At 52.9% G+C, this 68,554-nt stretch overlaps 3 protein-coding genes across 11 annotated transcripts in view; 1 reads left to right on the top strand and 2 right to left on the bottom strand.

Moving 5' to 3' along the window:
* Positions 1 to 14,413, bottom strand: part of FGD2 (FYVE, RhoGEF and PH domain containing 2) — a 30,856-nt gene extending 16,443 nt beyond the window's left edge. For all 3 annotated transcript variants that reach the window (XM_019830532.2, XM_003986073.5, XM_006931662.4), the window contains exons 1-9: positions 14,166 to 14,413; positions 10,686 to 10,917; positions 8,844 to 8,924; positions 7,546 to 7,694; positions 5,699 to 5,855; positions 5,345 to 5,483; positions 4,512 to 4,570; positions 4,127 to 4,273; positions 3,356 to 3,448 (exon numbers count right to left, since the gene is read on the bottom strand). In XM_019830532.2, coding sequence (XP_019686091.2) covers positions 3,356 to 3,448; positions 4,127 to 4,273; positions 4,512 to 4,570; positions 5,345 to 5,483; positions 5,699 to 5,855; positions 7,546 to 7,694; positions 8,844 to 8,924; positions 10,686 to 10,917; positions 14,166 to 14,233 — 1,125 coding nt within the window. In that variant the 5' untranslated portion in view covers positions 14,234 to 14,413. The remainder of the gene's footprint in view (positions 1 to 3,355; positions 3,449 to 4,126; positions 4,274 to 4,511; positions 4,571 to 5,344; positions 5,484 to 5,698; positions 5,856 to 7,545; positions 7,695 to 8,843; positions 8,925 to 10,685; positions 10,918 to 14,165) is intronic.
* Positions 14,414 to 31,336: 16,923 nt separating this feature from the next.
* On the top strand, positions 31,337 to 50,858 carry MTCH1 (mitochondrial carrier 1). Of its 4 annotated transcripts, none has more exons than XM_023253929.2 (12): positions 31,341 to 31,677; positions 35,747 to 35,831; positions 39,931 to 40,037; positions 40,585 to 40,662; positions 41,043 to 41,100; positions 41,448 to 41,499; positions 43,052 to 43,111; positions 46,103 to 46,196; positions 48,288 to 48,335; positions 48,537 to 48,604; positions 48,881 to 48,956; positions 50,019 to 50,105. In XM_023253929.2, exons 1-12 carry the CDS (start codon positions 31,357 to 31,359, stop codon positions 50,088 to 50,090), a joined length of 1,119 nt encoding a protein of 372 aa, XP_023109697.1. In that variant the 5' UTR covers positions 31,341 to 31,356; the 3' UTR covers positions 50,091 to 50,105. The 4 variants fall into 4 exon arrangements, with proteins under 4 accessions (XP_019686089.3, XP_019686088.3, XP_023109697.1 ...); XM_019830531.3 differs by having other exon boundaries at positions 46,103 to 46,247; XM_019830530.3 differs by lacking the exon at positions 48,881 to 48,956 and having other exon boundaries at positions 31,337 to 31,677; positions 50,019 to 50,858.
* A 5,401-nt stretch (positions 50,859 to 56,259) lies between these two features.
* PI16 (peptidase inhibitor 16) lies at positions 56,260 to 66,215 on the bottom strand. Of its 4 annotated transcripts, none has more exons than XM_006931660.5 (7): positions 65,881 to 66,211; positions 61,371 to 61,592; positions 59,460 to 59,569; positions 59,093 to 59,181; positions 57,534 to 58,211; positions 57,183 to 57,322; positions 56,260 to 56,844 (listed from the first exon to the last, which is right to left on the bottom strand). In XM_006931660.5, the coding sequence occupies exons 1-6, from the start codon at positions 66,034 to 66,036 to the stop codon at positions 57,201 to 57,203; spliced, it is 1,377 nt and encodes a 458-aa protein (XP_006931722.1). In that variant the 5' UTR covers positions 66,037 to 66,211; the 3' UTR covers positions 56,260 to 56,844; positions 57,183 to 57,200. The 4 variants fall into 4 exon arrangements, with proteins under 4 accessions (XP_006931722.1, XP_006931723.1, XP_044913401.1 ...); XM_006931661.5 differs by having other exon boundaries at positions 56,260 to 56,729; XM_045057466.1 differs by lacking the exon at positions 57,183 to 57,322 and having other exon boundaries at positions 65,881 to 66,215.
* Between the last annotated feature and the right edge of the window lie 2,339 nt (positions 66,216 to 68,554).

The following is a 68,554-nucleotide window of genomic DNA, read 5'->3' as shown; positions in this document are numbered from 1 at the left end:
AAGACTGAGGAAGGGAAGCTGGAAGACAGGGAGTGGGCTGGAATGCCCACAGGCTGCCCAGGTCCCTCTGCTGGCTTTCATTACCCTCTCAGGCTGCACTCACTTCCAGGCCCCTTGACTGGGCCCCAAATGCCAGGCAAGCCTAGTCGGGAGCAAGGGCAAGGCCCTCCTGCTGAGGGCTCTCTGAGGCCCAGGCGTTCCCCAGAGGACGGAGGGTCCTGGCTCAACTCCTACCTGAACCTCCCTCCTAGGACAGGTCCTGGGAGAGGACAGGGAGGTGGTGATAGGGCTAAGAGATGGAGAAATGGAAGGGTACCAGGACAGGCCGGACCTGACCTCTGCTTCTCCCAGCCCCAGCCCTCAGGGCACTCCGGGACTCAGGCGTGATCAGAGAGGAGTTGTCAAGAAGGTTCCCCCCACCACTTACTCCACTATGCCTGCGATTCAGCATAAGTTTGCCCCTCTGAGTTGAAGCCTTAACAGGAGACAGTCCAGTACGGTGATTCGGTACAGGGGCTCTGGCCGCGGCTATACCTGGTTTGATCGCTCAGACCAGGATTTGCTGTGTGACCCCCAAGCAAAATATAACCTTTCTGGGCCTTGGTTTTCTTTTCAAAGGCTTTTAATTTTTTTTTAGAGCCGTTGTAGGTTCACAGCAAAATTGAGAGAAAGATACAGAGATTTCCCACATACCCCCTGCGCCCCCACACACAGAGCCTCTCCATTATCAACACCCCCACCAGAGCGGCACATGTGTTAGAACTGATGAACCTACGCTGACACAGCACTGTCACCCAAAGCCCATAGTTTCCATTAGGATTTACTCTTGGTGTAGTCCCTTCTGTGGGTTTGGACAAATATGTAGTGGCATGTATCATATTGTATCATACAAAGTAATTTTTCACTGCCCTTAAAATCCTCTGTGCTCCACCTACTTATCCTTTCCTTTCCACCCCTGGAAACCACTGATCTTTTGTCTTTTCCAGAATGTCACGTAGCCTTTTCAATCTGGCTTCTTTCACTTGGCAAAATGCATTTAAGCTTCTTGCACGTCTTTTCATGGCCTGAGAGCTTATTTCTTTTTATCACTGAATAATATTCCATTGTCTAGATGGACCATGGTTTATTCCTTAATTTTTTTTTAAATGGGATTAACTACAGATATACTCACACGCAGTCTCGTACGTAGTTAATTCATTGGTAGGGATTCGCCGAAAACGATCTAAAGGTCCCTCAGCGGTGGGTTGGCTGAACCAACAAATTCCAGTACTTTCCACACACTGGGATACTCTGTGGCTACACGGAGGGTGAGGAAGCTGGTATCTTACTCACGTGCAGCAGTCACCAGAGTTAGCAGTTAGTTAAAAAAGCAAAGTGCAGGGGACGCCTGGCTGGCTCAGTCGGTTGAGCATCCGACTTCGGCTCACGTCATGCTCTCTCGGTCAGTGAGTTCGAGCCCCACGTCGGGCTCTGTGCCGACAGCTCAGAGCCCAGAGTCTTATTTGGATTCTGTCTCCCTCTCTCTCTGCCCCTGCCCCTCCCCTGCTCATGCTCTGTTCTCTCTGTCTCTTAAAAATGAACAAATGTTAAAAAAAAAAAAAAAAAAGCGAAGTGCAGGACGGTGTCTATGAAAAACAGTTTCACTGGTTATGCGAAACAAAAGTGAAAAAGCAGTAATAAACATGTTATTAGTTTGTGTAGGTAACAACTGCCTCTGGGAGGCCTCATAAGAAGCAAAGGCTATCTAGGGGCGCCTGGGCGGCTCAGTCGGTTAAGCGTCCGACTCTTGATTTCGGCTCGGGTCATGATCTCACGGTTCCAGAGATAGAGCCCCGTGTCAGGCTGTGTGCTGACAGCATAGAGCCTGCTTAGGATTCTCTCTCCCTCTCTCTCCCCCTCCCCCACTCGTGCCCACACACACTCTCCCTCTCCCAATAAATAAACATTAAAACATTTTTATATAAAATTTTTAGATAAAAAAAAGAAGGAAAGACTGTCTCTAGGAAGGGGGACTAGAGGATGGAGTGGGGAGGAGACTTTTCACTGTATATATTTTTTATATTTGATTTTGGAATATGTATTATCTTTTAAAAAAAATTTTTTTTAATGTTTATTTTATTGTTGAGAGAAAGAGACAGCATGAGTAGGGGAGGGGCAGAGAGAGAGGGAGGCACAGAATCCGAAGCAGGCTCCAGGCTCCGACCTGTCAGCACAGAGCCCGGCACGGGGCTCGAACTCACGAGCTGTGAGATCACGACCTGAGCTGAAATCGGACACTCAACTGAGTGGGCCACCCAGATACCCCTGTATTATCTTTAAAAAAAAAAATTTTTTTTTAATTTTTTTTTTTTTAACATTTATTTATTTTTGAGACAGAGAGAGACAGAGCATGAACAGGGGAGGGTCAGAGAGAGGGAGACACAGAATCTGAAACAGGCTCCAGGCTCTGAGCTGTCAGCACAGAGCCCGATGCGGGGCTCGAACTCACGGACCATGAGATCGTGACCTGAGCCGAAGTCGGACGCTTAACCGACCGAGCCACCCACGCGCCCCCCAAAAAAAAAAAAAATTTTAACGATCTTTTTTTTTTTTTTTTTGAGATGGGGGGAGGAGCAGAGGGAAAGGGAGAGAGAAAAGCTCAAGCAGGCTCCGTGCCCAGCGCTGAGCCCGACACGGAGTCCGGCACTTAACCAACTGAGCCACCCGGGGGCCCCTGGAATTTGGGTTATCTATATTTTTAAGTAACAAAAGTGTGATTTTTAAAAGGAAAAATCAAAATTGCAAGGGAAAATAACAGTCCCTACACTGCAGGGATCCCGGGAGAATCTGATGGGATGATGCAGTGCCCAAGCCACGGGGCAATGTTATGGGCTGCCCTCCTCGCTCATTTGTGGCCACCTCTGATGGGGACATGACACGATCCAGCAGCTGAGCTGACAGTGTAGACCCTTACAACTCCAAATCTGGCCTGCGGACGTGCAGCAAAAGCATCACCCGGGGGTGATGCCGAATCCTGGGCCCTGCCCCGGACCTGCTAAATCCGGACCTGCATTTTAACAACACTCCCAGGGGACTCATGCATGTATTAAAGTTTTCAAAGCACTGTTGTAGAGGGTAGGGAAAGCAGAGCGAGGCCAGGACGGGGTGGGGGGCACTGTCCCAAAGAGTGGGCCAGGCCTACGGGAGCCCACAGGGGAGACCTCCAACCCCAAACTTTTCCACCTCCACGGTGGCCCAGGACCTACCAGATTAGGGTTCCTGGGTTGAGAACGCAGCGTGGTCCCTCCTGCTATTCCCCACACTCAATCCACCTCTGGGATGAAGCCTGACAGTGGTTGGGGTGCCTCTCACTCACCTTCATCCCGGCCACGTCGATGCGGGTCCTCACCTGGAAGTGGGCGCCCACCTGGATGACCTTGGGCACACAGTACAGCAGCATGTTGTTGAACTGCAGGAGACACAAACCGTGAGCGCGTGCGCAGTGGCGGGGCAGGAAGGGTGGTAGGGCGGGGCTTCCCTGGGGGTGGGCGGGGCACCACTGTGGCTCCCTCTCCTCTCGCCACACTCTGGGCTACTCACGGGAGTCACAGGTGTGATGATGAAGGGGTGGTCTGGCCCCTAATCCACCTAGGACTGTCACTGAAGGGCCACCATATCTGTGGGCATCAAACTCACAAGGACTTTCTAATGGGGGCTCAGGGTGGCAAGGGCTCCCTCCTCCAGACCTCCGGGCAGGACCAGTTTCCAGATTTGCAGGAGACCCCCTGGCTTCTTCAGTGCAAATCTGGGCAGTTCTTAACAGTAACCTAATTCCTTCCTGCTATACATTCCCTAGAGCACAGAGTAACACCTCAGAGTTGGGAGCCAAACAGTCTGGGTTCAAAATCTGACTCTGTTGCTTCCCAGGGCCTGTCTGGGAAACCCCTCAGTCGGAAATCCCTGAGGCCTAGAGGCAGCAAGGGACCTGTCCCAAATCACCTGGATGCCAAATCAGGGAAGGACAGAGAGGCGGGCTCTTCCCTGTTTTTCCTGAGGTGCCAGGTAGACACCAGGCAGGCAGGACCTGGGGCAGTGTGGCCCTAGGACTTCCCTCCCCATGCAGGATGGGCCCCCCAGCATCCCCTACCAAGAAAAGGTAGCGCTCCATGGGGTCACTGCGGCGAAAGGAGATCTTGAGGACAGGGCCTTCACGGAGCAACGTGTTGGAGGGGTCTACTATGTCGTCCTCGAGGCCCAGGCGCTGGTACACTTCCCACAGGTCCTGTAGCCGCTCCTGGGACAGGGGGTGTACCCTCAGCCAAAGCCGGGCAGGGCCCACCTGCTTCTGGAAGGTCTGCCTTGTGTGGACAGGGACGGGATGTGAAGGGGAGGACAGCAGCGGGCCAGGTGTCATGGGGTAGGATCAGGGGATGAGCAGATAGAGACCTGGGTGGGCTGGGGGAGGCTGAGAGCTGCAGGGAGGAGGTACAGGGCCCCACGCCCACCCCTGCCCACGAGGGCCGGCAGCTCACCATCTCAGTGATGGCTGAGTTGGAGTGCTGAGCGGCTGAGAAGATCATGTCGAGCGCTTCTGAAGGGGGACGCAGGGCCAGCGTTATCTCCTGAAAATTTGGGGCTGGGGGCTGAGGCAGGAAGTCCTAGAGGCTTAACAAAGTGGCCTAGGGGGGCTGCCATGAGTAACCACAGGAGCAGCCTTGACTGTGTAGCCTGGCACATGAGGTGTTTGGATCATGGGGGCCATTTCCCACCCAGAGTGGAGAGACTGGACGCCACTGAAGACAGGGCTTAGGCGTCTGTGACTCTCATTGCTGGCCAAACCAAGCCAGACCCAGAGGGTGCTTTGGAAAGACCATGGGTTTTGGCATAATACAGGCATAGCTTCAGATGCCACCCCTGGGGGCGCCTGGGTGACTCGGTTGGTTGAGCGTCCAACTTTGGCTCAGGTCATGATCTCACGGTTTGTGGGTTTGGGCCCCGCGTTGGGCTCTGTGCTGATGGCTTGGAGCCTGGAGCCTGCTTTGGATTCTGTGTCTTGCTTTCTCTCTCTGCCCCACCCCTGCTGGTGCTCTTTCTCTCTCTGTCTCAAAAATAAATAAAAAACATTAAAAATTTTTTTTAAAAAATGCCACCCCTGCCCCTTTCTGGCTGTGTGACCTTGGGCAAGTCACTGGATCTCTCTTGGCCTGATGTCTACCAAAAAAAGGTTAATGGTAGAGATAGTGTCTAAGAAGTGCCTGAGAGCTGATAGTCATTCCAAGCATGTTAGCAGGTGTTCAATAAATAAATGGGAGTCGCTCAGGCCTCCCCAGCTCCCTGGATTTCTGGGGGGGAGGGGTGTCCTCACTCTGAGCATCTGCCCGGTCTGGGGCCTGGGCTGGCAGCTTCTGGATGTATTCCTTGAGCAGCAGCTCGTAGCGTGGGATTCTCTGCACAGGTTCCAGCATGTGGTGCTGCAGAGTCAGGCTGCCGGAGGCCTCGCTGCTCTTGGGGAAGAGATGGGGAGAGGAAGAGTGGAGGCGAGAACAGAGGAGGGGGGTGCAGGCTGCCCCAAGGGCCACGGGCGTGGGCAGGGCAGGCTGATGCCGGAGCATGTGCAAACAGCTGAGCCTGGAGGTGGCCAGAGTCACTCAGGGAGACTGAGCCCGTGCACACTGGGGGTGGCAATGCAGGCTCTGTCCCGCCCCTCACCCAACCTCACCTGGATGCGGGTGATCACCTCCTGGAAGGGTGCAGACTTGTCAGTCCAGGTGGCCAGAAGCTCGGCGGCTCGCTCAAAGTTCTTGACATACTCACTGTACATCTTCAGGAACGGGGCCAGTTTCTGGATCACGTCGCCGATGCGGGGGGTGGCTGTCCTGCAAGAGGGCCACCTAGGTACTGCCTTCAGCCTGAGGACCTCCTCTCTTGACTTCAGGCAGGGTCAGGTTAGGCCAGGCTCTCTGAACTCCCCATAACAGTCTTTCCACTGCACCTCTGGGTGTAGGCATTCGCCCAAACGTGTACGGTCCAACCTCCCTTAGACCTTGAGCCCTGGAGGGCAGATGCTATTCTCTTCCACCCCAAAGACCCAGCGTAGTGTTGGGCCCACAACACGTATCCAGTAACCACTCAAGGCCCCCGACGTGACAGCAGCGAGGGCCACGTGCTAAGCACTGCTCAAAACATGCCACATGTCTCATCTCATTTCACTCTGCAACAGATGGTCACTGGTCCATCTTAGAGATGAAGAAATTGAGGCTCAGGAGACAAGAACGGATCCAGGGTCATCCTGTGGTAAGGCCCGAAGGTCAGCCCAGGGACCCTTACAGCAGAGCAGTGAGGGGCCGCGATCTGGAGCTGGCCTCCCTGAGTTTGATTCCTAACCGTTCCATTTACTCTAGCTGTGTGTTCTTGGACAGGCCACCTACCCTCACTGTGCCTTCCTTTTCCCACTGGAAAAAAATGGGAATGATGCTAGGCATAGGGTTGTCTTTAAAAACAAAAAAAACCCACAGGGGCTCCTGGGTGGCTCAGTAGGTTAAGCGTCTGACTTCGGCTCAGGTCATGATCTCGCGGTTTGTGGATTTGGGCCACGCATCGGGCTCTGTGCTGACAGCTCAGAGCCTGGAGCCTGCTTCGGATTCTAGGTCTCTCTCTCTCTCTCTCTCTCTCTCTCTCTCAAAAATAAAATAAACATTAAAAAAAATTAAAAAAAAAAAACCACCACACACAAACCAACATTTTATTGTGAAAAACGTCAAGCAACCATAAACTAAAAAGAACATAATAATGAACCCCTATGTATCCATCACTGGATTTAACAGTTACGGACATTCCTCTCTGAAGAATTTTTTTTTTAATTTTTTTTAAATGTTTTATTTATTTTTGAGACAGAGAGAGACCATGAATGGGGCAGGGGCAGAGAGAGAGGGAGACACAGAATCGGAAGCAGGCTCCAGGTTCTGAGCCATCAGCCCGGAGCCCAACGCGGGGCTCGAACTCACGGACCGCGAGATCGTGACCTGAGCTGAAGTCGGACGCTTAACCAACTGAGCCACCCAGGCGCCCCTCTGCTGAAGAATTTTAAAAGACATGCCAGACGTCATGGCATTGCTTCGGCAAAATGTATACAGTGAGTAATTTCATCACCAAACGCTACAATGGTCACCTCTGAAAACGAAGACAGTTTCTTGCGTAACCATGATCACATAGCGGGCTGATTTGCAAATTAGAGGAGTAATAGTAACATTAATAGGTGTGAAGCCCAAGGCCGGGCATGTAGGAAGCCCTCAGTCAGCGAGGGCTATTTCCACTGCCTCCTAAGTCACTCAGCCTAGCAAGGACCTGATCTATCCCCTTCCCCAGAACACACACACACACACACACACACAGCCCCTCAGCACTCATCTGTCCAAGCCCTTTACTCTGAGGACAGACACAGACCGAGCCCAGAGGAGGAGACTGCCATGGCCACGCAGCAAGGCCAAACCTCGTGCCCCAGGGGCTGCACCCTGACCTGGCTGGGGCAGCGGTCAGGGGGCCTCAGGGCTCCGTGGGGGACCTCACCAGTCGTCCAGCCGCCACTGCAGCTCCGGGAGGAAGAACTGCGCGTGGAACTGGTAGATGGAGGAGATGTTGGAGAAGATGAGCCTCACCACGTCCTCGGGGAAGGCCTTGCTGCTGCGGGCCTCCCTCAGCAGCTCCTGGAAGAACACCTGGAACGGCCACTGCGGTCACTGGGCCTGTGGCAGAGAAGAGCCACCCACACAGCAGCCCAGGGGGAGACAAGCACAGCCCAGGGGCTTTAGGGCACCCCCCCCCCGCCTAGGTTACTGAATGCTTTCACCTCTTCAGTCTCCCATCATCCTCGAAACAACCTCAGGAAGAGATAGGGAGGGTTGTATTGTGGCCATTTTACAGATGGGCAAATGAAGGCCTCCAGACTCAGACACACTTGGTCAGAGAGGTTGGCAGCTGGTGAGTGTCAGAGATGGGTCCATCTTGCATCTGTCAAGATCTTGAACTTCGCCACGCTAAAGATCCTGCTCCTGGGGCGCCTGGGTGGCTCAGTCAGTCGAGCGTCTGACTCTTGACTTCAGCTGAGGTCACGGTCTCACGGTTCGTGAGCTTGAGCCCCACATCCGGCTCTGCGCTGATAGCACGGAGCTTGCCTGGGATCCTTTCTCCTCCCCCCTCTTTCTACCCCTCCCCCCCTTGCACTCTATCTTTCTCAAAATAAGTTTAAAAAAAGTAAAAAAAAAAAAAAAAAGATCCTCCTCCTGATTTCCAAATATTTAACCCTCTTAAGAAAGGGTGAAGGGGGGCGCCTGGGTGGCTCAGTCGGTTAAGCGTCCGACTTCGGCTCAGGTCACGATCTCACAGTTCGTGAGTTCGAGCCCCGCGTCGGGCTCTGTGCTGACAGCTCAGAGCCTGGAGCCTGCTTCACATTCCGTGTCTCCCTCTCTCTCTGCCCCTTCCCTGCTCATGCTGTGTCTCTCTCTGTCTCAAAAATAAATAAACATTAAAAAAAAATTAAAAAAAAAAGAAAGAAAGGGTGAAGGGATAATAACGGTGAGGGTGTCGAGCATTGGGGTGACAGATGAGGCATGGGGACTGGAAGGATGTGTGCACTCTGCTACACATGAGGCCAGCCCCAGCGCTGGGGGTGAAATGGCAAGTGGCATTAATGCTACTTTCTGATTTCTGCCCTAACTTCGGCCAACGGGGACTGAACGCCCTAGAATCAAATCCCAGGCCCTACCTCTCAGTTCTGGTGAGGTGTACAGAAGGCAGAGCAGGGGCGGGGTGAGGAGACCTGGGTGCTGGGGCTCAGGGCAGGATGAGGTGGTATTCTGGCCACTGACCTGGTCTAGCAGATGGAGGCGTGCCACATAGGCCTTCTCTGTCTCCAGTAGTTCCTGGACGATTCTCTTTTCCTCTGGCATCTGTGGGGGAGGGGGGACCGGGGGGGGGGGTTTGAACAGGAGGAGAAGGAGAGACACAGTTTTTGGTCTCCTCTGTTGGGGACCCCAGTGTAGTCTCCAAAGATGCCCCAGTGAGTGCCCACCTCCCGACACTCATGGCCTCCCACAATGCATCTGGGCCGGCGCTGGGATCGCTTTAACAAAGGATGGGGCAGGAGTGAGGTTGTGCCAGTTCTGGGTCTAAGGCTTAAGAGGCCTGGAAGCTTCTTGGGAGCCATGAACCACCACTTCTGGAGGTCTGGCTGATAGAGAGGCCACATTGAGGCCCAGAGACTACATAGAGAGAGCCAAAGGCCCAGCAATGCCAGCACCGCAGCTGAATCCAGCCTTCCACTGTCCCTGCCCAGGCACCAGGCTTGAGAGTTGAGCTATCTTGGGCATTCCAGCCCCGGCCACCATCAGACCGCAGCCACGTGAGAGACCCTCTTATGCACTGAATTGTGCTCCCCTCCCTAAATCCATATGTTGAAGCCATAACTGCTAATATGACTGTATTTGGAGATAAGGCCTTTGAGGAGATAATCATGGTTAAATAAAGTCATAAGGGTGAGGTCCTAATCCAATTGGATTAGGTGTCCTTATAAGAGGAGGGACAGACACTAGGAGACTATGTGCATGAGGACACAGTGAGAAGATGGCCGTCTATAAGCCAAGGCGAGAGGCTTTGCCAGAAACCAACCCTGCTAGCACCTTGGTTTGGGACTTCCAGTCTCCAGAATCGCAAGGAAATATATTTCTGTTAAGTCACCCAGTCTGTGGTATTTTGTCGGCCCAACCTGACTAAGACAAACCCCAAGTGAGACCAATAGAAAAACCATCCATACGTTCTGGTCAATCCACAAAACTGTGAGAAATAATAAATCGTATTCGGCCACCACATTTTGGGGTGCTTGTTACACAGCAACTGGTAACCGCAACATACTACTGTGATCACCATTCCCATTTTATAAAGGAGGAAACAGGCACAAAGAAGCTACAGTGCTTTGCCCAAGGTCACACAGGAAGCAGAAGAGCTGGGGTGTGATCACTGGCAGTCTGGCTCCCGGGGGACACAGTACCACGCAGCCTAGCCCTTGAACTCCACAGACAAGGAAGCTGAAATGCAGTAAAGGGAGGTGACCTGTCCAGGATCAGTCTAAGGGTAGGATCAGCACTAATCTCTATCTCTAGTTGGGATTATTGCCTCTTGTGGTGGGTAAACTGAGGCCACTCCAGGGAAGGATGCCAGGTTCACACAAGCTGTGTGGCCTTGGACAAGTTTTTAAGCTGTCTGAGTTTTATGGGGCTATTTGTTTTTTTCTTTTAGAGACAGAGAGTTGGGAGGGGGGTAGAGAGAGAGAGAATCTTAAGCAGGCTCTACTATGCTCAGCTTGGAGCCCGATGCAGGGCTCGATCCCACGACGCTGGGACATGACCTGAGCCAAAGTCAAGAATTGGATGCTCATCTGACTGAGCCACCCAGGCACCCTTAAGCCATCTGAGTTTCAATGTCTTTGCCTAAAAAACTCCTACGGTGAAGGGAATGTGAAACAATGGAACAATGGGGTGAACTGTAGGCATGTAATCAAAGGCTGTTAAGGGAGTAGAATCTAGCTTTCAACTGATTTCTGGTGACATAAGACGCCTGCTTGGAGAAGTGCTGGTTTGGGCTGGGAGAGAATTTGCAGGGAGGTCCGTGGAGGGGTCCCCCAGCTCCCCACATCCGCTCCAGCCCTCAGGCACCTGCGTCCCTGGCCCAGGGTGGATCTCGGGCTGGCAAGATTTCCTCCAGGCTCCACTGGACAGCTTGTTCTTCAGGGAGTTCAGGTACCTCCTGCTGACTGTCCTGGGCTCAGACCCCTGGCTCTCCCCAACGTGGGACTCCTTCCATGGTTCTGCAGGCGGGGTAAGGCTGTACCCGGGGAGGTGACGTTCAGCCTCCAGTTTGGAGACTTTGATTGCTGCTCCTGGAGTCCTGAAATGGAACAGAACAGATCTGAGAGTTTCCTGTCTGCAAAGTAGGAAGAAGACTAGCACTTCCCTGGTCAGGGATTTAGGAGTGATCAATGCACATCACAGGTGTGAAGAGGCCCCTGAGTGCCTGGCACTCAGGAGGAGTTTGCTAAGTAAAACATCCACTTCCTTTCCAACATCTTCTTGGAGGGAACTCCAGTTTTCAAAATGAGTCAGCGTAGACTCGTTTTGTTTTCTGGGAAACTACATACTTCCCTGTTTAAAATGCCAGGAGGAACCCCTCTTTCTGCATATAGTGTTTTTTAGGTGGCCACAGGTCACCCTCACTTGTTACACCTCGTGTCTGTTTTAATGTTAAGTCTCTGCAGTAGGAAAGGCCCTAAAATCTTAGGAGAGAAGGAGGGAGCCATGGAACACTCTGAAGGGAGGGCAGGACTGCTAAAGCTGGGACTTTGCCATGGGAGCCGTGCCTTCCACACCTCTAGTGGGTGGGTGGAGGGTGGGGGGAAGCCAGTCTGGCAGCAATTCCCTGTTCCTCCCGGGATGGGCCTTTGAAGGGTATCTTTGAGTGCAGGGTCTACAGGCCAGCTAAAGTATTTAGTAACCTTCACTGAGTTATAGCCCACGGTTTGGGTTGTGCTCATTCCCTTTAGTATGGAAAGGCTTGCGGTGAGACAGCTAGTCTGGGCAATGGAGGACCAGACAGGTACAAAATCTCCAAAACTCTGAGACAGGTTTTCATTACCCCAGCTTTGCAGCTCAGGAAACTGAGGTACAGAGAGTAACTTGCAGCATAAGTAACTTGCAGCGAGGGGGTGGCAAAGGTGGAGTTCAGATCAGGCATCTGATCCCTAAACTGCCCCTCCCCATCTGGGTCGAGAAGAAACAGGTCCAGCGGGTCAACATGTCTGCCCCAAGTCACTCAGCTAGCTGGTGGCAGAGAGGATTGGAACCCGGTCCCCAGTGGCTCCTCATGGGCTCCTCCACCCTTCTCTGGCACCTCAGTGCCTGGTTCCTCAACCCGCGGAAACAGCTGGGCCTCAGGCTTTCTGTTCTACATTTGGTTTCGGCTTTTGCATTTCCCTTGCATTTCAGCACTTGCATTTCCCTCCAAGTGCGCCAGGCCAGCTTCGTTTCCTCTTCCCCCCTCAGTTTCAGATCAGCTAAGGGGCTGGAAGACCTCACAAGAAAGCCAAAGCCAAGGCTGCTGGCACAGGGCCTCTCACATGATAAGAGGTGACTCTCACCCAGCAGACAAGGCCTCCTCTGACCCCATTCTGGTCTGAGGGCTGCCTCCTCTTGCCTGGTGTGGCCTGGGCACAACACACCTGCTGAGGGTCTCCACTGAGCGTGCCCGGCATGTTGAGTGAGGTGGTGCTCTCTCCCCACACAGAAGGGAGCAGGGGGTGGGGGTGGGGGTCCAGGAAGGCGGTGCCTGGAGCTGTCCTTGGTGCTGAACAGAACGTGCTTGGCAAAGGACTCTGGGAGAGTCAGGGTAAGGTCCCTGGCTCAGGAAGCTGAATTGCCCTTCTAGGTCCACATCTAGGCCACATCCACCTTGAAGGCCACAGAAGTCTTCGTCTGCTCTGAGTGCCCTCAGCACTCAGAATCTAGGCTTCACTCAGGATATCTATTGTCTATGACTTGGCATCATAGTAATTTCATGAGCTTGGCATCCAAAGACGAAAATCATCCCAGCAGGGATCAGTCTTTCGGCTCCTGTGTCTGCTACACTTCCTGTGTGATGCTGTGTTGTACCAACCACACCCCCTTCAGGACTGAGGAGCTCTTCTCCCCAGTTGTTGGTGGTATGCTGGCCGACTGGGAATTGCCCTCCCTAGAAGACAACCGCCTCATCTCAGGTCAAGTCCACATCCAATGACTAGCCCATGTGGAGGTATAAAGACCCATCCCTTTGCCTCAGTTAAAACGACTTGAGGGACATCTCAGCTTCAGAGCAACTTGGAACAGCCTGAGGCCTCTATTTCAAGTGCACACAGTTCAACTTCTCCCTATGCTGTATCCCTCGCCCCAACAGGTGTTATTCCCAAAACTATCCCCAGAAGCAAATTTCTATCTTAGAGTCTATTTCCAGAGGGACCTACAACAATCCCTCGCACAGTCCTGGGCTTAAGGAATGCCGGCAGAGTAGACTAATGTCACACACAGACACACTCACAGACACACACACCATCATCACCACTGCTGCCAGGGCCTCCAATGACCTCCACACATCTGGCCCAGTTGTTTTTTTTTTTTTTTTCCTTCAAATGGAAGCCCCTACCCATGAACTTAAAGCTTTTTAAGCCCCCTTGCCTCTCTGTGCACCCATTGTCTCATCTATAAGATGGGAATAGAAACAGAACTACTCTCAGGAGGCTGTTAGATAATTAAATGAATTAAGTAACAAAAATCACATAGAAAAATGCCCCAAAGGTAGGCTGATGATACATCCTGGTTTGCCTGATACAGGCTCAGCTTTTCCTATTGCCCTCTCCCTTCTGCCAAAAAAATTGAATGGCATCCACTTTCAGTTTTAATTGTACCCTGAGTTGAATGATAAATTATATGGTTGTCCTACTTATAAGGAGTAAGTGCTTGATAAGTATTAGCTATTATTTCCAATGGGTGGAGTCCTGCAGCCCAAACACTGGTCCGCCCACGCTCGCTCATAACTACACACATCTGGACTCTCCCCAGCGTATCAATATACGCACTCTTGGGGCGCCTGGGTGGCTCAGTTGGATAAACATTTGACTCTTGGTTTCGGCTCAGATCATGATCTCACAGTTCGTGAGATCAAGCCCCGGGTCAGTCTTGGTGCTCACAGCACAGAGCCTGCTTGGGATTCTCTCGGTCTCTCTATTTCTGCCCCTACCCCATTTGCATGCACGTGTGCTCTCTCTCTCTCTCTCTCTCTCTGTCTCAAAATAAGTAAATAAACATTAAAAAATATACACACACGCTCTCACTGCTGTCCAGTTCCTAGTGCCCAATGACACTGCCTGATGCTGTGACGAACCCAGGCACTGCCCAGACAGGAGGAGGTGTCCAGGAAGGGCCCAGAGAGAGAACTGCTTGCTGTGAGGCCCCACGGCAGTCCTGGCCCTGATCCTCAGCCTGAAGACTGGCAGAACATGTGCTCCAGGGCCTGGCAGTGGGCAGAGGGGGGCCCAGGGTGGGCAGAGGAGCTAAAGGGAGGCCACCAGTCCGCCCTGGCGACCCTTCCCACCCCCCTCCACCCCATACCTGCTGTTCTCAAACACAGTCACCAGACTGGACACAGATGCCAGCTTGTCCTTACTCTCTTGCTCCATTCTGCAGACCTCCAGGGTGGTCCTCAACTACCCCTGAAGCAGAGAAGGTGGCCTCCAACGGCACCCTCAGCCACCCCCACCCGGGGTCACAGATGGGCTAAGGCATCCTGGAATGTGCTCCAGAGGGCTCAGGAGGCCTGCTCCCAGCTTCAGAGTAAGAAGGAGGAAGTGGTCGCAGAGCCACAGCCCCAAAGGGGAAAGGCCCTTGCTTCCTCTAGAGGGAGGAGCCCACTCAGGCCCCGCCCACCCACCCGGGGTCTGACCTTTCACTCCTGTAGACCCCATTCCAGAGGCCACCCCCAGGGGGCAGTGGGGTCCAGAGGTAGTTTCTGGAGCCAGCCCTTGGCTGAGCTTGGCCGACCACACTTTCTCATAAGGCCCAATGGATTTTACTTGGGGCTTTCTCAGCAGTTTCTTTTCTGCATCTGACCTGCTCACTGCCGTGAGGAAACAGCTTTTTTTTTTTTTTTTAATTAAAAATAGATCACAAACCTGTTAAGGGCTAGCAGGGAGGGGTACAGTGCTGTTCTCACCTCTCTACTGGGTCTCAGTCTTTTAATGACTGCTGTCTCCACCTCCTTGCCCCAGGGGAGCGAGGCTTCCTCCCTGAAACTCAGATAATAACAGCTAACTCAGGCACTCTTTAGTGCTGTACAAGTATTTTCTCATTTAATCCCACAATAGCCTTATGAGGTAGGTCCTACTACTATCCCTATTGTACAGAAAACAAAAACAAAAACAAAAAACAAACCCTGAGGATCAGAGAGATTAAGTAACTTGCCCAAAGTCACCCAGTAAGAACGCAAAAGAAGTCAGATTTCCAAAGCAAAGATGAGTGGCCTACAGTTCCAGCAAAGATTTGGTTGAGAACCCGGATGATCGCGTTCTTGCCGTGTCCTCCTCAGACTTCCCTGTCTTAGCATGCTGGGTCGTTTCTGCCTGATGCCTCGTCTACCATCTGGGCTCCCAGCCCTTCCACAACAAATGCCCATCGCCTGCATTCCCCTTCTTCAAGCCTTACTGGCCCTCCAAGCCTCTCCCACCGGGTTCTAGCCTCGCTGGTCCCGAACCAGGGCTCTCCATCAAGACTTGTCTTTGTCCTGGAGTGTGGGGACAGAGCCTCAGTCATCTTGATATCTGAAGTGACTGGCACACCTTCACACTCCAGCACCTGTAAACCCCTGGGGCCTCACACACCCGACTGCTTCACTAGCTCAGAGCAATTTCTTCTAGCAATTTCTTTGGCTCCTCCCTAACTTCGATAACCCTCTTCGCTTTTTGTGTTTACTTTTTATTATGGAGAATTTAGAACACATACAAAAGTAGACAAATATAATGCATTCCCAAAACCCATAACCCAGACCCAACAACCATCATCAACTCATGGCTAATACTGCTTCATCTACGGCCACATTCACTACCCCTTATCATTTTGAAACAAATCCCAGAGGTCAGATGATTGTACCCATAAATATTTTGGTGTGCATCTAAAAGATAAGGAGATTTTATATACGTATATGTGTGTATGTTGTGTGTGTGTATATATTTTATATATATAAATATAAAATAAATATAAAACATTTATATATATAAATTATATACTCACATAGGGTAATATTATTCTACATATGCATACATACATATATATGTTATATACATGTACATGTATATATATATATATAAAATAATATTACCATTATCATACCCCGAGAGATATTTACTAATAATTCTCCAATATAACCAAATACCTAGTCAACATTCAAAGTGCCAATTCTTCATAAATGTCATCTGCTACAGACTGAATTGTGTCCCCCCCCTAAAATTCATCTATTAAGCCTTAGCCCAGCATGCATCTGTATAGGGGATATAGGGCTTTTAGGAAGTAATTAAGCTTAAATGAGGTCAGAAAAGTAAGGTCCTTATAAGGATTGGTCGCCTGAGGCTCCAGGATGGCTCAGTCCATTTAGCCTGCAGCTCTTGATTTCAGCTCAGGTCATGATCCCAGGATTGTGGGATTGAGTCCAGAGTCGGGTTCCATGCTGAGAATGGAGCCTGCTTGGGATTTTCTCTCCCTCTCTCTCTCTCTCTCTCTCTCTCTCTCTCTCTGTCTCTCTCTCCCTCTGCCCCTCTCCCCAGCTCACTTTCTCTCTCTAAAATAAAACTTAAAAATTTAAAAAAAAATGAGGGGTGCTTGGGTGGCTCAGTTGGTTAAGCGTCCGACTTCAGCTCAGGTCATGATCTCACGGTCCGTGAGTTCGAGCCCCGCATCGGACTCTGTGCTGACAGCTTGGAGCCTGGAGCCTGCTTCAGATTCTGTGTCTCCCTCTCTCTCTGTCCCTCCCCCATTCATGCTCTGTCTCTCTGTCAAAAATAAACATTAAAAGGGGCGCCTGGGTGGCTCAGTTGGTTGGGTGTCCGACTTTAGCTCAGGTCATGATCTCGCGGTCTGTGAGTTCGAGCCCCACGTGGGGCTCTGTGCTGACAGCTCAGAGCCTGGAGCCTGCTTGGGATTCTGTGTCTCTTTCTCTCTCTGCCCCTTCCCTGATTGCGTGTGCTCTCTCTCTCTCTTGCTCTCAAAAATAAATAAACATTAAAAAAAAAAGATAAAAAAATAAACATTAAAAAAAAACTTGACTGTTTATTTTTTTTTCAACATTTATTTATTTTTGGGGCAGAGAGAGACAGAGCATGAACGGGGGAGGGGCAGAGAGAGAGGGAGACAAAGAATCGGAAACAGGCTCCAGGCTCTGAGCCATCAGCCCAGAGCCCGACGCGGGGCTCGAACTCACGGACCGCGAGATCGTGACCTGGCTGAAGTCGGACGCTTAACCGACTGCGCCACCCAGGCGCTCCAAAACTTGACTGTTTAAAAAAAAAAAAAAAGGATGGGTGGCCTTAGAAGAAGAATAGGAACAATCTCTTCATGCCCACCTCTCCCCCCACCCCACATTCCCTCTGAGGGGAGGCCACGTGGAGATAAGTGGCCACCTGCAAACCAGGGAAAGAGACCTCACCGGAAAAGGAAACCTGCCAGTGCCTCGATCTAGGATTTCCAACCTCCAGAACTGTGAGAAATAAATTTGTATTGTTTTTAAGCCTCTCTGGCTGGGGTATCTTGTTACGGCAGCCTGCGTAGACTGATCCATCAGCATTTTTTTAAAATTAGAATCCAGGGGGCGCCTGGGTGGCTCAGTCGGTTAAGCGTCCGACTTCGGCTCAGGTCACGATCTTGGTCTGTGAGTTCGAGCCCCGCGTCAGGCTCTGGGCTGGTGGCTCAGAGCCTGGAGCCTGTTTCCGATTCTGTGTCTCCCTCTCTCTCTGCCCCTCCCCCGTTCATGCTCTGTCTCTCTCTGTCTCAAAAATAAGTAAACGTTAAAAAAAAAAATTTTTTAAATTAGAATCCAGGGGCACCTGGCTGGCTCAGTCGGTAGAGCATGTGACTTTTGATCTCAGGGGGCATGAGTTTGAGCCCTGTGTTGGGGGTAGAGATTACTGAAAAAAATAAAAAGAAGGGGCGCCTGGGTGGCTCGGTCGGTTAAGCGTCCGACTTTGGCTCAGGTCATGATCTCACGGTCCGTGAGTTCGAGCCCCGTGTCGGGCTCTGTGCTGACAGCTCAGAGCCTGGAGCCTGCTTCCGATTCTGTGTCTCCCTCTCTCTCTGCCCCTCCCCCGTTCATGCTCTGTCTCTCTCTGTCTCAAAAATAAGTAAACGTTAAAAAAAAAAAAAAAATTTTAAATTAGAATCCAGGGGCACCTGGCTGGCTCAGTCGGTAGAGCATGTGACTTTTGATCTCAGGGGGCATGAGTTTGAGCCCTGTGTTGGGGGTAGAGATTACTGAAAAAAATAAAAAGAAGGGGCGCCTGGGTGGCTCGGTCGGTTAAGCGTCCGACTTTGGCTCAGGTCATGATCTCACGGTCCGTGAGTTCGAGCCCCGTGTCGGGCTCTGTGCTGACAGCTCAGAGCCTGGAGCCTGTTTCAGATTCTGTGTCTCCCTCTCTCTTTGCCCCTCCCCTGTTCATGCTCTGTCTCTCTATGTCTCAAAAATAAATAAACGTTAAAAAATTTTAAAAAAAAAAAGAAAAAGAAAAATCAGGATCCAAATAACGTCCACATGTTACAATTATTAACTCTCCACCCACAGGTTTGTTCCGTTCTTTTCGTGTTCCCGCACAATACAGTTAAGAGGACACTGAGTTGCTGGCCCAACAGGTCCCATGGTCAGGACTTTGCCAATTGCAGGGCTGATTTCCTGGATTTCCTGTCCATGGTTGTTAGAGCTGGGGACTTGATCAGATTCATCCTTGAATGCCACTTTTCCTGGATGTCCTCCCAGGTCTGGGGAGGCTTCTCTCCTTGATGCTCCTCTCCCCTCAACTGCCCGGTGCCCAGCTTCCTCCCCTGCCTCCCACCAGACTATACACTGGCTCCCTGCAGGCAGGGCCCGGGGACACGCACTGCCTGTCTGATCCCCAGCCCAGCCGGGCGTCCAGAACATAGTGGGGCCTCAGAAGCCATATGGAATGGACAAATGTTACACCCTGAGCCCAGAAGCTTATCTCAGCCCTCAGCTGCCAGTGCCTTGGGCTTCTAGAGCAGAGTCTAGACCCAAAGAGCAAGATGTGCCCCTCACACGGGCCAGGAGAGGGCACAGGGGCACCTGCAGGAGGCCACCTAGTAGCTCAACTCTGAACATGGCACAGGTACCCTCAGAGCTGCATCAGCCCAGGAAGGAGAGCCAAGATGCCCACGGCCAAAATAATCTTCCGGGGCCCTGCCTCCTCGGTCCCCCCACTTCAGCCCCTCACTGTGCTGCCAGCCTTTCTGCCTGACTTGCTTCTTGCCTGCAGGCATCCCCCCCGAGGCTCAGCACACACCCCCTCCATCAGTTCAGTGGGCTCGCCACAGACCACCAGCTTGTCTAGCTCCTGGGACAGGTGTGTGGTTGGCTCCAGGACAAAGGGGGCCTGCCGCTTCTGCAGGTCACCTGTGTCATGGAGGTTGGTGGCTTGGAGGTGGCTGCCTGTTCATCCTGCTGAGCCCCAGCCCTTCTTTGCGGATTCCGTCCATTTTTGCTCCCCCCATTTTACACCCATCTTCCCTTCCCCACTGCCTGCTTTGACGATCTTGGACTCAGAAGCATCGATATTTTAAGTAGCTTCCGCGTCATAAAAGGTCAAACCCCACATCCTCCGCCACTCCTGGGGGCTCTGCTTCTTCTTCTTCTTCTTTGTTTTTTTTTTAATGTTTTTATGTTTTTGAGAGAGACAGAGCACAACTGGGGGAGGGGCAGAGAGAGAGAGAGACACAGAATCCGAAGCAGGTTCCAGGCTCCGAGCCATCAGCACAGAGCCATCAGCACAGAGCCATCAGCACAGAGCCCGATGCGGGGCTCGAACTTGTGAACTTTGAGATCATGACGTGAGCCGAAGTTGGATGCTCAACCAACTGAGCCACCCAGGTGCCCCTCTACTTCTTTCATCAAATCCAACCTATCTGCTTTGGGCCAGTAACTGAGCTTCACTCCCCTCGTGTGAAATGGGGATCATTAGAGCGCCACCCTCCCGTGGTGGTTGGAAAGATAAAATGGGACTGTGCCATGTGTAAGGGCTCAGAGTGAGACCTGGGAGAGAGAAGACACTCAGGGAACTTCGGGTACACACATTCTTGATCCTGATGGAAGACCTTTGCTATGGTTACCCCATTGCCTTAACCAATCAGTTCCTTTTGCCTGGAATGTCTCCACAGTTCACTTCCTCCAGGAAGCCTTCCTTGATATCGACCACTGGAATTGCTTTCTCTCCTCAGAGACCTGGTGTTCCTCTCTGCTTACTTTGATCTCTTCTGCCCCATTATTAAGTCATGCATGCAGTTAACAAAGATTTCTTAAGCACTTACTATGTGTCAGCATTAGGATAGAAGCTATAGATTAAACACAGTCCCTTACCCCTTAGCTCGTAGTTTAATGAGGAAGATGGGCCTGTTAACCACTAAACTATGATGTGGGAAATGCTTTGAACAAGGGATCGAAAGAAGGGGCATCAAAGTCTGCAGAGAATAGTAGGTGCTATTAAGGAAGCCTTCCTAGCAGAGGCAACCTGAAGGGTGAAGGGTGAGTTAACTCTCCAGGTGGACAAGGTGGAAAAGGCATTCAAAACAGAAGGAACAGCATGTGCAGAGGGGCGTTAGGCTTGAGACACCAAGGGTTGACTGGGGAGAAGAGCTGACAGCCCAGCACATCTGGGTGTCCAGGGGCTGGGGAATGACGGGACATAGGCTGAGAAGACTCCAAGGGTCTGGCCCTGGCAGGCTCTGTCTGCCGAGTGGATGTGCTTGTGAGCTAAGGGGAGTGGGTACAGAGTTTTAAGCAGAGGAGCCCCTGATCTGATGGGCATGGACACATCTCCTTCTACGTGGGGAGATCCCTATTTCAGGGCTCTTGGGGTCCTTGGCATGAATAAGTCTCGTGCTTTCTCCCTTCTGCTTTCAAAGCCATAAAGGAAGCTGGAAGAGCTCAGTTCTCTGCAGCCCAGAGAGGTGGAAAGAGGGAGGGACAGAGGCTGGGAGGGATGCCTCACCAGGAACCGCAGGGCTGGGTCATGTGGCTGGCTGTCAAGAGAACCCTGCCCTGGGATGCAAAGAGGGCTTTGTGTGCAGACTAGGGGCATCCAAAGGGCCTCTCACTGGCGGGCCTGGGGCAGCAGGGGGCATCTGGGGGCCAGCAGGGAAGAAGTGTCAGAATTTAAGACCTGGATGCTATGGGTGTGTGTGTGTGTGTGTGTGTGTGCGCACACAGGAAATCTCCAGGGGCTTGTGAGGGCATAGCTTTGTCGAGGGGGAATGAAGATTCCCAAGAGGAGCATTTATCTCTAGTGAGCCAAGGCCCGGGAGGGAACAGGCTGGTGTGTTCTCAGGGCTCCCCCTTGTCCCCAACCCCGCCCCCAGCCTCAGTCAAGCACAGCACCTGCTGAGAGCTTAATGGCCTGTGACAGACATCAAGTGGGATGACGCAGCTCCAGGGAAGGTGCAGGCAGCCAGCTGAAACCTGTTCCTGCCCGCCAGCCCATGCCTGCCAGATCGCAGCCCCCTTCCCCCTCCCAGGCCTGAATCCTCTACCCCACTACTGGTCTTTGGGAGGCCCTGGCTGGGAGTTCTGGGTGGTCATGTGAGGGCAGAGGCCACACCACCAGTGCCGATGGGAGGGGTGGGCCCTATGGCCAGTCCCTGACTCGGGGGAGGAAGATGAGCGAGCTAACAACATCCCTGGTAGATTGGGCTCCCCCGTCCTTCTCCAAACAGCCAGACTTTTTCCAGTCGTCCCTCTGCCGGAAATCCCACCAAAGCTGTCTTCTAGAAGGACTTGGTCTGGCTCCTGCCCCCTCAGCAGGGGTGGGTGCCAGGCCTCAGGCGCCCGTCTGCCTTCCTGCCGGTCACCTTTCCAGAAAGCCTCCCATATTCGGCTGCTGTACCCCTGCCCCTTTGTGGCCCCGGGGGTCCGAAATTTTTTCCATCTGAGTGGCGTCATTATTCAGAGCCCTTTAGCTCTGGGAGGAACACGGGGAGGCCACACCACACTCCCTCAGTACGTGCCGGCCAAGGGCTGGCTGCCCAGGCGGAGGGTCGGTTCTCAGGGTGCAAAGAGGGCTGAAGTGGACAAGACAGCAAATGTGTGTCAGTCCTGACGTGGGTGGCCGGGAGGACGTCAGTGAAGAACAGAAACAGCTCTTTCTTCTTCAGCGTGCGAACGATCAAGTTTCAAAGTTGGCATTCTCAGGGATTGGGCAACGTTTGTGCCCGCCAGGCCCTGGCACCCACCCTACTATTCAGGAAGGACTCAAGGTCACCAGAGGCAGGCATCAGGTGGGGCCGAGGGAGGTGTCCTGGGAAACCGGGAATGAAGAGGGAAGGGTGGTGTGTGTGAAATCGTAGCCGGGGCTGGGCTGACAGCGACTGTGCAGGAGGCATGAGATATGCCCCTGGGAGGCTGGGAGGGGGCAGAGGGAGGGATTGTGTTTCTGGGGGAGGCGAGGGGGCCCCCACAGAGCTAGGCCCCGGGCCTGGGCAGGGAGGCGCCAGAAGGGAGCCAGCCAGGCAAGGCCACAGCCCAGGAACGGTGCCAGGCCGTGCCTGAGAAGACGCCCAGAGTGCGAGCACACGGCCAGCGTGTGGGGCCTCACGCTCCGGGTCACTCTTTTATATCCAAACAGCTGTGGGCCTTTCTCAGGGACTGCTGGGTCCTCCACAGCAGCCCGTGCAGAAACATAAGCAACTTGGAGAGAACCGACAGGTTTCCAAGCGGAAAAAGAGAACAAATAGTTCCCGCACAGCCAGCTGCCCTGCCCCCTGGCCACCTTCCTTCCACGACCCACTTCCCAGCCTGAGCTACCTCTTCCCATCTTCCCACACAACAGCGGGACCTCTTCTCCGCCTGCGAGCCCACGCTAACGCACCTGCTCTGCGACTAAGCTCCCCTCTTTCCATGCTTCTGGGAGTGCTGCTCTATTACCAACCACGCAAAGCCCACTCAGATCCATTTCTCCCACCAAAGAGCCGCACAATTGCCTCCTTTCTTCCCACCACCTTTCTCCCTTCCTTCTTTCCTTTCAACAGAGAGCCCCTGTCCCAGGACCTTGGGGGAAATATGACAAATGACCCTCTCAAATCTTGCCTGAGGCTTTACTCCGTACAAAACCCTGAGAGAGAGAGAGAGAGAGAGAGAGAGAGAGAGAGAGACCGGGACCCTGGCTTATTTCTGTGTCCCCAGAAGTGAGCATGGGGCCTGCCATGGAGTAGGCCCTCCCCAAATTTTTCCTGGGAACAGGACATTCTGAGCCTGTAGGAAGGGGTCATGGGAGAGTGCAGGGTTCTCCCTCCTCAATCTTCTGCCCTCTCTTGAGTTTGGCTTTTGGTCCCACACCGCCCGCCACCCCCCCCCCCCCAGCCTCATTGTCTACCTTGACCAGGTTCCTCAAGCCCTAACCCTGTCCTCCCTCCTCCCCCAGGCCTTGTGTACGTTTCTCAGTTTTCCACCCAGCTCAGGGCTCAGTGCTCCAGTGTGAGCGAGCTAGCCCCCTCCCCAGTGTCCCCAGAGAAAATGTGAAAGAAACTGCCAGCATGTCCACTACTCTAGCCTCAGTTTTCCAATCTTTTCAAAGGCTACCTTCCACTGGGCTATATTAGGGATATATCTAGCTTATGCCTCACTGCGTGTCATAGTCAAGTCCATAGCCAATGGCCTACAAGGCCCAACTCCCTGCCCTGATTTCCACCCCTGTTCCCTTTCTTGCTCTGCTTGAGCATTTGGCCTCCTCTCTGCCTTCCAACCTGCCACATGCTGACTGACCTCGTGGCCTTTGCACTTGCCATTCCTTCTACCTAGAACTCTCTTCTGCCAGGTAGATACCTGCATGGCTCACCCTCTCACCTCCTTCAAATCATGCTTTAGGGGCACCTGGGGAGCTCAGTCGGTGAAGCGTCTGACTCTTGATTTTGGCTCAGGTCATGACCTTGTCTGTGGTTTGTGAGATCGAGTTCCGTGTCGGGCTCCGTGATGACAGTGCAGAGGCAGCCTGGGATTCTCCCCCTCTCGGCCCTTTCTCCACTTGTGCTTTCCTTCTCCCTCCCTCAGATTAAATAAACTTCAAAAAAAGATCTTTGCTTTAACATCACCTTCTCACCAGGGCCTTTCCTCTTTCCCACAAACTCCCCAAATTGCACCACCACTGCACATTCCCAGTCCTCCTCCCCTGGTTTATTTTTCTCACTTCTCACTTGCTGATACACTAACTTTGGGGGGTTATGTTTAGTGTCTATCTCCATCACTGGAATGTCAGTGCAGGAAGGCAGGTGTTTATGTCTATTTTGCTAACTGCTATATTCCCAGCATCTACAACAGTAGATAGTAGGTGCTCAATAAATATTGGTCGAAGGCGTCAAGGGGGATTTTTACTTTCTGTCCCTCCTAAGCTCTCGCAGGGCAGAAACTCCAGGGTACGCAGCTGCACTCACTGTGAGCCAAAGCTCATTCTGCCTCTGGTGCCTGATGGCACCCCAGCACTCCCCTCCCCTAGCTGCCCCCTCCCCCCCAGTCTTCTGGACAAAATGCAGCTTGCACCCCTCTCCAGCAGGGGGCGGGGTGAGTGTGCCTCACCTCCTTCACTGCCCCACCCCTTTATTACAAGCTGGAATGGGAATTACAACCTGAGGAGGGAAGAGATCGCTGGCCTCTGCATGCGACCTTTCCCTTAGTGCAAGGAAAAGGCACCCTAAATAGCACTTCCTGAAAAAAAAAGAAAAGGTGCACAGAGGAATCGCCGGTACTGCTTTTTCAAAACAGTTTCTTTTTTTTTTTTATTTATTTTTTTATTTTTTTAACGTTTATTTATTTTTGAGACAGAGACAGAGCATGAACAGGGGAGGGTCAGAGAGAGGGAGACACAGAATCTGAAACAGGTTCCAGGCTTTGAGCTGTCAGCACAGATCCCGACGCGGGGCTTGAACTCACGGAATGCGAGATCATGACCTGAGCCGAAGTCGGCCCCTTAACCGACTGAGCCACCTAGGCGCCCCAAAACAGTTTCATTTCCAGACTCCATCCCCGGAGATTCTTAGTCATTTGTTTGGGCTGAGAACTGTTTTTTTTTTTTTCTCCCCAACTCTTCTAGTGATTCTAATGTTGAACCAGGGTAGGGAATCAGGGCAATTGCCTGGGAAGCCAGGCAATACCCTGGCTGGGTTCTGGTATCCCTTGATGTCCCAAGTCTTGCCGAGCACCCAGAGTGAGCACAGGTGCCCAAGATGCCAAATCTTGGCAATTCACTGGGGGAATGGTGGGTGTGAATGGATATTCCTCAGTTCATCTCACAGGTAGCTGTTCGTGAGCGCACACACGTACACACACACACACACACACATGCTGTGCTACCAAAGACCAAACTAATTCTCAGTCAGGACACAGCCTCAACTAGGATTTACAAATTCCAATGCCCACTAGAACCACGCAGGGAACACAACTGGCTGTGGCAAGTGTGTTGTTGAGATTTGGAGAGCCACGGACTTCTCGTGAGGGCAGCTTCTTTTTACTCTGTTATGGCCTGTTGTCAGGAGTGGATGCAGGCCTCGTGGTGCCAGATTTTGTTCTTTGTCTTCCTCAAGAGAAATTAAAATTCAGGAATTAAAAAAATTTTTTTTCCTTAATGTTTTTATTTATTTTTGAGAGGGAGAGAGAGAGAGAGCCAGAGTGCGAGCAGGGGAGGGGCAGAGAGAGACGGAGACACAGAATTGCAGCAGGCTCCAGGCTCTGAGCTGTCGGCACGAACCGCATGGGGGACTCGAGCTCGTGAACCAAGAGATCATGACCTTTAACTGACTGACCCTTAACTGACTGAGCCACCCAGGCACCCCTAAAATTCAGGAATTTAAAATGAAATAGTCCGTACTATTATGTAAAAATCCTGAGGCTGCCAAATGCGTTGCTAACCCCAGTTATGAGGTTGTTGGAAGTCCATTATTTTGCAAGGCTGACCCCTCTTACAACGGGCTTGGGATTTCACGTGATTGCTTTGGGGCAGGGTCCACCCTCCTTCACATTCAAGCTGGCAGGAGATGGCTGCTGGCTCCCGAACCACACGACACATGACACATGATGACACTTAACGGCTGCTCCCTCAGCTCTGCCAGGACTCCCCTGGAGTTTTATAATAAAGGCCTGTAGCGGCAGTGTGCTGGGGTCAGTTCCCACCGGCTCGCCAAAGTCAATTGTGCCCATCTCTCTCTTTTTTTTTTAATGTTTATTTATTTTTGACAGAGAGAGAGAGGCAGAGAATGAGCAGGGGAGGGGAGGAGAGAGAGAGAGGGAGACACAGAATGCGAAGCAGGCTCCAGGCTCTGAGCTGTCAGCACAGAGCCCGACATGGGGCTCGAACTCACAGACGGCGAGATCATGACCTGAGCCCAAGTCGGATGCTCAACCGACTGAGCCACCCAGGCGCCCCCAATTGTGCCCATCTCTTCCCAACTCCGCGCCCAGTGACATGTCACATTAGCAGCTTAAAATCAGTCACAGCGAGAGTCTTTCCACCTCGTGCATTCGGCAAGTGCTACAAATCAGAATGTTTTTCTTCCTAGAGGACCAGTTATTAAATTTACCAGCGCAGGATTACACACGAGGATTCAGATTCTGCCAAGGGCTGGTAGGGAACAGTGGAGAAGGGAGTCGTTTTGTTTTCTAGTTACACAAGAATTCGTGTGAGTATGTGCAGTAGACATTTTGACGTCACCTTCTCCTGGATACCCACTACGAGGAAACAACAATCTTAGTCCTGAATATTTTTTCCTCAATTAAGGAATAATGGTCACACAATAAAATGCCCGGGTTTTAAGAGTACAGCTTGTGAGATTTTCCTAGCGTAGCCACGTGTGTGATCACCATCCCAACAAAGATAATGCATTCCTACGCCCCCAGAAAATTCTTCATGCCTCTGTCCAGCCATTCCTCCCCCAAAGGTAATCACTGTTCTGATTTTTATCTCCAGAGATTAATTTTGCCTGCTTAAGGACTTTATATAAATGGAACCATACAGCAGGTGCTCCTTTTTTTTTAATGTTTATTATTATTATTTTTTTTTTTTTGAGAGAGACAGAGAGTAAGCAGGGAAGGGGCAGAAAGAGAGGGAGATAGAATCAGAAGCAGGCTCCAGGCTCCGAGCTGTCAGCACAGAGCCCGATGTGGGGCTTAAAGTCCTGAACCATGAGATCATGACCTAAGCCAAAGTCAGACACCCAACCGACTGAGCCACCCGGGTGCCCCAATGCTTATTTATTTTTGAGAGAGAGAGAAAGTGCGCATGTGAGTGATGGCGGGAGGGGCACAGGGAGAGGGAGACAGAATCAGAAGCAGGCTCCATGCTGTCAGCACAAAGCCCGAAGTGGGGCTGGCCTGACATGGGGCTTGAACCCATAAACCGTGTGATCATGACCTGAGCGGAAGTCAGATGCTTAACCGACTGAGCCACCCAGGCGCCCCTCCTTACTGCCAGTTCTTATTGTGGACCTGGGGAAGCCGAGGTTCAGAGAGGCCATCAGGGCCACACAGCTGTGAGCGACAATGACAGGATTCAGAGCCAGACATTTGACTCCAGACTGCATGCTTCCTATACCAGGTAGGCTCTTTCTAGAGAAGTCAGCAACTGTGGAGCTCCAAGGCTGGAGATGGCCCGCAGAGAGGGTAATCCCAGGGGTAGAGTGATGACCCTTTAAGGAGGGGCTGTCTCTACACCAAGCATGAATAAATAAAGAAGGAGGACGGGAGTGAGGCTGGCACCTCGGAGTGAGGCTGGTGACTACCTCGGTGTCGTTAGGAGCTGTGAGCTGCCAGCGTGTGTGTGGCGAGTGCTGAAAGCTTGCTCTCTCCTCGGACCATGGATCCGGAAGGCCTTCACGCCAGCAACACCCTTGAAGTGACCGGCCTGCCGGGGGCAGCCTCTGGAGGCCCAGGGTCATCACTCTGGACACCTGTCCATTTTCTGCGTTTGACCTCTGTTTAAGAGCATGTGGTAGCAGACTTAGGCAGATTCCGATCTGAATCCTGGCCCCGCTTCTTATTAGCTGTGTGACCCTGGGCGAGTTAACCTCTGCGTCTGTTTCCTCATCTGTGGAAATAATCATCTGCGGGTAATTATCATAGCCCTGGCCTCATATCGTAAAAACAAATGGAGCTGATACTTGGAAGCCAGGAGCAACAGTGTCTGGTGGGACCTTTGGAGGTACGGCTCACTTCCCTTTGCAGAGGAGTCCCTGAAAAGGACAGCTGCTTGAATTTCGCTCTTGAAACTTGCTCAGTAGAATCCTACGTGTTTTGGGGCAGGGTGGGGTGGGGTGCCAGAACTTAAATTGGGCTCCTTTTGTAGCTTGGCCTCTGGGTGGGGTTGATGTCTGGGTACGGATCCCCAGGGATCCATGACAGAAAAGAGGCCGGGGCTCCCCACTCCCACCCAGAGTGAAGAGAGTGAACAGAGACAGTGGCCAGAATGTTCTCACCCAGAACTAGTAAACCAGCCTGCATCCAGAGCAAGCCCATCTTCTTTACAGCTGCGTAAATTCTCCAATATCTGGTGTGCCTTGCCCCTCGGATGTGAGGCCTGAACTCTCATGCTGACCTTGGCATGATCACCTCCAGTTCCCTCCTAGCCTGTTTACTGTGATGTCAACCTAGTTACAACCAATGGCTACTTACTATTTCGTATTCTCTTTTCATTGTAACATTAGTTCCCCACAGGACTCCAGGGATTGGTGGTTTATATACTTGGCAATTCTCAAGGTCTACAAGTCTTCTTTCTTATTCATTTTCTGCTGTTTGATCCTTCTTTGGGGCACATGGGTCTTCCTAAAGTTTTCATTCCGTACGCGGCGCTACTGTAAATAACCACAATTTTTTTAAAGTACTTTTGCTTATTCATTCATTTTCTAGAAAATATTTAGTCGGTGTCTACCATGTGCCAGGCACTATGCCAACGTGAACAGAACGGTCCTGCTCTCAAGGAATTTACAATCTGAGTGGCTCAGTCGGTTGAGCATTGGACTCTTGATTTCATCTCAGGTCATGATCCCAGAGTTGTGGGATTGAGCCCCGTGCCAGGCTCCACACTGGTCATGCAGCCTGCTTGGGATTCTCTCTCTTTCTCTACTCCTCTCCCTGGCTCACTCTCTCTCTAAAATAAAGCAAACCAAAAACAGAATTTACAATCTAACCAGGGAGACTGACCAGAAAGCAGGCAGCCACAGTACAATGTGGCAAGTGCAGATGGTAATGAGACCACAGGGGGGCCACTAACCCAGCCCAGCGTTAACTGAAGTACTATTAAGTAGAAGTACTTAAGTATAGTTCTAAGTACTACTGCCAGGTTGCTCAGTAGAGGGAATGCTGAGCAAGATTTTCTGTCATTCAATCATTTCAACGAGTATACTCATTTCTAAACGATTTGTTTGATTTCTGTTCAAATATACCTGTATTTTTCACACTGTCCTTTTTTCCAGTACTTTCCATTCTTTATTTTGGCCACCACGTGAAAACTACATTTCCCCCCTTAAAGTTTCTTTCAGATTGCCTTATTACATCAAGCTCTCAGGAGTATTAACCCTCCTCTTTTGCCCATTCACTTTCACGATGGAATGTGGTTTTGAGTGGTTCATGATTTTTTCTGTGTGATTTTCCCCCCTCTGGGTGTCCCTATGAGCCATGGGTTGTGGAAATATGGCTTTGGTGCAGTTTACATTTGTTGCTCCTTGGTGTCCTAGAGTTATAATCGCTTTAGTTGATCTATTTTTCCTTTAATTTCCTCGCTTAGGGAAATTGTTCAGTCACTTATAACCAATTTACTGAACACTTACTGTACGTACATCCCCATATTTGGTGCAAGATAACAATGTAGCTGCCTTATGGAACCACAGACTCAAAGGACCAAATACACACAAAAAGTTAGGTGATCATGTAAATGAGACAGAGTAAAAGGCCTAGTGGTGAACACCCAGTCAAGTTCAGCAGGAAAACCAGGTGGAGAAAGATGATGAGGAAAAACCCAGAAAAGGAGAAGGTTTGTGTGAAGAAGTTTCAGAAGTAAAGTGAAGTAAACTGCCCCCCCCCCCCATCCTGTCCCCCAGAGCCCTGACTTCTTCTGGGTGGAGAGTTAATGTACTGCAGTTATCAGAGGCTGTGGGTGAACTTGACTTTAAAGCTTCCCTTAAGAAAGCGAAATCAGAATCCAGGCAAAAAGGTCCTTTAAAGTGCTCCTGGGGGCTAGAGGTAGGCTTGATGAAGGTTATGTTTCAAGGGGGAAGCACATAACTTGAAAGGGCTAGAAAGCTTTGTATTGACTGAGACCACAACAAGCCTGGGTTATTGAGCCCAAGGAAGGAAGAGAGGAAGGGAGGGAAGCAGACAGGCAGGATTTCAACGTGGGAAGTGTATGGAGTATTTATTGTCAGGAGTGGCAAGGGGAGAGTTGACTATTTAGGGGGCAAGGCAGGAAGGGAGTCAGGAAGGGCAGACTGCAGGAAACCTGGTCTAAGTGGTCAGAAGGCATGTGTCTATTCTAAAGAACTTTCTCACAGTGAACACAGGATAAGTACAGGCAAAGGGACAGGTGCCCCACTGCTGTGTCCCTGCAGACCCCGGGATACTCGATTCTTTTCCATATAAACAGAAACGTTTATTGAGCACCTCCACAGCCAGCAGGGCACTGTTCTAGGTGTTGCTGGGGGTGAGGGTGGGCACGTTTACAAACAGGGACAAGGCAATTGCTGTAGTAAGTACCTTCCTCGCAGGGTTGTCATGAGGATTGTTCTTAACACGTCGTCGCAAAGCACTTGACCATGTCTGGCACATAGTAAGTGTGACTGAAGGGCCAGTTATCGCTACCCATTTAACTATAAGACTTTCGGAGCCTAGCCCAGGACCTGCGTATGCTCCCAAGGAAAGACAGATTAAAACCCTCTCCATCTAGTGAGGGAGATACGCAAATACTTTCGGGCCACTTTCCTAACCGTGGGCTCTAAGGGACGTTCGCGAAGGCTCAGTTGCAAAGGAGGATGGCCACAGCCGTTAAGGGGCGCCTGGATTTGGTCTAGTGAGGAGGGCAAAGGGATAAGACACGACTGGAGACCGCGGAGGGGCTCAAGCTGGGGGAGGAGGTCCCGCAGGCCACAGTGTCTGTGCTCTGGGCCGCAAGGAGGCGGGCCCAGGACTGCGGAGAAAACTCCCGAAGCCGGGGAGGGGGCTTGGAAGCGTCTAAGACCATATTGGGGGCGTCTGGCTGGCAGAGCCGCCGAGCCCCGCCCCCGCCGCCTTCCAGGGGGCTCCGGGGGGAGTGCCCCGGCTGGCGGCAATCTTCACACTCTCCGAACCCGCGGCTCGGGCCGCTCGCGACCACTGACTCCCGGCTTGCAACCCAGCGACGGTCCAGGCCCCAATCCCGCCCCAGGCCCACATCCGGCGCGTACCACCTGCGGCGCCACACAGCCGCGCTCCCCCGCAGCCGCGAGTGGTGTGGCCCGGCCCCGCCCCCTTACGCCACTAGGGGGCGGGACGTCCCCCGTCACGTGACGGGGAGTGACCTCGCCGCCCGGCGCCATGGGGGCTTCGGACCCGGAAGTGGCGCCCTGGGCTCGCGGCGGTGCCGCGGGGATGGCGGGAGCCGGAGCAGGAGCGGGAGCTCGCGGCGGAGCGGCGGCGGGGGTCGAGGCTCGGGCTCGCGATCCGCCGCCCGCGCACCGTGCACACCCGCGCCACCCTCGACCCGCGGCGCAGCCTTCCGCCCGCAGGATGGACGGCGCGTCCGGGGGCCTGGGCTCCGGGGACAACGCCCCGACCACCGAGGCTCTTTTCGTGGCGCTGGGCGCCGGTGTGACGGCGCTCAGCCACCCGCTACTCTATGTGAAGCTGCTCATCCAGGTGGGGGCCAGGGCGCCGTCGGGAGATGGGGGCTGCTGTGAAGGTGACAGGCCGGGATCTGGAGGAGGATGGGGGCAGGGAGCCTATGGTGACGGATTTGGGAAGAGGGGCGGAAGACGGCAGGTTTGGTGAGCTGAAGGAATGGGACAGAAAGGAAGCGTTGATGGGTCTGGGGGTGAAGGGATAGAAGCGACAGATTTGGGAAAGGATGAAAGGAACAAGGCATTTGGCGGGTGCAGGGGAGGGGTCGAAGGGATGAAGGAGAGGATTTGGAGGCTGAAGGAAGGGAGGTGATGAACTTGGAATTGGAGGAAAGGGGCAGCATTTGGGGGCGAGTAGAGAAGCAACAGAATGGGGGAGGGGCGGGAAGTTTTGGCGAATGGGCGGGGAGGAGGACTGGGGGGCCGAAGCAAAGTATTTAGATGAAGAGCACATATTTAGAGTAGAGGGGAGCAAGAGCTCTGGATTTGATAGAGATGGATTTAAAGCTGTTTGAGGGGACAAAGGACTGGAGGCCAAGGCCAAAAATTTAGGAGAGAAGAAAGAGCATCAGCCTCGGGGGAGGGAGGTGGAGAGGAGAAGGTGGCATTGGATTTAATGGTGAGGGAATTTGGTGGGACAGGGCGAAGGCAGAGGATTTAGCAAGGGAACGCTATGAGTTTGATGGCGACGACAGATTTGGTGGGAGGAGGGGACAGGGTGACGCGTTTTGAGGGAGGGGAACAGACAGGGCGACGCAGTGGGGGAGGGGTGTGATGGCGATTCTTATGGAGAGGGGAGCCAGAAGCAGGCTTTTAGGGAGAAAGGGATGACGCACTTGGAAGAGAAAATGAAAGTCACAGTTGGGGTCGGGAGGTGGGACTCAACAGTCCTTGTATGGGGGGGATGGGTTATGGAAGTATTGGAATTAGGCAGGAGGGGCGGTTGGGACTTAAGGTGGCAAGATTGGTAGAGGCTGGCAGAAACTGAGGCCAAGGTGGGGATGACTCTGGAATGGAGCCATGCAGGGGCACTTGGCATACGGTGGTGGCCAGCAAGACCTTGCAGATGAAGTGGACTGCTTGAGAAAGAGAGAGATTGAGCTGGAAGGAGGCGGGGTGGAGGGGGTGCACTTGGCAGAATTAGGTGGGTGGCTAAGATAGGCACTGTTTAGATGGGGGTGATTCTAGCCTGGACTGGAACTGAAGATTTAGCCTAGAATTTTCCAGTTAGGGGAACGGCGGCAGGGCGGGGGTGTGAAAATTGAGACGGAGACCAACCAAGATTTGAGGTTTGAGTTGAGGCGAATGGGTGTTAGATTTACTATCTCTTTAACTGGGCTGAGAGATTGGTGGGGGGGGGGGGGCGTTCGGTTGGAATGGGAGCAGTTGGAATCTGGGATCTGAGGAATGGGGCAAGGGAGTTTTAGGTGTGACCGGGAGTATGACAAGGAATGAGGAGATTCGGTCGGGGACATCAGGGTGCCTTACTAGCATCTAATTGTGACTGAGATTTGGAAATGGCTGGTGGGGGGAGATTGGGACTGGCATTTGGTTGTGTTTTGGGAGTGAGGGCTGCTTGGTTTGGGGGATTAGGATTGTATTTTCAGCAATAGAGATTACAGGTTTGGGAGAGAGTGGGGCTTTGGAACTGGTTGTTACCCGAGATGAGAAGTAAGGGTCCCAAGAGCTGAGTTTTTCCTCTGACGGAGTGAGATTGGGTGAGGGTTGTGTTTTTAGGGTGGGAGATAGGAGAGTCTGTAGAGTGGAGGGTGCTGAAATGCATAAGGAATGGGGGGGGGAGGGTTCATCGTTTGGACCTTGGTAGATGTGGTTTACCGGTTTGAGGAGAAAATTGAAATACAAGCGATTCGAAGAGGGAATTGGGAATGAGGAACACCAAAGCACTGGGTGGGGGAGGATGGGTGAGCCCACTTGGGTGGTCTATCTGATTTGAACCCAGCTGGTGCTGAGTGTGACGTGTTTCAGGGTGAAACCTTAGTAGATAGAGCTCGGGAGTCAGCAGCAGTTTGCAGAAAAGGCAGAACCTGTTTGAGGGGGCAGGTGACAAGATTGGAGTGGCAGGTCTGGGGGTTGACTAGATCAAGTGACTAAGAACGCAGGGCCTCATATCAGGGTTCGTCTGTGTTAAGTTGTGGGAGTTGGGGATGTGAGGGTGATGAACTGACCCCACCAGTGCCTGATACAGAGTTACAGCTTTGGCTGTGGTTAGGACTGGGGAAACAGATTTGGGGATGAAATAGGGTGAATGGGACTTGGGCACAAATAATGAAAACTTGAGAATGAGGGGACTAGGGCTGCGATGTGTGCCTTTCATAATCTCAGGTACAAGTGCAAGAAATAGACTCAACAAACTGGGGGACTATGGGGTGAGGGGACACAGCAGACTTAAAGGTGCGCTTGGAATTACCCTGGACTCCCAAGTTGTGACTTAGACGGAGACAGCAACAGAACAGTAGCTCACACTTGGAGTTGAAGGTGTGAAGGGAATACCGCCTATCGAAGAGAACAAAATCAAAACTTAAGTCAGAACCTTCGAACGTTTATCCAAGAAGGAGAAAGGTCTAGCAGGGGAGGGCTCACTGCACGGGTCAGCTGGCTCATGTCTTTCCTTCAACTCCCGTGGGCTGGAATTTGTTTTTTATTTTTATTTTTATTTATTTATTTATTTTTTTAATTTTTTTTTTCAATGTTTATTTATTTTTGGGACAGAGAGAGACAGAGCATGAACGGGGGAGGGGCAGAGAGAGAGGGAGACACAGAATCGGAAACAGGCTCCAGGCTCTGAGCCATCATCAGCACAGAGCCCGACGCGGGGCTCGAACTCACGGACTGCGAGATCGTGACCTGGCTGAAGTCGGACGCTTAACCGACTGTGCCACCCAGGCGCCCCTGGAATTTGTTTTTTAAAGAAGGTCACCGTCGTGGAGGGTTTTTCATCTATAGTCCGTAATCTCTCCGGTAGCTCAAAATCACATCGACAGGGGACCGCCAGAACTTTCAAAAACACTTGACTAAGGTGAAGAAGGTAGGAAATTAGCCTAGGAAAACCCTGGAAGCATACCTAGTCCAGTTTTTAAGACAGAACATCCCAACTCTGCCATTCCTGCTCCCTTCCTCATCCTAAGGGAGCTGCTGTGGTGCAGGGGCTTGGCTGGCCTCCTTTGAGGGTCAGGGCTTGTGTCCTGGAAGGGGCCTTCTCCTATTCCACTCAGGTGCTGGTCTCCCAGACACCTTGCTTCCTCCCTGGCAGCAGAGTCTCTCTCCTCATCAGTTGGCAGCATAATAAATGGCCTCACCCTTCAGGAGAGACCCCACCACCTCAAAGGTGTGTGGGTGGCTATGTCCTTCCCTCCCCCCGGCACCCCCCATCGTGCCATGAGTTTAATGGCTACTGTCATCATAACCTGCATCTATACAACAAGAATTATGATAGCCCTACAGAAATGAGGGGGGTCATTCTGTCACAGGGATATGAAGTGATCAAGATTAGAATACAGATGAGGAATTGTTTGAGGAACAGCCGAGTTTGGAGGTAACAGTTTGCTCGGCCTGGGAGCGAGAGCGACTGATTTGTCAGCGTCTGCGTTGGGTGCAGGAAGGAACCTGAGTGTGGGCCACACTCTGGGGTGGAGCTGAGCTGTCCTGAAGTTCAGGACCGAGGTGGGGGTGGGATGTGTTTCGGAGTTGGCACACTGGGGATTGAGGTTGGACTGAAGTTTTAGCCCAGAGATGGGACTTAACTGAGATTTATTCTGAGGTGAGTGCAGGGTTTGAAGTACACAAAAACACTGGAAATGTCTGGCATTTGAAGGTGAGAATGTTGGGGGATGGGGTGACTTGGATTATGGTAGGGGGTAGGGATCTGGGACTATACACTTCCGTTCATTGGGAGCTTACGTGATGCTGACGGTTCTAGATTCTGATGACATTTCTGGTATGTTTTGCTGGGGAAACCAGCAAGAGCAACATTGGAATTTGTCGAAGAGGCAGAGGCCTGGGGTATGAGAAGCGGTGAGCCGGACCAGCCATAGAATCTGACCTTGCTTTTGTATTTGTTGATTCTGAAGGTGGGTCATGAGCCGATGCCCCCCACCATCGGGACCAATGTGCTGGGGAGGAAGGTCCTCTATCTGCCCAGCTTCTTCACCTATGGTGAGTGTGCTTTCCAGGCAGGAGGGCCCGCGCCGACAAAAAAAGCGCGTCACACGTCACAGGGGGAGCAGGCGCAGCTGGCCCCCGGGAACACACAGGACAGCGCGGCACCCAGGCTCAGAACTGGCAGGGAGGAGGGGATCAAAGAGTGACCAGAGGCAGCAGGGTTGCTGGGGCGGGAGCAGGTGAACAATGCAGCTTTGGGCCAGTTCCTCTGCCAGCAGCTGCCAGCCGTCAGCCCAGGCAGCAGGAGGGGCCGGGCCAGGACACTGGTCCCTGTCATCCCTGCCGCCCCAAGTTGTGCCTGGAAGTGGCCGGGGCGGGGTGGGGGTGGGGGGTGGGGTCCGGGGAGGTTTCCTTTTGATTTCTGAGCAGTCTGGGCTGTTACCAGTTTTCCTGCTTTCCTTTTAGTCCAGCAGGAGGCCTGTCGGGGGCTTCCTGGGTTCTTTTCCTTCTTCCTCCTCTTTCCCCTGCGTCCCCCAGGCAGTGGACCCCACTCAGGCACCTCCACACAGGGGGCACAGGGCGGCCAGCACACGCTGCGATGCGCTTCACGTCTGGCATGCCCCGACCCGCTGCACGAGCTCGGGCAGATCGCTTCACTGCTCTGGCCTTGCGCTTCTAGTCGGCAAAGCTGTGTCTGCTTCTTCCTCCGGGCCCCTCAGGCAAGCAGCCCCCAGCCCCCTCCGCGGCTCTGCTGCCTGGGAGGTCTGTCCACCAGCGGCCCGCCACACTGGAGCTTGTCCAATGCCACCTGAGCCCACCTGGCTGCCTCCACTGCTCGTCCCCAGACCCCCAGGCGCCAGCTGGCCAAAAGCCTTTCAAACCCATTTTATCACTGCCTCTCTCCCAGTCCCTACCCTCCTTGGACTTCTTTAAATGTGCCCTTGCTTCTCCATGTTCCCAGCCGGGCTGATACCCTCAGGCTCCCTCCACTTCGGCTCTTCTTTCTTGTTTGGTTAGTCTAGAATGTTCTCTGAAGATCTTTTTCTAATTAATTAATTAATTAATTATATATTTTTAAGCATTTATTTATTTTTGAGAGACAGACACAGCGCATGAGCAGGGGAGGGGCAGAGAGAGAGGGAGACACAGAATCCGAAGCAGGCTCCAGGCTCTGAGCTGTCAGCACAGAGCCCGATGAGGGGCTTGAACTCACAGATGGCGAGATCATGACCTGAGCTGAAGTCAGACGCTTAACCGACTGAGCCACCCAGGCACCCCACCTTTTTTTGTGTGTGTTTTGAGAGAGAGAGACAGCTTGAGTGTGCATGCGTGTGTGAACGGGAAGGGGCAGAGAAAGAGGGGAACAGAGGATCCGAAACAGGGCCTGCACTGACAGCAGAGAGCCAGATGTGGGGCTCGAACTCAATGTGAGAGTACGACCTGAACCGAAGTCAGATGCTCAACCGACTGAGCCACCCAGGCGCCCCTGAAAATCTTGCTGCTGAATAACCTGTGGTTTTGCCTCCTGTCACCTTTTTTAAATTTCACACACTCTTGGCAGAATCTGATGTCCTGTTTCTCTTCCATTTTTGCCACCATGACATTGAGTAGTCTAGGGCCAGGCAGAACATATCGTTTTGTGGGAAGGTGTGTCCGTATTTGTTTTTATTTAAAAACCGTCAGTGAAGGGGGGGAGGGAGAAGGCCCAGAAGTAGGCACAGGAAAGCCAGTGTACAAAGCTAACACTGGGTTTGTGGGAAGCCGGCGTGGCCGGCTGCCAGCCCCTCCATTGTGGCCTCTACGCATGCTCTAGCCGAATGAGGGACCCCAGGTCAGAGCCCAGACTGTCTCTACTTGTGTCACACAGTCATTCCCGGAAGGTCTCACGGTAGAGGGGTCTTGACCCACATTTTGCCTCTTGCAGAGATGAGCAGAGCTCTGAGGTGCCCCTGCTCACGCCGTGTGTGTAAATGTTGTTTCAGTCCAGATGTTGTAAACAGACGCCCGTTAGGCCGCTTTAGACACCCTGCCTGCTCTCCCGTCAGGGAGGAGGCTCAGCTGTCTGCATGTCTAGATACTGTCTGGACAACATCTACTCCTCCCCATGTCATGTTGAAAAGTGCCATAGCAGGTTGAAAAATGACATTCTTTGGTGTAACAATGAAATTCCTGGAGAGAAACCCTGGCCAGCTGTGGGACCTTCTGGGCCCACAAAGGCCCCTGGAGGAATTTTTGCCTGCCTTCCTCTGCTCTGAGAAACAGGAGTTCCTGCTCCTTTTTTACTGGTGGGCAGATCAGCTAGAAAGAGGTTAAGTGACTCACTCATGATCCCTCTAAGACTTTTTCCTCCCTGGCTCTCTCTTGCTGGCTGGAGCTCCCCTCCCCCAGAATAAACCTTTCTTCCCCTGGTTCACTCTGTGAAGCAGGGCACCCTGCCGTGTCACCCAGTGTCCTGTCCCCTCCTACTCTTCTCTTTCCAGTCCCACCCCCATCTCAGGAAGCTAAATATGCAGGGAACAGGTGCTCCCGGCCCCAGCATGAGCCCGTTCTAGCAGCGACATTGAAACGCTGGGTTGGCAGACATGTTGCGGTGGAGAGAAAGGCACATTTGCCGGTTCCTGCCACTGCGTGGTGCTAAGGAGCTGAAGTCAGGTCTGGAAGGGGAGCACAGTGTCTGAGAGAAAGTTCTGCTAGCTTCTAGGTATGCAGGTTTAAAAAAAAAAATGATGGTGGTTTAAAAGTTGATACTAAAATAATGACACATTGGAGCCCCTGGCTGGCTCAGTCGGTAGAGCATGCGACTCTTGATCTTGAGGTTGTAAGTTCGAGTCCCACGTTGGGTATAGAGATTACTTAAAAACATAAAATCCCGGGGCGCCTGGGTGGCTCAGTAGGTTAAGCCTCTAGCTCTTGGTTTCAGCTCAGGTCATGATCTCACAGTTTGTGAGTTCAAGCCCCGTGGCCGGCTTCATGCTGACAGTGCAGAGCCTGCTTGGATTCTCTCTCTCCCTCTCTCTGCCCCTCCCCTGTTCATGCTCGCTCGCTCTCTTTCAAAGTAAATAAATAAACTTAAAAAAAATAAGGAAACATTAAGAGAGGTATCCTTTTAGAGATCCTAATGAAAAAACACTGATTCATACAGGTAGGGTCTACCTTCCCTGACTGCTTAAGTTTTTTCTCTAGAATAGTTCATTGGTGCCTGTTACTTTTCCACTAGCTATGTTGTTTCCCCACCTCATCCCCTGCTGTGAGTCATAAATGCTAACAGGTACTAGGTGGGGCCTGGGTGCAGCACAGGGTAAGGGTGGTCCTCTTCCTGGTATGTTCAGGGGACGTTCTTGAGCCTTTCTTCTGGGAGTTTTTCCTTTTTCCTCCCTTAGGTTGCAAACTTCATCATTGCCTGTGGGCACTCTGCCTTTTTCCTTTTTTTCTCTCCCCCAAGAAAAACTGTTTGTTTTTTTTTTTAATTTTTTTTTCAACGTTTATTTATTTTTGGGACAGAGAGAGACAGAGCATGAACGGGGGAGGGGCAGAGAGAGAGGGAGACACAGAATCGGAAACAGGCTCCAGGCTCTGAGCCATCAGCCCAGAGCCCGACGCGGGGCTCGAACTCCCGGACCGCGAGATCGTGACCTGGCTGAAGTCGGACGCTTAACCGACTGCGCCACCCAGGCGCCCCGAAAAACTGTTTTTTAATTAACAATTTAGTCATCTCTACACCCAATGTGGGGCTCGAACTCCCAACCCCTAGATCAGAAGTCACATGTGCCTCCAACTGAGCCAGCCAGGCGCCCCGAGAGAAACATTTTCTTTTATAAGCAACAGAATTGGTTTGTGGGTTGTAGCAGTTAAGTTGCTGAGTTGAAACACTAGCTGAGTTTGCCAAGTCGATTTTTCAAACTTAAAAAAAATTTTGTGACTTTGGCAAAAATACATTTTGAAGGTTTTACAAAAAGAAATGGGCTGGAGAAGACTCTGGGGTTGGGGCCTGATTGCTTGTGGGCTTTGGACAGCTGCCCCCTTCCATGACCGAAGTCAGCATGTGCTGAGGGACAGGCTGCATCTGGTCTGGGTGTGACTGTGACCGGGGGTGGGTCTGTCGGGGCGGTGGGGGGGGGGGGGAGGTGACACTGCCACCTCTGCTTTCTTGTAGCCAAGTACATCGTGCAGGTGGATGGGAAGATAGGGCTGTTCCGAGGCCTGAGCCCCCGACTGATGTCCAATGCCCTCTCCACTGTGACCCGGGGCAGTATGAAGAAGGTGAGCCTGGGGTGGGGGGGCGAAGCCAGGATCGGTTGCCTGAGGTTCTCCCCAAGCTCCCTGGTGGCCCCAGAGGCAGCCACGTGCACTGGTCCGGTTTCTCCTTTCCCAGGGGACACCCAGGCGCCATAGCCAGGCTCCAGACCCTGGTGCGTCAACACCTCCTTGATTGGGAAGTTTCCCGTCCCTAGTCCTCCCGCTTTCCCCCAGCTGTGACAAGCTGTGACCGCGGGTGGGGGGAGAGGGGTCCCCTCCCCCACCCCCCGCCAAGCTCCAGCCCTGGGGTTACCAGAGGTGAACCTAGCTGCAGGGAAAATAGTAGGAGCTGATTCCTGCCATTCCTGTCCCTTAAGAGGTACATTGAGGAGGCATAGCTGAACTTTGCTTTTGGCAAAGTTTTTTGGGTTTTGGGGGTTTTGTTCTTGTTTTTAATTAAGTAAGCTTTATGCCCAACCGTGGACTAGAACCCACAACCCTGAGATCAAGAGGCACATGCTCCACCGACTGCGTCAGCCGGGCGCCCCACTCCTTTGTTTTTGTACCTCAGGTTTTCCCTCCGGATGAGATCGAGCAGGTCTCCAACAAGGACGACATGAAGACTTCCCTGAAGAAAGTGGTGAAGGAGGTGGGCATCTGGGGTCGGAGAGGGACAGGCCCCGGAGGGGAGTCTGATTGTTTCTCACTGCCGAGTTGGACAGGTCATTGAAGAGACAGGGTTGGCTCTTCACTCCGCATGGGTAGGGTGGGACGTGGAAGGAGCCCCGGCATGGCCACTGCAAGGAATCCCAGAAAGCCTGTCAGCCATCATGGGGCCTGGCCTGAGACCCAGCCGCACCCCTGGGCGGAGGAGATGGGGGGTGGGTGGCAGGTGGGGCTGTCTGAGGTAGACTGGCCCCATCGGGGGCTGTGGGATCCCAGTTTGTCCATTGTAAGAGCTTGTGTTCCCCTTGAGGGCCCATTCGAGAGAGAGGCCAGACCAAGTCCCTGCCCTCTGCTCTCTTCCAGACCTCCTACGAGATGATGATGCAGTGCGTGTCCCGCATGCTGGCCCACCCCCTGCACGGTGAGCCACCCCTTTGGAGACTGCCTCTCACCTGTGGGATGAGCCCTTGTGGACTGAAGCTGGCGGCGGTAGAGCCCTGGGAAGTGTAGTGGGGTGGGGTGTTCCCCCGGAACCGCACTGAGGAGAGATTGGCGGGGAGTCCTGGCCAGAGGGAGCAGGGGCCCTTCCCGGGCAAGAAGAAATGGGATGCTGTGCTCACGGGGTACGACGGGGAAATCCCAGAGGCCCTCCTCCCCTGCTGCGCTCTGACACAGGCCTTGGGCAGCGGCCGCTGCACCGGGCGCCCCGCAGCTGGGTGCCCTGGGTTTTGGCCACGACATCACCTGCGTGTGTTTCTTTTTCCTCAGTCATCTCAATGCGCTGCATGGTCCAGTTTGTGGGACGGGAGGCCAAGTACAGGTGGGTAATTCTTCCAGGACTGGCAGGAGTGGTCCTGTCACCCTTCAGAGTCTGCCAGGACAGGCCGTGCTGGGGTCAGTTGCTGTCCCTTCTCTACTCTCGTTCTAACGTGCTAGCTTCAGAGGAACGTGGCAGTGGGCGGCCATCGACAGTGTCCAGGGGCGTTTTCTCCCCTCCATCCCATGTCCGGGGCTGCCCTGCAGAGGGGTGAGTGGGAGTGGAGTTGGCTTGGACCGTGCCACCTGGGACTGCACTAGGGTTCCGTCCTGGACCCTCTAGCTCTGCCCTAACCATTTCTCCGGCTCTCACAGAGCTGACTTGTAGGTCGTTTCATCTTCTGCTAAGAGGCGGTTCCACCCCGTGGGCGGGGGCCCACTCCATTGCTTGCTTACCGAATACCTCCCGGCATCTGCCGGGCCGGCAGTGAGCTCAGTGCCGTGGGGGCAGAGCTGTGTGGACAGAGCTCTTCCCCGTGACGGTTATGCCCTCCTGTCCTCCTTGCCCCACGAAACCCCGTGGAGGACAGGAGGCAGATCCTAGAGGCACGTGGCAGGAGGACACATCTCTGTTACCCTTCCCAAGACTCTTACCTCCTGGCTTCAGTTGTTTTCGGCAGCTGTCCTGTGGGGCCGCTGCCCCAGGCAACTCGGCTGCCGTGGCCTCATTTGAGGTTCACTGATGGGAGGTTGGCCCATTCTCCCAAAATGAAACCGCGAGGTTGGTAGACACGACCAGGAGGGGATGGTCTGGCTCAGAGCCCCAGTGGCCAGGAAGAAGGGCTGGGGGGCCCGGCAGGGCTGGGTGCCTTGGGAGCAACCTCGGCTCCCATCGTCTCTCTGTTAAACTTCCCCTGCCACCTAGGCTTTGTAGGGCCTCTGCTCAGGATAGGCCACTTGGCATTGCGAGCCACAAGTCGTAGAGATTGCTCTTAAGCCTGCTTTGCGTTTCATACCTGACGGCAGCCTGTCCTTTGATCCCCAAGCGCCTGCAGGGGAGGGCCAGGTGACTTTTCCCAGGCTGCACCGGGGCCTTCTGGTTCTAGGGCCTTTTGCTACAGGACCTTCTGCCTCAGGTTCCTTTTCTGCCCTCTGGGCAGGTGGTTCCCCACTCGCCACCCCTCCTGCTCTCACGCTGTCGGGCATGCAGTCTTCTCTGCTGGAAGGCTGCTGAGCCAGGGATAGGCACTAGGGCCAGGCAGGAGAAGGTCCCGTTACCTTTGCAGCAGCCCAGACTGGAGGCCAATTCCCAAATTCCAGATCCACAGCAGGCAGTAGTAGAGAACCGTTAGGCTCCTATCCTGGGGTGAGTGGGTTTCCCATCCCCGTGAACTGTGTCAGTGCCTCTCACTCCTAGACGAGAGCTCTCTCTAATCTTCTCCACTTGGTTTCTGCCTGGTAACACAGAATCTCCTCTCTGTATCCCAGCCCGGACTGGATGGCTTTGAGCAGGGATGGTGGGCTCTCCTCTCCTCTCCCCACCCCCCCACCCCCCAGGGGTGGTCTTCTCCACAGTGACTGGGTGACCTCGTACCCCTGTCTTGCCTTCTTCACAGCGGCGTGCTGAGCTCCATCGGGAAGATTTTCAAAGAGGAGGGGCTGCTGGGATTCTTTGTGTACGTGAGTTTCTGTACCCCATAGCTGGCCATGTGGCGTGGCTCTACTAACAGACACGTTCTCAACCTCCCAGGCTGTAGCTGCCAGGCTCAGACTAACCACTGGGCTCCGTCCTGCCTGCATAGCTGCATTCTGGCTCCGTGCAGCCCTGGGGCTCGCGTGAGCCAAGGATTGTCAGGACCGATGCCGTCCCGCCCTTTGCAGATCACGGCTCACACAGAAATGGTACTGCGTGTCCCACACACTGGGGAGACGGACTGATGGGCCCCTTCCCCAGACCCCGTCCATTTGCCCAGAGGCCGATCTTCAGGAGCCAGGGCACTCTATCTAGGGTATTCCACGTGACAATCCATACTTCTGGCTTCTCCTGAAAAGTCGGGAAACCTGGCTCTGCTGAGCCTGTGTTTGTGCGGAGCGGCCAGAGGCAGGGCACGTGATCTCCCGAGGACCGCGGATCCCTGCGCTCCTCGCTGTCTTGCATCCGCCTTAGTTCACATGTAAAAGAGAAAGACCAAAAAGACTCTCCAGACAGAATAAACCACAAGCAGACCCAAGAGCCAAGCCTGACATACGGCTTTTGTTTGGCCTTGTTAAGACCTTGGCAGCGACATACGTGCTATTACATACGTAATATTCTAAGCACGGAGTCCTCTGTTCATTGTGGCTTTATAGTTGGTCAGGAGTTTTTATGCAGGATCTCTCATGTAACCAAGAGATGACCATGTAGGTGCGTGCGTGCGTGTGTGTGTGTGTGTGTGTGTATGTGTGTGTGCATATGTAATATATAATAAATCATTCTCACCAGGGGGTGATTTTTGCCTCCAGGGGACATTGGTCATGTCTGGAGACATGTTTTGCTTGTCACAGTTGGCATCTAGTGGGTAGAGGCCAGGGATGCTGCTAAAATAAACATCCTGCAATGCAGAGGTCAGCCCCCCAAAACAAAGGATTATTTGTCCCTAAGTGTCAATACTGCCAGGATTGAAAAACCTTGATCTATACACACACTCACACACTCCTATATTTAGGTGTGTGTGTGTGTGTGTGTGTGTGTGTGTGTGTGTGTGTGTAAGTAAAATGAATATTTGATTGTGTGACTGGTACATCAGACCATAAAACTACATGGCCCCACCTCTGGCTGTTTTCATACTCACTCTGTGGTCCTCTTCTGGTGTGTGAATAGATTCTGACGCAACACATGCTTGCTCATTGGGTTCTTCTGTTTATCACGTATTTGCAGACCAGGTGATACATATGTGTTACAGGACTGAGGAGGCACCAAAGCTTATGTGAGTGGTTAGTCTGAGCACAGGTCGGGGCAGCAAGATTGCAGATGGCATTCTTTTTAAATTTTTTTTTTTTTTTAACATTTATTTATTTTTGAGACAGAGAGAGACAGAGCATGAACAGGGGAGGGGCAGAGAGAGAGGGAGACACAGAATCCGAAGCAGGCTCCAGGCTCTGAGCTGTCAGCCCAGAGCCCGACGCGGGGCTCGAACTCAGGGACCGTGAGATCATGACCTGAGCCGAAGTCGGATGCTTAACCGACCAAGCCACCCAGGCGCCCCGAGATGGCATTCTTGAAGTTCATTTTAGTCACGTCCCTTTATAACCTAGATGTGTCATATACATTTTTTTGAGCTTTGCAAATATTTTTTGAAACATTAAAAGCATTTTTTTTAGTGTTTATTTTTGAGAGAGAGACAGACCGTGAGCAGGGGTGGGGCAGAGAGAGAGGAAGACACAAAATCCGAAGCAGGCTCCAGGCTCCCAGCTGTCAGCACTGAGCCTGATATGGGGCTCGAACCCACGGACCGTGAGATCATGACCTGAGCCAAAACCGAGTCAGATGCTTAACTGACTGAGCCACCTAGGTGTCCCTGTTTGTTTTTTTTTTTAACTTGTGTTTTTTTTTTTTTTTTTAACATGTTTGCATGTTTAGATATGCGTGTTTAGATATTAAGGACATTATTTCAAAATATTTGAAAAGCTTTTGGATTCGAGTCCCACGTCAGGCTCTGCGCTGATATCACGGAGCCTGCTTGGGATTCTCTCTCTTTCCTTTTCTCTCTGCTTCTCTCCTCACATTCGCATGTGCATGCACTCTCTCTCTCAAAGTAAATAAATAAACATTAAAAAAAAAACCCGCGAATAACACGCAGGACCTATTGATCTCAATCTGGCTTTTTGCCCTCTGCACCGTATTTTAGGGACCTTCCATCGCATTTTGTAGAGCTGTTTAATTCTAAAGGCCATCATTTTCACTGTCAGTCCTCTTTGCAAAAGCTTGTGTGGAATGGCTTCAGTGGAACATTCTAGGGGTGAAGACAACAGATGCATGGAGCAGAGTGTTTTGTGAGAGTTGATTAGGTAAAGAGGCCAGGAGAAAACTGTCAATGTGTAGACCCTGTTTCATAATCTGCATTTGAAAATCCCAGATTTAGCAACATTCACATCTTGAGGCCGGGCCTCTGTAGTTTGAAAACCACTTGTGAGACCGCAGACTTACCGGCATCAGATGTGGTTGGTGTGTGACACCCCCACGGAGAAAAGCACACTGCCTTCCTGGTGTGGGTATAGCCACTGGCCCACACGGCCCCTGCAGGCTGTTGTCCTGAGGCGGTACTTGTGGATATGCTGAAGTTTTCAGCTTGGAACATCCCTGCCTCCGTCCTGGGCGTGGAGCCCCCAAGAAATGTTCCCCTCCCTCCCCTGCTCATCTTTTTTTTTTTTTTTTTAATTTTTTTTTTTCAACGTTTATTTATTTTGGGGACAGAGAGAGACAGAGCATGAACAGGGGAGGGGCAGAGAGAGAGGGAGAGACAGAATCGGAAACAGGCTCCAGGCTCTGAGCCATCAGCCCAGAGCCCGACACGGGGCTCGAACTCAGGGACCGCGAGATCGTGACCTGGCTGAGGTCGGACGCTTAACCGACTGCGCCACCCAGGCGCCCCCCTCCCCTGCTCATCTCTGCTCACCTTGTTTTTTAGCGGCTTAATCCCTCACCTCCTTGGAGATGTGGTTTTCTTGTGGGGCTGTAACCTGCTGGCCCACTTCATCAATGCCTACCTGGTGGATGACAGCGTGAGTGACACCCCAGGGGGGCTGGGAAACGACCAGAATCCAGGTTCCCAGGTTGGTTGGAACAAGGACTTGTCAATCTTTCCGTGTACCACTGATGCCCAGGGTCAGGGGCAGACTCGAGGACTCTGGGATCTGAGCACCAAGGTCCTGAGGGCTAGGGAGTCTCTGGGGAGTGGCCTAAGAGGGCCTCTCATTGTCCCCGGGGGCAGCTTTGCTTCTGGGGAGAGTGGGCTCCAGAGAGGAGATTCAAGATCCGCAACCAGACCTGGAGGAGTTCGTGGAATGCATGCCCTTGGGCAGTTTTCGAAATAAAACGGATCCCAGCTTATCCGAGGAAATGATCCAAGTAGGAATCAGGAAATCAGGACACAGACCAGCTAATAACCCTCTAACTTTTGCTTCATGTTTCATGCTTAACGTTCACTCTTTTGTGAACATTATGGTATTTGAGCCCAACAGCACCCCATTTGTGAAAGGAACAGGGCAGGTGTAATGTCCCATTTTCCTGGTAGAGAAGTTGAGACCCAAAGATTGAGAGGCTCTCCAGAGGCACTCGGCTAGGACTCAGCAGGGCTGGGACTGGGTCTTTCCCTGTGCTGGGCTGAGGGTGCTTCCTCCCGCCTTGAGGTTTTTTTACTTCGGCTAGGAAGTATACCTTATAGGCACACCCCACTCTTTTGTTAGCAGTGGTCCATACAGCCTGGTCTGCACAGACCTCAGCAGGCTAGGTCAGGCATGAGGAGGCTTTGATCCTTGCAAAAGGCGCTTGTTTAAGAAAGGTGTCTGGGGACCTGGTGGGTTGACAGGTTCTGCCTGAACCAGGTTGAGCTGGGGAGCAGTGATGGGCAGGTAGCCAGACACGCTAAGAGCAGGGATTGCCAGCCCCAGGAGGATAGGCGGGCTGGGGGCCTGTCTGTCAGAACCACCTCGTGGTGGGGGGTGGGGGTTCATAGTGTGCATATGTCTGTGTCTGGGCATGTGTCGTGTGGTGAAGAATGTCCCGCCCCAGCTGAGAGCCTCTGCTCAGGGAAACCAGGGCTGGCCTTGGGTAGGGAGTCTCGCTGGCCTTTCAGCGTAAGCAGGTTCCTAAAGCTCCCTGGAGGCCAGCTCCCACTTGCAGTCAGAGTGGCACACACCCAGGGCCCTGCCCTTTCTCAGGGCCTTGGGGAGGGGGCGGGCGGCGTGTTGCTGCTGTCACGTGCAGAGCAAGGCGGGGACAGCCAGGGCATCTTAGTGGGGGGAGGGGTGGCCCACAGCTGGAGGGTTTCCCCCAAGTCCAGGTGTTTGACCAGGGGCTGCCGCACTTACCACCAGCACCGGCAGTCACCAGCGTCACAGAAAGGGCTTTGCGAGCGCTCTTCTGCGTGTGGCTTAAAGGCCAAGGCGAGGTTGCCTGTGAGGCAGCCGCGCAAGCCTCTGTCTGGGGTTACTGGGCATCTGCCTGGCAGGATGGCCACGCCCCAGGAAGCCGAGGGACAGGTAGTCATCCTTCCTAGCGAGGGGCCGTCCCCTGGGCAAAGAATTCAGATGTTGGGGCTTGGAAGGGGGTGAGACTTTGCTAAGGTGGGAGGGTAGCAGTAGGCTTCGAGTTCCCCCTCGCCTTTTGCTGCAGGACCAGGATTCTGTGTCTGGGGAGTTCGGGGGGGTGTCTGTCTTTTCGTCCACCTGCTGACCACCGACTGTGTGCCAAGCCCTGGACACTGATCGAGGCAGACCCAGGCCATGCCCTTGGAACTCACGGCTCGTTGGGGTTCACAGGCCAGTGGCCAGTGATCCCGTTTACGTGGCCTGCACCTGTGCTCCTCACCATCCCTGGTGGGCTCTCCAAAGCCTTGTCAGTCCACTTACCCCACTTCCGTCTCTCAGAGCTGCCCTTGGCTCTGACTACAAGGCCACGGAAGCCACCGGCGAGCCTAAAAGGGAACTCTGTGCAGCAGTGTGCAAGGAACCGAGCCCAGAGGGTGTGTGAGGCCAGTGTGCGGGGTGAGGTGGGGGGGCCGCAGACCAGGTAGCATGGGGCGAGGGTGCTTGTCTGAAGTCTGCATCCCGAGGTACCTGTAGCAAACCGGTCTCCCTTTCTTGTCCCTCCAGTTCAGCCAGGCCCTGGCCATCCGGAGCTATACCAAATTTGTGATGGGGGTAAGTTGAGCCAGCTGCTCAGCCCGCTGCCCTTTCCGCTGCCCTGTGGGCCTGGGTTGGGCTTAGGAAGCCAGCTCTAATGGTGGCTGGAGGCAGGCCTAAGTGTAGGGTGTGGGGACAGCGTGTCCTCGCTCCCTGGGCCAGGGTACGGGCTGGTGGTGGTGGTGGGGTCGCTGCCATTCATGTCTCCCCGGATCTCAGATTGCGGTGAGCATGCTGACCTACCCCTTCCTGCTGGTCGGTGACCTCATGGCTGTGAACAACTGCGGGTAGGTGTGCACCCCTCCCCCAGGCACCCTGCCAGGGCCGTGGGGGGTGGCGGTCCAGCTGAGGCTGTCCGGTGCTCTGCTTTCTCCCGACTGCTCTGTGTGTAGGCTGGGCCCCCGGTATCCTGGCGTCCTCTGGGATTCACTGCCCCCCTTGGGGATGAATCTGGGATTCAGGAGGTGGGTGGTGGCAGCTCCGGGCCACCCCTTGAGATCTGTCCCTTGGCTGATCCGTCTCCCGTTGTTCACTGGGGCTGACGTGCTCTCCTTCCTGGGCAGGCTGCAGGCCGGGCTCCCCCCGTATTCCCCCGTGTTCAAATCTTGGATCCACTGCTGGAAATACCTGAGTGTGCAGGTAGGCAAAGCTCCTAACAGAGGAGGTTCCCCCCACTCTTCCCCCACGTCAATCAGGTGAGACGGTTTTGTGGACTCGACGCTGCGTGGGAAGACAAGGGATCGTCCTGGGGTCCAGTGTTGTCAGTAGGGAGGATAAAGAACGGAGACCTTTGGCGTAAGGCATCTTCGTTAAATTTTCACTTTATTTTAGAAAAGATGTGAGGTCATTAGATCTGAATTTGCTTATCGATCTTACATTAGACACCGTCTCCTTTTCTTCCTCAACTTTTAAAGACTCATACTGTGAGGGAGCCCATGGGGTAGGTGGTGAACCTGAAGCCCAGGACCTTAGACCTCGAGTAACACGGCTGACAACGCAGCGGCCCGGAGCACTTCTGACGAGCAGCCGCTGGTCCGAGACTGACCCCTCCCTTCTGTGGGTCATCCCTGGTGTCCAGGAGAACCCGAGGCTTGAACTGGGCCATGCGGCGAGGGTGCCCGTCTTGGGATTTCGTGTTCTCTGCCCAGGCACCCTCTTGCCGGGCTGCAGCCCTTGGGCCCAGAGGTCAAGGATCCAGGTGTCTGGCTCAGGGCAGATCCTTGCCTTTTCCTAGCCTTGGTTTGCCTCAAAGCAAAGTGGGGCAGCGGTCTGGGGAGGAGCCGGCACGCTGACAGGCCTCAGGGTTGAGAAGAGGACAGGTGGGAGGAAGCAAGGGAGCAAAAGACACAGTTCTTCCCAGCGGCTCCTGTCAGGTCTATGTCACATCCCATGGGCATTAGGGAGTCCCCGAAGTGTCTGAAGCCAGAAGGGCAGCGAGTCTCCTCTTTGGGGGTTTCCTGCTGAGTAGCCCCAGCGACATTGGACACCCTGTGACGTGAGGCAGTCCGCTCCCTTGTGCCTCAGCACGTGGCATATTCTGACACTGCCCTCTAGGATTGCAAGCCTGCGCCCTCCACCCCTGCCTGACCCTGGGGTCTCTGAGCTGCTGGACCCTCTCTTGTCCCCTGCTGGCCTTGCTCAGGGGCAGGATGAGAAGCTTGGTGGCCCCTTTCACTGACCTGACTGTTGCTTCCAATCCAGGGCCAGCTTTTCCGTGGCTCCAGCTTGCTCTTCCGCCGGGTGTCCTCAGGATCGTGCTTTGCCCTGGAGTAACCTGAATCGCCTGAAGAAACATGCTGCGTCAGCCCGGCCACCGGGGGTGGGGCCTGACCGTGTCGGGCACCTGTCAGATGAGTCCAACCCAACGACACCTAGATGTGCTCCAGCCAGCTGGGCTTCGGTTTCCATATTTACCGTGCGTCTGTCCAGAAGTGGGGGTTGGGTGGGGGTGAGGCTGCACCCAGTGGATTGGTTACCTGTTAGGTCCGGGGAGGGTGGGGCAGGCCTAGGGCATTCGGGCACAGGACCCTTCCTTCACTCACGTGCCAAGTTGCCTTGTGAAGGGGGCCAGAGAATGGCTAGTGGAGGCCCAGGTAGGATGGGAAAAGGCTCACGGGGTCAGCTCCCACCCCCCCCCCATACCCACGTCCGCCCCAGCCTCATCCTGCGCCTCAGCTGGGAGCGTTGCCCCCCCTGCTTTGTAAATACGGCGGGATCCGCTTTCGTGAGGCCGCCATCACGTCTAGGCCTGTGCGAGAAAGCCCTTGCCACGTTCTGCCTTCGTTCTTCCCAACACTACTTTTCTGATGCCAAGGCGGGCACCTTCTGAACGGGAAATCGTGTGACTGCTCAGAATGTGTCTCCCTCATCAAATGCTCGTCGGTTTAATGGTGACGCCTCACATGCAGGATCTGGTTACCTGTGCAGTTGTGAACACCCAGAAGTTAGGCAGGTCAGTGTCTCTCGTACTATTCGGTTTAAAAGTTCCCGATAAGATTTGACCTTTTCTCCCTCAAATAAATGTATCGGTGGTGATTTGGAGTTTTGTGGAGAGTCCGTTCTTTTTAATTTTTTTCATTTTTATTTATTTTTGAGAGAGAGAGTGTGAGCAGGGGAGGGGCAGAGAGAGAGCGGGACACAGAATCCGAAGCAGGCTCCAGGCTCTGAGTTGTCAGCACAGAGCCCGGCGTGGGACTCGAACTCACGAACCGTGAGATCCTGACCTGAGCCAAAGTTGGACACTTAAGCCATCGCCTGGAGTGGCCCTCCCAGCTTCAGAAAATGTTCCACCCAAACCCCTGTCGCCTCAGCACGGTTTGCAGATGACATTCTTGGGTTTTGTCAAGAGTCATTTGGTGTGGTTACAGCAGAAGGAGTAGACATGGGCCCAACTAAAGCGCCGAGCTCTGTCTTCTCTGGCAAAGGCAGATCTCCCTTCAGTTTGCCCGGTGCTGGGGTTTATAAACCCCCAAAACTTACAAGTGGAACCTGCTGGCCTCTGGGGACCATGGGCTTCCATCTGATGGGGCTTGAATACCAGCTGAGTCCCCCGAGTGTTTCTCTGCCCTTGTTCTAGAGGAGTGGCTTCAGAGAGTTGGGGTCTGGTGACCGTGGTCCTGCTTCTCACAGGGACGGGAGGGCCCCTGGGATGTTTTTGCAGAACTGGTTTTCCCCAGTGGTCTAGTAACAGTTGTCTTGCGGGCAGTTTGCTTTATGTATCCCTGTTCCCCAGGAATTCAGGAGCATGCCCGTGTGGGTGTCCTGTAAATGTCCGGTGGCTGAGGCCACTGAGGGCTCTTAACTCCCTTCAGACTGCTGAAGCGGCAGGGAAGGGGGGCACAGCGGGCCAGGCCTTGCTGGCACCATTTCCTTCCAGAGAAGGAAGGCCCTTCAGAGGCACGTCTGCTTTGTGGCACGTCCCCTGTCTCCAGCCCGGTGTGGTTTCCCCCCATGGCACTGACCACTGTCGCGGGGTGACTTTTCTTCCTGTTGCTTCACCTTCAGATCCTGTGTTTGCATTGATTACCTCCTAAGGCCCCTGTGGATTTAGGGGTGCTTGGACTTGGGCATTTCAGGGCCCGGACTACATTTCCCAGGCTGTCTTCTGCACCCAGAAACAGCAAGAAAATCCCCCTTGGATGCTCGGTCTCAGGTTTTAGGTGAGCAAAGTGCAGGTTCTGCCCCTCCTGTTTTTCAGGTCAGTATTCAGATGTGGGTGTTGTGTATGTTAACTTTGTTTACTCTCTTCCGTGTTTGAAGGCTAATGTCTCACCCACCGTCCGAGCCCCTGGTATTTCCCTGTCCGTCCTGGAAACTAAAGTGCGACCAGGTTTTTAGCTGAGAAAGGAGATTGGGTTGGATTGGGGCACAGCTGAGCTGTCTGCAAGAGGAGGGGTGACAGGGAGTTAGTCTCCATCCTCTCCTCCTGGGAAACCTAATTCTGAAGGACAAAACCGGGAAGTCCTCTGCTAGGCCTCCCGAAAGGCCTGAGTTGGTAGTGGTGGCCTGTGCTGGGTCCTACCAGAGCCCTCGTTGCTTTACCGGTCCCCAGATGCCTGGGGCCGTGCAGCATAGTGCTGGAGCAGAGTACTCCCCACTCCGCAGAGGCCTGGAGGCCGCAGAGTGCCAGTCAAACTTCCTGTCATGACAAAAACATTCAAAAACCTTAGAACTTCCTCACCCTGATAAATGGCATCTATGAAAAACCCATAATTAACATTAGACTGAATGATGAGAAACCTAACGTTTTTCCCTCGACGCTCAGGAAAGATAAGGATGTCTGCTCTTGCCATTACTCAACATTGTACTGGAGGGTCCAGCCAGGGCAAGCAGGAAAGTGAATTAAAAGTTATCTGGGGGGCACCTGGGTGGTTCAGTGTCCAACTCTTGATTTCAGCTCAGGCCATGATCTCACAATTCATGAGCCCTGTGTCGGGCTCTGTGCTGACAGCACGGAGCCTGCTTGGGATTCTTGCTCTCCCTCTCTCTGCCCCTCTCAAGCTCAAGTGCTCTTTCCCTCCCTCCCTCTCTCTCTCTCTCTCTCAAAATAAACTTTAAAAAATAAAGTTATTTGGGTTAGAAAGAAAGAAGTAAAACTATGTCTATAGACAACATGATCTCATACATAGAAAATCCTGAAGAATCCACCAAAAATACATATAAACACTTAAGTGTTTAAACACATAGAAATAACATAATCCAGCAAGGGTACAGGTTATAAAATTGATACACAAAAATCATTCATACTCCTTTATACACACAGTTGAAGAAAGTGAGAATGAAATTAATAAACAATTTCATTTATAATAGCATCAAAAATAATAAAATGCTTATGAATAAGTTTTACCAAAAAAATCGTATAATTTATACTTTGAAAATTACAGAACATTGTTGAACAAAAGTAAAGACCTTAAGTGGAAAGACAGCCCATGTTCATGGATTGGAGAACCTTAGATGGCAGATTACACAATCCCTATCAAAATCTCAGACGACTTCTTTGCAGAAATTTGACAAGCCGAAACTAAAATTCATGTGGAAATTCCAGGGATCTAGAATAGCCTAAGCAATCTTGAAAAAGAACAAAATTGGAGGGCCCATTTTGCAGTTTCAAAACTTACTACAAAGCTATGGTAACCAAGATAGTGTGGTACTGGCAGAAGATAGACATATAGATCAATGGAATAGAATTGAGGGTCCAGAAATAAACATTTACATTTAAGGTCAGTTGGTTTGGGACAAAGGCAACAAGACAATTAAACGGAAGAATTGTCTTCCACGAAAAGTGCTTGGACAACCGGATCATTCACATGCATGAGAACGAAGTTGGACTCCCACCTCACACCACATAGAAAAATTAACTCAAAATGGATCAAAGGCTTAAATATAAGAATTGAAACTATAGGGGCGCCTGGGTGGCTCAGTTAAGCGTCCGATTTTGGCTCAGGTCATGATCTCGCGGTCCCTATTTGAGCCCCGCGTCGGGCCCTGTGCTGACAGCTCAGACCTGGAGCCTGTTTCAGATTCTGTGTCTCCCTCTCTCTGACCCTCCCCCGTCCATGCTCTGTCTCTATCTCAAAAATCAATAAACGTTAAAAACAAAAATTAAAAAAAAAATTTTAAACTATAAAACTCTTAGAAAAAGACATAGGCATAAATCTTTGTGACCATGGATTAGGTAATGATTTCTCAAATATAACACCAAAAAACAGCAACAAAAGAAAAAAAATAGATAAATCGGATATCATCACAATAAAAACTTGTGTTCAAAGAACATCCTAAAGAAAAGACAACTCACAGAACGAGAGAGAATGTTTTAAAATTGTATATCTGGTAAGGGACTTATCTAGACTGTGTAATTCCAATAGAGGCATTCTGGTGGCTCAGTCGGTTGAGCATGTGACCTCATGGTTTGTGAGTTCGAGGCCCACCTAGGGCTCTGTGCTGACCGTGCAGAGCCTGCTTGGGATTCTCTGTCTCTGCCTCTCTCCGGCTCACCCACGTGCGGCTCTCTCCCTCTCTTTCTCAAAAATAAGTAAACATAAAAAAAAAAAAAAGAATTGGGGCGCCTGGGTGGCTTAGTCGGTTGAGTGTCCGACTTCGGCTCAGGTCATGATCTTATGGTCTGTGAGTTCGAGCCCCGCGTCAGGCTCTGTGCCGACAGCTCGGAGCCTGGAGCCTGTTTCAGAATCTGCGTCTCCCTCTCTTTCTGACCCTGCCCTGTTCACGCTCTGTCTCTGTCTCAAAAAAATAAATAAACGTTGGGAAAAAAAATTAAAAAAAAAAAGAATTTCTACAACTCAATAATAAAGACTTGAATAGACCTCTCTCCAGAGATAAATGGCCAATAAGCACCTGGAAAGATGCTTGGCATTATTAGCCATCAGGGAAATGAAAATCAAAACCACAATAAGATACTGCTTCACACTCACTAGGATTGCTATAATTTTAAAAAGATAACAAGTGTTGGCAGAGACGTGGAGAAATGGAAACCCTTGTTGCTGGTGCAAATGTGAAATGGCGTGGCCGCTTGGGAAAGCTATCCGGCAGTTCCTAAAAAAAGTTAAGAGTGATCACGTGACCCGCAGTTACCTACCATACGATACTGCTCCTAGATAGACACCCGAGAGAAATGAGAACATACATCCACACAAAAACTTCTACACGCATATTGATAGCAACATCAAAATAGCCCCAAACTGGAAACAACCCAAATGTCCACCAATTGACAAATGGATAAATGAAAGGTGTTCTATGCTAGGGGATATCACTTGGTGATAAAAAGGAATGAAGTAACTGCTTCATGCCACCACATGGATAAATCTTGAAAATGTGTTACGTGGAAGAAGCCAGACCAAAAAAAGGCCACCTGTGTGTGATTGCAGTTACACAAAATGTCAGAACAGACCAATCCATAGACAGTGGATTAGTGGTGGCTTAGGGCCTGGGGTGTGGGGCTTCTTTTTGGGGTGATGAGAATGTTCTAAAATGTTCTGATGGTTGCACCACCCTGTGGTTGAGTGGTCACTTTAAATGGGTGAATTTTATTTGAGTTATATATAGTTATTTTAGAACACACGCAACGGAGAGGGACGGGGGAGAGAGAATCCCAAGCAGGCTCCACACTCAGCACGGAGCCTGACGCGGGACTTGATCCCCGGACCCTGGGATCATGACCTGAGCCGAAATCAAGAGTCAAGACGCTCAGCTGATGGAGTCACCCAGGCGCCCCTATATGAGTTATGTCTTAATTTATATCTTTAAGATATCTTAATATATTGTATCATATATACATGTACACATACACATAAATATGACTATATAATATATATTTACAGTCACCACACAGCCTGACTTGTATGCTTCCTGTTTTAACTGCTCACACTCCAGACAGGCGCTCTCTCCCTCCCCACCAGCTTGATCCCAAGCTGCCCTGTCACCTGCTGCTGGCCGCACCCCCCCACCCCCCCACATTTGTGCTTTCCTGCCGGACAGCGCTCTGCACAGTCCTGCCGTTGTCCCCTGGGGGAATGTGGCTGAGACTCCAGAACCCTTTCTCGGGATTCCTCCAGGCACCGAGGGCTGGCAAAGCCTTCCGATCTTGTGTGCCCGACGGGCCTGGGCGACAACACCCTGCAAAGAGGTTGTATGCCACTCCTTGCTTCTGGGTCTAAAACCCAACTAGCCTCCACTGGTGACTCCTGGAGCTGGGGGATCCAGCCCCTTGGCCCTTTCTCCTTCCCGCAGGCTGCCTGAAGATGTGAGATGTGGAGGGGGACGGTTTTTAGGAAGGAAAAGAAAGACGCCCCGAAGGACTGGATGGCGTGTGTGGGGACAGGAGGTGTGGGAGAAGGAACCGTTGCCAGTGGTTGGGAGGGGAACCTCCTCAGGGCCTCTCAGAGAGCCCTCCTTTTGCCCTCCACCCCTCACAAGCACAGACACTTGGTATTCTTACACAGGCTTTTATTCAGGAGTCAGGGGCTGCTTCCCTTCCCTGGTCCCTGCCTGCCCCCCCCCCCATAGAACCCCATTCAGGTGGGGCTTGTCCTTCATCTGCCCCTCACAAACCCCCCCTCCGGGGCTACAGCAGCAAGTAGGGGGAGGGGGAGCTCAGGAAGAACCCCCTACCTGCAGAGGCAGACAGTTCTGGCAGGGCCGGTGGGCAGGGATCTCTCTTGAACCCCCACCCAGACCCAGGATTGAGGTGGGAAGGGCAGGAGGGGTCCAGGCAGGGGGTGCAGTCATAGGTGGCAACCTGAACTCATAGCCAACCAGGCCTCGCACCCCAAAGGCATCTGTGGATGAGGCGTGCCCTGCAGTCTTTCCCTTCCAGAAGGCCTTCAGCCAAGAAGCATCTTGTTTGGGGGCGGGGGACAGGGTGGGGGAGATGGCAGGAGGACAGCTGATCTCTTCACCCTGGGAAGGCAGAAGGTCTTCCTGGAAACAGTCTCAGACTCAGATGGCTTAAAGAAGAAGCCAGGGGACTAGGAGGGGTCAAGGGGTCTCTGGGAAGCACCGATATCTTCTGTCCCTGGAAGAGCAGAAACGTGACCACAGGACAACGGGAGAATGGGCACAAGTGGCCACAGGAACACTGCCCAGTACAGTCTGCAGCTAGCTAAGGGGAGACCCCCACAGAGGCAGAGGCACTCCTGGAGCAGAGCCAGGAGTTGGCCTTAGGCCTCCCGAGAGCACAAGGTTACTGGCTTGGCGTCTGGCCAGAAGCTGGGGTCAAGGCTGGGGGGCCGGGGGGGGGGGTGGCAACTACTGGGCCATAGAGCAGGACCTTCCCAGGAAACTGTGGCCTCTTGCTTGGAGAAAGACCATCTGGAGCGGGCACGAGGCCAGGGTCCCCCCACCAGGCCTTGCCTTTGAGTGATGACCCCTTCAGAAGATTCCAGCCAGCACCAGCAGAGGCAGGAGCAGCAGCCCCAGAAGGGGGCCCCAGATGTGACCAGGGCCCGACTTCAGCCCTGACTTGATGCTAGGCTTTTCAGGGCCCTCTGCGCCTGTGGGGAGGGAGAGGGCCTCAGCCTGGAGACAGCTCTGCCCGACCTCCCACCCTCCCTGCCAGGCATGCAAGCGGGGGCCCAGCAGCCAGGGAGGAAGCTCTGACTCAGAGGGTGCATGCCCCGCTATGGCCATAACACCTATGCTGGGGGCAGGGCGCCGACATTCTAGAGGAAGACGGGGAAGTGGGACGAACACTACAGGTCTTACCTGGCAAAGACGACTGCAGGGCCAGGGTTCGCCCACCCACGGCATTAGAGGTGGCAGAGGTATTGGGGGAGTTAGACAGGGACTTGGAGGAGGTGTGCCCCACGTGGTCCAATGTGGCCGGCAGCCCACCTGTCTTGTCCTGGACTGGAGAAACTGAGGCCAAGACCTCACTGGAAGGAGACAACTCGGCCTCGGCCTTGCCTGCTTTCTGGGAGTGGGGTCGTGGCTCCCGTGTCCCTGTCAAGAACATCTTGGGGTGCAGAGAACTCTCTGGGGTCTTGGGGGGCATTCTTGTCCTGCTGGCCTCTTTGTCTGCCAGTTGGGAGATGGGATCATTGGTCGATTTGGAGAAGGTGGCTGGCCCCTCATCCAAGGCAAAGGGGCTGTGAGTTGCCAAAAAGGAAGGGACCTCAGTTGTTAAGGAAGGTGGAGCCTCTGTTGCCATGGAGGGGGAATCTTCCGTTGCTAAGGGAGACGGGGCCTTGGTTTCTACAGCCGGAAGAGCCTTGGTTGCCAGGGGGCCCGAGACCTCTGTTACCAAGGAGGACGGATTTTCCGTTGCCACGGAAGAAGGGATACCGCTTTTCCTAGAACTTGAAGCTTCCGTTGCCAGGGAAGATGGGGCCTCAGTTACCAGGTAAGGCAAATCCTGAGCCTCCTCCGGGTCTCTGATGAGTTCTGATAAGAAACAAGGCTTTGGCATTAGTGCTGTGGCAGGACCCCGTGTCCGGAGCCCCCCGGCAATCAAGATGAGGCGACCAAATGTCTGACGATGACACACAAACACATCCTCTCCAGCGACTATGTCCTTCATTCATAATAAATGATACTTATTTAAAAAATATTTTTAAATTTTTTTAAGGTTTATTCATTTTTCAGAGACAGAGCGTGAGCGGGGGAGGGGCAGAGAGAGAGGCAGACACAGCATCAGAAGCAGGCTCCAGGCTCTGAGCTGTCAGCACAGAGCCCGAGGCGGGGCTCGATCTCACAAACCGAGAGATCATGACCTGAGCCGAAGTCGGACACTTAACCGACGGAGCCACCCAGGCCCCTAAATGATACTTTTTTATAACCTTGTTGTTTTATTATAACGTTGTAACAGTGGCTTCTCCATCCTCCTCGTCCAAATCCTCTCTCTGCGCTCACACAATCACTTTTTCAGGGGACTCTCCAGCTAGGTGCCTGTGCCCGACGCAGGCCTGGTCCCTTCAAGTCCACGCCCACCGCCAGGCTCCGCCCACATGGGGGGAACATTTCCCTCCGGTCCCGCCCACCTCGCCCGGTGCTCGGGAGCCGCCTGACTCTCCTCTACCCTCCACTTGGGGGGGTTGAAAACCGGTCACTTTGAATGACAGGGGGCCAAAGTGGCTGAGCAAGGAAGGCGAATTGGGCTTGGGAACCCTCATAGGGTGGGCCCGCCAAGGGCCCCCGGAGGTCGCATCCCGCCAGGCCCCTCCCCCTGCCCGTGCACCTCTTGGAAGTCCCGGGAGGCTCTAGGACCGTCCTGTAGGCATCCCTTCCCTCCCCTTCTTTCTCCTCCCCACTCCACCCCAACTCACCACAGAGGGAGTTCTCGCAGCGGTAGCCGGAGGGACACAGGGAGCACGGAGTCCCTTCCTGGTAGGGCCTCTTTCCCTTCACGTTCCCCCTGCGGGAGGCGAGAACTGTGCTGGGCGCGGGGGGGGGGGGGGGGGGGCAGTCCCTACAAACCCCTGTCCTTATCCCTCATACACACACTTAGGCCGGTAGTACCCCTGGGTCTTACTCCCAACTAACTTGCTGGGTCAATGAGAGCAGGCTCCCATCGGTGCCCTCACAGCTCCCCTAAGGCCCCAGATCGGCCCCCTCCCACTTTCTTAGACTGCCAACCCAACCCTCCCCTTGGCCCTGCTCATCCCCTACCCCCAGGACTCCCTGGGCACTCACGGAGGCTCATAGTTGCAAACCAGCAAATGGATATTGGTCTCCTCAACACCCTGGAGCTTCTCACAGAAGTGGGAGCCACAGCCAATCCTCTCTGTCTTGGCCCAGACCACCTGAAGGAGGGCAAACTCAACAGTTTAGTCTGGGTGGGATTGTCCCTAGCTAGTGTCTCTACACCAGTCTTCTATGGGTGGGGAGAAGAGGATCCCTACAACCTGTGAGATCCAAGTCTGAGGACATGCAGCTTCAGGACAAAACTCTAAACAGGGATTTTGCTGGGGGGGGGGGGGGTGGTGTGGAATTTGTCCTGAACAATCTAGTTCCCCCTGCCAACCACACACATTGTTTGGACAGGCCTCTCTGAAAACCCTTTGTATATACCCTCATAAATTCTTCTTGTGCATTTTTTTTTTTTTTTTGCAATTTCCTGTGCCTTTTAAACAGGGTACATCCAAAGGAATGAATCTCAAATGGGAGAATCGTGGATACCAGTAACAAGCAAAATCCAAGAAACAGAAGAAGCCATTTTGGAAGCAGAGCTTCCCCCAAATCACAAGTAAGCAGGGATCTGCTCTGCTGTTTCTAAGTCTGGGCCCCCTACCTGCTAGAAGGAATTCTGTCTTAAGTATAAAATGTTTAAATTCAAAACGTTCGGGCACTGCCACGGGCTGAGACCAGCAGCCTCCCCTTGTTTCTAGGCCCACCCTGCTCGGGAGTCGCTCAAATGGAGGCCAGTTTTTGCTCTGAGATCTAGCTCTGGCTATTATCCTACACACAACCCCAGGATTGGGGTTTTTCTACTTAAGTCAGCTGAAGGTACCAGTATGGAGCATCTCCCAGGCAGAAATGACCCCAGAGTTCATGTGCACTCAGCCCTGGAGAACATGGGGCTGGAGGTGGAGCAGCCCCACTCCCGCTGGGCACTGATGGTAATCCTTGCAGGAAGATCCTGTGCGCGAGCTCATGCTGGGGGTAAGGGAAGTGTGAGAAATTGCAGGGCACAGAGGGAAGGGAACCAGGGAGGGTTGCTGGGCACTTACAACCTCTCCATCTGGGTGGATGATACTAGGATTCCCTTCCCTAAAGAGTGGCACTAAAAATACCACTCAAAAGAAGCCCTGGAAAGTGGACTTCGTGGATATGGGTGGCAAGATGTTTATTAAAAAAAAAAAAAAATTGTCATGGTATTGTTTGAATAATGAGCATTGGGTGGAGAAAATAAGAACTCAAGAACACTAATGTTAATTCCTCTACACACCCATACACACACCCCTACAGTACCCCCACCCGACACCTCTTATCTGCAAACTCCAACTTTCAAAGTGCAGTGAGAACCCTGACGTAAGCAAAATGTGACTGTGAGGGGCAGGAAATGCTCTCGGAGTCTCCCTGGAACCTTCGCTCAGTGACGATTTGCTCTCATTTACACATAGTTTTTAAAAGCAGAAGGAAAGTTAAACACACACAATAGTCTATTTGCTTCATCGGTCCCTGGCAGAGTAGAAGCAGCAACTTAGACGCTATGAGAAATGACAGAAGAGGGACGATGAGACAGAAGACCGCGGGCACAAACAACCCTGTCTAACTTAGGTAGGACAGGACCGCTTAGACGTCGATCAGGATTGCCTAGAATAATTACCCTCCACGAAACTGCCTCTGTGACACCTAACTTAGGTCCCCTCAGTCCGAGGAGGACGGGAGGGGCCACATCGATTTTCAAACGATTCGTGGGTTTTGGAGTCAACTGAAAATGGTTTAGGCAGTTTAAGAAGCGGACTCCCAGGCAGTGAAGGGACAGGTGGCCTCTGCCCCGCCCCGCCCCCCCGCTGCACGTGCGGCCCCGCCCACTAGTCACGTAGCCCCGCCCAGTGCTCTTGTGGCCCGTCCCCGCCCACCCGCCCCGCGGCTTCGCACCTGCGTGTAGTGGCCGCACATCTGGCCCTGGTCGCAGGTGGCTGCGCTGAGGTTGTAGTGCTCGCGCTCGTGGTGCCACTCCTCCATGGCCAGCGGCACGTCCAAGCCCTCGTCCGTGATGGCAAACAGGTTCTCCCCGCGCCGCCCGCGCTCCTTGTTGTGGCCCCACACGCACTTCTGCGCGTAGGCCTTGGCGAAGGCGGCCAGCTCCTCGTCCCACCTCTGCGGGGCAGGTCGGAGAGGGAGGTGAGGAACGCCTTGGGCTCGGTGGAGGTGGGAGAGGGTTGCGGGAGAGAGAGGTGAGGATACCCACAATTCTGGGGATCAGAGAAGAAGGTTGAAGGTGTCCTGGGGGCCTCTTGGGGGCGGGAGACCCTCCCCTCCTTCGGGGTGACTCTTGGCCAAGATCAGGAACAGGTCTGTGCTCCTGGGGGGCTTCTCTGGGGGGGGGGGGATGGTAGGGTGCCACCCCAGGCCATGGAGAGAGCTAAGCTTGGGACCATTTACCAGCTGTGTGATTTTAGACAGAGTGCCTGACCTTTCTGAAGTCTCGTGGTGCTTTGGGAGGAATAAATGAGATGGTGTTTGTGACACTGTTGTTATTAATTAATATTAATATCCTCCTGTGTGAAAGGTGGTGGCTGTGCCCTGCCTACCTCCCAGGACTGTCTGCCTGCTCTGAAGACCACAGAACGTCCAGTGAGAGGTTCAAGGGCTGCACTGTTGATCCAGCCCCTCCCAACCCCTCACCCTCCCACCATAAATATGATACTCCCCTCTCAGGTCCCACTCTCCCCTTGGGGTCGCCCAGCCTCCATGGCTTTACCAGCTCCAGGCTTCCCTCCCAAGTGCTATTCCCAGGTGCTCTCAACTCTTGTCAACTGACAACCCCTTTCCCCAAGAAAATTAAGTGTCCCTGTGTGACCCTTACGGAGAGGCCTGGTTTCAGAGCCTTGGTGTCTCAAGGAGCTGTCAGATCCCAACGTCCCGTCCTTCAGGCGGGACTTCAGGTGAGGCAGCGGGAGGGGGCATTTCAGGTTAAGGGACCTCTGAGTTCTCTGGGTCCCCAGCCAGGAGGACAGGCCCAGTGTGGGTGGGAAGACGGATTAACAAAGGATTGAGGAGGAAGGCCTGGATCCCATTAAACTTTGTCCTTGGCCTCTCCTAGAAATGGATGGCCTGGCGGCAACTCCTGTTCCACCCTCTGGGGGCCCAGCCAGCTGTGGGAGCCAGACGGCCTGTAAAGTGTCAAGAGCTTGGGCGACCCTGAGAGGAGGGGGGGGATGGGGCTCCTCACCCACACAAGGTTCTCAGGAGCAGCTGCCTGCGAAGGGGGGGGGGGAGGGGCGGTCACACTGGACTGGAACCCCCCCACTTTGTGACTATGGGTGAATCCCTTTCCCTCCCTGGGTGTTTTTGTCCCAAATCACTGGTCCCGGAGCGTCTTCAGGCGGGGAACCTGGATCTGGGTGTCTGGGATGATGTGCGGGGCTCCAGACTAAACTGCGACCTCCTTCAGGGTATGTCACCCCAGTGTCTGGCACAGTGCTGGCTCATAGCAGGTGCTCGATACGCATGTGTCAACTGTTGATGACTGAGACAGACCCTGCTTACAAGCGGTCTCCCTACTGAGCCCGGCTGTGATTCCCGTTCGGGCTGGCTGCGTGGAGTTCCGCCAGTAGGGTCGTTCCTGCGGGTCTCAGGTCTTCTCAGTCTTCCAGAGACCCCCGTGGGTATTTGAGAGTCACGGCACCCACCCACATTGGCCACATGGTCACCATCTGAAAGCAAGTCCGTTCATTCATCCACTCATTCAACACACAGTCTTGGGCACTGTACCAGCCTGGAGATGAGAGCAAGGACCTAGAAGCCCAAGTGCACATTGTCATAAACTGGTGATTGGGCCACCGTGTGCTAAGTGACACATATGCAGTGGATACTATAGAGGCACCAAAGAGGGCCATTTAGAGGAGACACTAAGCTAAGTGCTAAAACTGAGGCATTGGTCAGGTGGACGGGGAAAGACATCTGAACCGAGGCGCAGCATGAGCAAAGGCATAGAGGTGAGATACAACGTTTTGGCTGGGGAAGGGGCAGCTGTTGAGGTTACTGAGGGAAAAACAGCAGGAGAGGAGGCTGGAGGTGTAAGCGGGGGTCAGACACACAGAGAGAGCCTTCTCAGGAGCTGGAGGTCTATCCCGAGGCGGTCAGGAGCCAGTGGGAGCCATTGAAGGGTTTTGAGCAAGGTCAGGCCCATGTGCTGGATTGTTCATTCCGGAAGCAGAGGCCGGAGGCTGGGGGAGCAGGCCGAGACCGTTTTAGGAGTCCTTGGGAGAAGTAATGAAACACTGGATCAGGGTTGTAGGAAGGAATGAGGATGGGGAAGTAGGGTTCAAGGAAAATTGAACCCTCTGGGAGGTAAAAGCGGTGATGATTAGATGTGGACGCTCAGGGAGAGAAAGGCGTCCATGATAACTGCCACCTGTGTCATCCTGGATTCATTCCCTCTTTGGTTAATCCAACACTTATGAGCCCTTACTGTGCGCCACACGCCGTTCTAAGTGCTTTATAAATATTCACTCATTTGATCCTGGCAACCGTCTTACAAGGGACTTGCTATGTAGTCATCATCTTCAATTTACAGATGAGGAAGCTGAGACACAGAGAGGTTAAGGCACTTGGCCAAGGTCGCACAGCTAATACATGGCAGAATCAAGGTTTGAACCAGGCCGTCTGTCTCCAGAGTGTCTGTATATACCGCGTGCTGAGGTCGAGCCTGAGCCTTGTCCCAAATTTATCCCGGTGTCCCAGGCCATCCCCTCCTCCCATCACTTCGCACCAGACAGCACCGTATCCCCTGAATATCCAAACTGCTTTCCAGAATGTGGCCCCACCCCAAGGTCCACCTCTGTCCGCAAAGCAGCTCCTGGCTTGGGTAGCCAACGAGACTGTAGGGCATCAGGGATCTACAGACGGAGAAACTGAGGCTCAACAATGAGTTCCAGGCCTCAATCAGGGAGCTACTGGCAGAGCAGGTGCCAGCCTCCTGTGCTCCTCATCTATCGTCTACAGTTCCTGGTTGCCGGGCCGACAGGGGTTGAATGGTCCTGCTGTGTGCATTTCTAGAGGCCTTCCTTGACCTCTGTCATACATCATCCCATCTGACCCTCAGGGTAGGAATTGCCAGTCCCAAGTGATAGATCAGGAAATGGAAGCCTTTGAAGGTAGAGGGACCGGTCCAGAATCACTTCGCCAGATTGAACGGAGCAATTAGAACTCCAGTCTCGGATCCTCAGGGTCACTGCTCTCTTCCCCAGGTGTGACCTTGCTCTGGGGCACTAACTGTGGCGTCCCTGGACACTGCCCAGGAATCCTCCAGGTTGGCCCAGAGGACGGCCAGTTCAGCCCTCAGGGAGGGCAGGAAGGGGGTCAATTTCTGATTTTATCTTTTTTCATCTTGAGCATAAACACCCTGCCTCCTGACCCTACCATCAAATACCTCTTCCTCTCGACAGAGGTTACTGCCACCGAAAACCTGACTTCCATCATCTGTAGGAACGTCCCTGTATGCTGACAATATTTGCATGTGTCCCCACCAATATACAATAGTATTTTTTACATGTTTAAAACCTTCTGGGGGCGCCTGGGTGGCTCAGTCGGTTGAGCGTCCGACTTCAGCTCAGGTCACGATCTCGCGGTCCGCGAGTTCGAGCCCCGCGTCGGGCTCTGGGCTGATGGCTCAGAGCCTGGAGCCTGTTTCCGATTCTGTGTCTCCCTCTCTCTCTGCCCCTCCCCCGTTCATGCTGTGTCTCTCTCTGTCTCAAAAATGAATAAACGTTAAAAAATTTTTTTTAAAAAAACCTTCTGTATGTCCTACTGTATGTATATATATATTTTAGATTTCATCCCCCCCAGTGTTATATCTGTGAGATTCACTCCATGTTGACGTATATGTAGCTCTAATTAGGATCCCATTTTACAGATGAAAAACCGAGGGTCCCTACCAGTTTAAGGGACTCCCCCAAATCGCGGGTCTTGTTGCGTGACCGAGACAGGATTTGAACTGTGTGATCCGGACCGCTTCTGGCTCCTGTTCTCACCCACCTCCATAGACCATCCCTCCTCCCTAGGTGCTGGGGCCCTTCCTGCTGCCCTTGTTCCTCCTCTCATTGTATTAGGAACTTCCTGTGTCCCCTCAATCGGGGGCACCTGCATTTTAGGAAGTACTGGGAGTCACTGGAGTGGGAAGCTGGGGCTCCCAGGTCTGGCTCTACTGGCTGTGGGACCCGCAAGCCCCGCCGAGCCTCAGTTTCCTGATCTGTATAATGGGGCTGCCTCTGGGGACCTGTGAATTACATAATATCAGGAATTCTGTCACTGACCAGAGAGATGAGTCTCTGAGGGAGCTTCATCCCGGGGGTGGGAGGGATTGGGGGGGGTCCTGGCTCAGCGCCCCTTCGGTCTGGGCAGGCGAGCGCCCCCCCCCCCCCCCCCGCCCCGGCGCACTCACCATTTGCAGCATGTCAGCGGCGGGTGGGGACGCCTGGGCCCGGTAGAGGTTGTGCAGCTCCACCATCACGCGTTTCTCATCATCACTGAGGGCGCCGGCGGGGCCCGTGGTGGCCGCCAGCAGCAGCAGCAGCAGCAGACTGCCGGAGCTGTGCATGGTGGCCTGTCCTCTCCGCCTCTCCCGGCCAGGGGTCTGGCGGCCGGATTTAAAGTCCTCCCCACGCAGGCACCACCCTGGCTGGGGCGGCGGGAGGGGCTGTCTGCAGGGCCGGCCCGGCTCACACAGTGTCTCTGGGAGGGCTGGGTGCTTGGGTCCTGACCAGAGTTGAGTCCACTCCCGGCATTTATCTCCCCTCGGAGTCCTTGGCAACAGCCTCCTTTCTCCCGTAACGGGGGCTCAGGCCAAGAGCTCTGTGCGGTCCACAGTCCCTCCTGAGTTGTGGAAAGGTCCCCCCGGGGGGGGGGGGGCAAAATCGAGCAACCCAAGTCACACCCACTGGGCGCCCGAGGACAAGCAAGAGGAAGAAAACCACACGGACCCCGTCCCTGAGGATTGGGGAAGATGAGGAAACTCTATTTGACTTACGGGAGAACGGAGGAAGCCAAGATGTGTTCGGTAAAAGGAATGGGCCAACCGAAGCCTAAATCTTGACTCTCTGCTCCTCTGCCAGCTGAACTGTTGGCAGTTTTGTCAATTAAATCAGTGGCCGTAATGGTACCCACCTCATCGGGCTGGAAGGAGGATTAAATGAGATCAAATGTATGTGAAGCATCCAGTAGAGTATCTGGCACAGAGTAGCCCCCAGTAACCGTAGCCAACGATTACTCATATGGCACGGCCTTGGCCAGCCCCCAGCCCCATGGCGGGGTGGGGGTGGGGGGTGGGGTGGGCAGGACTCCTGCCCACGAGAGAAGAGACTGAGGTGTTCCCACTCTAGCCGTATCCTGGAATTGCGCTTTTCACTAGGGAGCAATGTTGGCTTCTCTGTGCCTGTTGAATGCATGTGCTTGAGGTGCTCATTTGGAAGTGGGATGTTGGGACCTTTCCTGCTCTGAATATCGAGAAAATAGAATGTGTCTGTTTTTGAAATCAAGAGAGAGCAGAAAAGCAGAGGCATGACTGAGCTGATGCAGCAGGAGCTGGGGGTGGGGGGGTGGGGTGGGGAATTGGAGGGGAAATGGGCCCGGTGGCCAAGCACTGTGATGGTAATGACCATGCAGGGGCAGGGACCAAGGTCTTGGCCTTCCTGAGGCAGGAATCTGGAACCAGTACTCTTGAGTTCAGCTGGGATTCTTTTTTTAATGTTTTTAATGTTTATTTATTTTTGAGAGACAGAGTGCGAGTGGCAGAGGGGCAGAGAGAGAGGGAGACACAGAACTCAAAGTGGGCTCCAGGCTCCGCACTGTCAGCACAGAGCCGGGTGCGGGGCTGGAACTCACAAGCCGTGAGATCATGACCTGAGCCGAAATTGGACGCTTAACTGACTGGGCCACCCAGGTGCCCCTCAGCTGGGATTCTTAAAGGCTGCCCTCTCAGGGAATGGGGACCTAGAAAAAGTCTACTCTCTGGCGTTGGAAGATGTCAAGAAAACCTGTTACTGCTCAGGTCTCTGGGTAAAAACAAAAGCAAACACAAACACAACTTGGATCACACACACAGACACGCATACCTGTTAGAACTAACTTAGGAACTCAGCAAAGCTGTAAGATACGAAAACAACACACAAAACAAGTGGTATTCCTATACACTAACAATGAATACCCCAAAAGGAAATTAAGAAAACAATTCCATTCATAATAACAATAAATAGAATGAAATAACTTAGGAGTAAACCTAACCAAGGAGGCAACAGACTTGTACATTTAAAACCACAAAACACTGGGGTGCCTGGGTGGCTCAGTTGGTTAAGGTGTCTGACTCTTGATATCGGCTCAGGTCATGATCCCAGGGTTGTGGGCTCGAGCCCTGCATCGGGCTCTGCACTGAGCATGGAGCCTGCTTAAGATTCTCTCTCTCTTTCCCTCTGCTCCTCTCCCCCGCTCATGTGCATGCTCTCTCTTCCCCTTCTCGTAAAACAAAACAAAACTAACAAACAAAAACTACAAAACATGGCTGAAGGAAATTAGAGAAGACATGAATAGGTGAAAAGATATCCCATGTTCATGGATTGTAAGTTTTAATACTAAAAGCAATTTATAGAGTGCAATCCCTATCAAAATCCCAATGATGATTTTTGCAGAAATAAAAGAACCCATCCCCCATATGATTCTAAAATCATATGGAATCTCAAAGGACTCCAAATAGCCAAAACAATCTTAAAAAAGAAAAACATGAAGTTGAGGTCTCACATTTCCTGATTTTTAAATTTACTTCAAAGCTACAGTAATCAAAACAGTGTGGCATTGGCATAAACACAGACATGTAGACCAATGGAGTAGAATACAGATCCCAGAATAAACTCTTGCATATATGATCAAATGTTGACAAGAATGCCAAGACCATTTAATGGAGAAAGGATAGTCTTTTCAACAGGTCGTGTGGGAAAAACTGGATATCCACATGAAAAAGAATGACGTTGGACCCTTACTTTGCCCCATATACAAAAGTAAAAATAAACAACTCAAAATGGATCAAACACCTACTCATAAGAGCTAAAACTACAAAACAAGAGAAG

Source organism: Felis catus, chromosome B2, assembly GCF_018350175.1.
Source record: "Felis catus isolate Fca126 chromosome B2, F.catus_Fca126_mat1.0, whole genome shotgun sequence".
Lineage (NCBI taxonomy): Eukaryota > Metazoa > Chordata > Mammalia > Carnivora > Felidae > Felis > Felis catus.
Note: the sequence above shows the minus strand (reverse complement) of the source record. Positions and strands in the feature narration are given on the sequence as shown.

What these genes read in the sequence shown, in the direction of transcription:
- MTCH1 (XM_019830529.3), top strand. Translation starts at nt 31,357, where the DNA reads ATGGGGGCTTCGGACCCGGAAGTGGCGCCCTGGGCTCGCGGCGGTGCC. An exon ending in GCCCAGCTTCTTCACCTATG is followed by an intron (nt 35,832 to 39,930) that starts GTGAGTGTGCTT and finishes GCTTTCTTGTAG; the next exon opens with CCAAGTACATCGTGCAGGTG. An exon ending in GGACGGGAGGCCAAGTACAG is followed by an intron (nt 41,500 to 43,051) that starts GTGGGTAATTCT and finishes CCTTCTTCACAG; the next exon opens with CGGCGTGCTGAGCTCCATCG.
- PI16 (XM_006931660.5), bottom strand. Translation starts at nt 66,036, where the DNA reads ATGCACAGCTCCGGCAGTCTGCTGCTGCTGCTGCTGCTGGCGGCCACC. An exon ending in CCGCTGACATGCTGCAAATG is followed by an intron (nt 61,593 to 65,880) that starts GTGAGTGCGCCG and finishes CCTGCCCCGCAG; the next exon opens with AGGTGGGACGAGGAGCTGGC. An exon ending in GTTTGCAACTATGAGCCTCC is followed by an intron (nt 59,182 to 59,459) that starts GTGAGTGCCCAG and finishes CGCCTCCCGCAG; the next exon opens with GGGGAACGTGAAGGGAAAGA.